Below are 69,085 nucleotides of genomic sequence, written 5' to 3'. Positions count from 1 at the left end.
TTCTCTGCCTCAGGAAGTCCAATTACTCTTAGGTTTGGTCTCTTGAAGTGATCATTCATCTCTTGCAGGTTTTGTTCTCTTTTTTAGCTTCTTTTCTATGCTTTTGACAGTTTGGGCTAGTTCTGTGTTTTGGTTTTTGAGCTCTGAGATTCTTTCTTCTGCTTGGCTAATTCTGCTTTCCATGCTTATTAGTCTGTTATTCATTTCCATCACAGTATTCTTTACTGCTGTCATTTCTGACATCAACTCCTTCCTATTTTCCTCTTGTCTCTCCTCAATTTTTTAAATTCTCTCCATTAATGTCTTGATGTCTTTGTTTGTTGCATGTGACCAGCCATTCTGGGGGCTCTTCAATGTTTGTTTTCCAGAATCTGTTTTGTCAGTGTCTGATCTACCAGGGTCCTGTGTGAGACCTATATTCTTCTTTTGGTTTTTCTTCATTTGTGCGGTTTTTTTCCCCCTCCCTACTTTTTCCTTCCCTCCACGTCATCGTCTTCTTTAATTATGTTATTCAGGGGTGAAGGGATTGGTTTTACTTCTGTTTGTTCAATCTCCTATTCTTTATGTATGCCCTCTTACTTTGTTCAATTCTGGAGTTGCACTGTAGGTTGAGGGTGGTCCTTTTTGCAGTTTTGAGATTTACTTAAGGGGGGAGCTGTGATTCAAAATCTATCTGCAGGTCCTGGTATTCACTTACAGGTGTGTGGATAATCTGGAACCCACTTCCCACTGCCTTGGAATCTGTCCGTGCAGTGGGGCTGTAGGTTTACTCCCTGAAATAAAATGTGGCTAGCAGAGGGAAGAGAATGGAGCAGACAGTGGGTTGAAGAGGGGGGTGGAGAGATAGAGGAGTAAGGGGGGAAACAAACGTGTGCCAACAAATGGAGAGGGAGAGACCTATACCGAAACAGATAAAAACAATAGACCACAGCTACTGATCAACCAATTCCCATACAAAAAAACAAACAAACAAACATATAGTGATGCTAACATACAGGCTAACTGACCACCTTATTGGTGTGCTATTCCTCTATACAAAGATATGGTTTACAGAGAGAAGAAAAGGAAGAGGGGAAAAAAATAGGAAAAATACAGTAGGAATAGAATTAAGTCCTTAAAATAACAGAATCAATGAAGCACACTCTGAGACTTTCCGTTTAAGTCCAATGTCCTTTCAGTTCTGATTTCTAGCATTCTTTTCAAGCAGGTAAATTAGTTTGCAGTTAGGGTCAGTTGCCCCTGGTCTGCTGTGAAGGGACAGTTCAGATCACCCTCCCTTCACCACTCTGGCCTATGTGTGTTTCAAGATTGTTTCTCCCGTTTCGGTGTTGTTACCTTGAATCGCCAGCAGATGGTGCTATCTCAGCTGCTCGCCCCAGAGGGGGTGGGGCTGGACAGAGACTGGAGCTGGATGCCTGCCTCAGGGCACAGGCAGGGGACTCATGGTGGGCAGGACGTCTCGGTCGCCGGAAAGATGGCAGCGATCCCAGCAGATCTTCCTGCAGGGGCTTCAAGGACTGAAGTCGTGGATCGCTTCCGGCCTGGGTGGTGTGATGTGCTATTGGCAGTGGCTGTGGCGGCTGTGGTTGCGGCGGCTGCAGCAGCAACAGCTGCGGTGGCATCGGCGGCAGCGTCTGTGCTGCAGTGGCTGTCCAGTCTGCTGCGATGTCCCAGCAGTGAAAATGGCCGAGCTCCGTATGAACAGCAGGCTGTGATTTTGGGGGTCTACGGTCCCCGGGGCGAGAGCCAGAGACCTACTGCAGTTCTCCTTTGCAGAGGGCTTCACAGACCAGGTTGCCCTGTCGCCATCTTATCTTAAGTTTTTTAAATGCCTCGAATACAAAGATGACCATCCAAATGGTCTGTTCACCTTAAAGCTTACTCATTAGACAATTTCAAATAGCATTGTTGGAAAGTTTCCAATTAAACTTCATTTGTGCAAAAAATTATGCACAGGCAAAAGGCAGAAAGGTGCGACTAAGAGTTTTTAGTTCACTGCCTCAAGTCACAAGGCCCTCACAGGAAGTTCCATAAAAGCAGTCACAAGGTGACCTGAGAATTGTTGACTGTCCAGGGACCATCAGAGACCTTGGGACACCTGGCATACTGATTTTGGTCCTTATCTTTTTCAGAATTTTTGTTTGAGGAACACAATCTAGTTTAGTTCATGTTCCAAACCTATTCACTCTAGGATTCAAAGGTAAAATTCAAAATTTTTCCTTGAGGAAAATGAATAGAAACATGGATAATACTAAGTGTATATCCTCAAACTCTCCAGTAGGTCATATTTTGTAAAAATTGGGAGAATTTCAAATTGGATGGTTTAAAACAAACAGGCTAATATTTCATTGTAATGAGGTCTGGCCTCTATACAAACACACACAAAAACTCTGCGAATGCAGGAGGGATTGCCAATCCCAAATATAGGTACCAGCAGGGGTCCATGGAAGCCCCACCAACTTCATGCTTCCCTCCAGATAGTACTGACTAGTTTCTGCTAAGCCTCAGGTCACCTGCTTTAGGTTGGGGGTCCTTGGTCTATTCTAAGTTGTTTTTCATTTCCCTAGAAATTGTTTGGGTTTCAAAAATTTATTCTGCAAATTAAAAGACCCTCTCCCTTGCCTTTTTTCCCCCCTTTAGGAAAAAGTAAAAACAGTGGAATAAATCCTCTAAAGAGGGAAGAGCCCTCCCTCTCAGGCACCCAAGCCAGTTTTATGTCTGAGAAAGGGCACGCCAGGTTTTAAAGATCCCAGCTGGTTAGATATTCAAGCCAGTGTTTGCATGCATTTTCAAATGAATGGAAAAATTACAAGGAAATCTTGAAGTGCAAATGGTTAACTACAGCTACAGAGCTAAATAGAGTTTTCTAAAGCTCTCTATGAATTTCTCTCTTTTCTTTTCTGCCTGCCTTGCATCTGCTGTTTATTAAACCTCTGGTGTTGAGATAAAACTCATTGTTTCAAAGTTGCTTAGAAATTTGGTTTTCCTTATACAGTTCAGCCAGTTCTAACTAAAACGTAAACAATGAATACTTATTTAAAACTAAAAAACACTTAATTGTACCCCACAACTTTAAAATAAAAAATGTATATTAAAAAAACTGAAAAAAGAAAACTCTCTCTCTCTCTCTCTCTCTCCCTCCTACAAATGAAAGAAAAAGAAAAAAAGAAAAAATAAAAATAAAAAAACTGAAAAAACATGTATCTAAATCAAAGGTTACTTAAAGGCTAATTTATGACTTAAATATAAATATCAAAAGCACACTGATGTTGGACCAAAATGTCACTATATCAAAATAACAGTGTTTTTCTTAGAGCACAGATCTCTTCTTTAATAAAAATTGTAAAGGGTTAAAAAAGGGTTTATAAAAATTTTACTTTCTGGCCAAACTAATTAAAATTAAAAAATATATTTATAAGATATTGTTAACATTGAATTTAATATTATTAATACACTAATGCAAGGATAAAGTTTGCTTTCTATTTTGAATAAGATTTTTATATAATTTTAAGAGATAATTAAAGATTTTGGCTACTTTTTAAAGTAAACTACAAAATAAATAAATAAATAAAGAGACAGATTCAGTTGGCCTCCTGCTTTCTTTCTTAGTTCTTTGTGTTTAAGGAAATGAATCTCCACTATCTGAATAAGGATTTTGCTTTTTAAATCTTTTAAAGGCATGTTGCTAAATGAATGATAGTAACCTATAATCTTGTGCCATAATACAAGCTTTTAAAGCCTTTAATATTTAACAAAGTTTCCAATACAAAAATTTCAGGTTTTCAATTCAGTCTTTCTTACCTTATTAAATTGTTTTTAATATTAGATTTTCCCAAAATCCAAGGAGATATTTGGCTCATTTGGTATGTTAAAACAACACAGAAAGCACTGCAAACATGAAAGACTGTTTGACTTATCTTGAGTTAAATTTATGTGTGTCATTGGCATGTTCTCCAAAATTACATGATATTCCTATAATTCTGATAACGCCTTAGTATTGCTATCAATAGTAATGATTATTATATTAAGTTGTTATATGCCACAGAATAACTACATTTTCTTATAAATTGTGTCTATGACAATGACTGTACTATGACTTTTGTCATTCATAATTATTGTTTTACTTTTATCTCTTTCAAGAGACAGTTTAAAATCAGCTAAAGGGCCCTAACAAGTGCTTTCAGTTCCAGTTTCTAAAACCTTGAAGACTGTGTCATTAGACTAGAAAATATTTTTTATTCAGGACTTTTATTAGAGAACTTATGTGATTGTCAGGAATTGCTGACTCAATAATTGTACAGAACAGCAGTTAATTGCATACATTAAGTTAAAGGACAAATAATTTAATAACTTTTTTGTCTGAAGTAATGTTAATTCTTTTTGTTTTTCAGAGTCCAGGAAACATTTTTCTTTGAGCTATTTACAGCTTTGGACAGATGAGTAAAGTATGCTCTTATGAGCAAAATTTGAAACATACATCTTTCTCTCTACCTTATTTCTCCAGATTTGGAAGTTATCTGTGAATATTAATTTATAATAGTATGGCTATTTGCACAAGTTCAATAAAGATTTGCTTTCTTTTGTAACAGGATATGACTGGAGATGCTGGTTATTTTACCATGGCTTTGGCTAGAATAACATTTGAGAGCAGACTGCTTTGAAGAATTAAAATTAAGCTCTATGAAGAGACAATAAAAAGTTGTTGGAAAGGCTGGCCTGGTACCTTTTCAGTTTTGCAGGGCTTCTGACCTGTAGTAGGTAAAGAATTTTTTACTAACAGGTCCAGGAACCCCATGTTACTTGGAACCTCAAGGAAAGAAATTCACCCAATTCGTACAAATAGATCCTTGGCTGGGCTCAGCTGCTTTTGGAGAATCTAATCTGAGATTCCTTATGAAAAGAGTTCTGACAATTAAAAAATAATTATTCTTGCTGAACTTTATGCAAATAAGCTATATATAATACATCTGAAACTTAAATTGGTCCTACTATGATTTGTCCTTTTTTTTAAATTGGAAAAGATAGTTTCTTTTGAAAGTAGATTAGAGAGAAAAAGAGAAGATTCACCTCCCCAAGAAGGGGAAGAGAACAAAGCTTAGGTAAACAAAAGCATGGACTATGATTTGTCTTTAATAGAAATGGAGAACTGGAAAGAGAAAATTATGTTTCAAAAGAAACTATGGTGTACCTGCTTTTAATTTCCTTTGTTCATTCCTTTTACATTCCTAAATTCTTTTTGTTTATTATTTCTGCAATTTGGACTGCATTCTGAAGTCTGTCCTGCCTACAAGTCTCCAGACTAACATTTTCAAATTTTTCTTCAGATTTTCTGACTTGAAAACACCAGAAATTAAAACTTTACTTTTCTTAAAACTTTATAAACTAAAGCAACCTCTGTGTCTGCCTGCTAATACATGAATTTCCCAAAACATTCACTTAAATGTTTGGTTCAAACTATAGTCCAGCATATCTGTCAAACTGCCACTGTAATCTGAGAACACATTAGAAACTCTGAAAGCTAATTTATAAACTATTCACACATCAACCTTTGTTTTTCTTGTATCTTCATTGAGATATCTTTAATTAAATATCTATTCATCTGCATTATCTTTACAAAACCAGCACACTTGCAATGCCACCTCTGAAAATGAAATGCAGTTCTTTAATGGGACTGGTACAAGTGAAATTCTTTCCTTTGTTATACGTTGTACCACAGTTTTTAATTCAATTATTCTCCTTCATAGTTGTCAACTTAGTTTTTAATATGTGAAATGTCCAGGGACTTGTTACACCTACATAAATGTTATTGGACAAGTCAAAGAAGAATATTGAAGTAATTTATGACAGAGGCTAGATGGCTCCATGGTTTGTTTGTTTTAGTTTTTTTTTTTTTTGAGTTGGAGTCTCACTCTGTCGCCCAGACTGGAGTGCAGTGGCCGCTCCTGGCTACCCCAGCCTCGACCTGCTGGGCTCCAGCGATCCTTCCACCTCAGCCTTCCAAGTAGCCGGAATTACAAGCATGCACTATCACGCCCGGCTGATTTTTTTTTCTTTTGATTTATTGTAGAGATGAGATGTCGCCACCCAGGCGGATCTCGAACCCACGTGCTCAGGCAATCCACTCACCTTGTCTCTTAGAGCACCTCCCAAAGGCGCAGGATTACAGGCTGAGCCACCGAGCCCAGCTCATGGTTTTTGAAAAGGAAACCCAACTGAAGAACCGATTTTAGATGCTATTAAGAACCTATGCTTTCTTTTGCTTGGGTTATTCCTTTTATTGAGCCTGTTGTGATAGCTATATTCCTGCAGATTTTCAGTCCATGTCTCTTTAACTGCCTGGTTCAATTTGCTTTTTCCAGAATCAAGCAATTTCATGCCCTCATGATGATCATGCAAGGATTTCCACTGGTGTCTGTAATCAATGCTACCACTGAGACCAACCTGGATGCTTTAGCTCAGGTAGAAAAAGATTTTTCAATCCCTGGCTAGGTAGGCCTACGTTCCTTGTCGACTTTGAAGAGGTTTCATAAGACGGAACTTCCTACCTCTTCACCACGTAGAATTATGAGATTAAAAAAAATTCTAAAGGGAGAAGTTGAGGCAGACATAGTTCACATAGTTTAGAGTAGTTTAGACAGGTTTTTTAGGTAAGTCTAAATTAAAATAGAATAAGTGTCCAGACATCTTTCTTATCCAAACATGACTTTCACTTGACTGATCAGTATATCAGACCTGACTACATGTGAACTGTACTGGGAAACTACCAGTGCTGTAAATCACAGCAACAATAGGAAATTACCTAAAACACAAACAAGGTGCTCTAAGAAAAGCCCAAATCTACTTAGTCTGTAATTTTCATTATTTAGAAGACTTATGTGACCTTAAAAGTTTAAGAGACGGTCATCGAAACTCATGACCAGATACCTGTAGCCCTCCACTCTTATCCCATGGTTTGCTTAATCATCATTGTAAAAGTGTATAAAGCTTCTTGTCAAAGTTAAACACGTGCCCCTTCTCTTAAGGCAGCCATTCTTTTCTTTATGTGTATTCTTTTTTCCTAACAAATTCTTTCTTAAATTATATTTTGAAGTCTGGAAGTGTCATACCTCCTGCTTTTTTTTTTTTTTGCTAAGGATTTTTTTGGCTATTCGAGGTTGTTTATGTTTCCATATGAATTTCTGTATTGTCATTTCCAGGTCTGAGAAGAATGATGTTGGTAACTTAATGGGTATTGCATTGAATTTGCAGATTGTCTTTGGTAGGATGGCCATTTAAAAAATGTTGATTCTTCCTATCCATGAGAATGGAATATTTTTCCATTTGTTTGTATCTTCTTGGATTTCTTTGAGCAGTGTTTTATAGTTCCCCTTGTAAAGGTCTTTCACTTCTCTGGTTAGGAAGATGCCGAGGTATTTCATTTTTTTTTTTATGGCTATTGTGAATGGGATTGTGCTTTTAATTTGGGTCTCTGCCTGCTTGCTGCTGGTGTATGGGAATGCAACTGTCTTTTGCATGTCTATTTTCTACCCTGAGACTTTGCCAAAGTCCTTTATCAGTGCAAGCAGGTTTTTGACAGATTCTCTTGGATTTTCAAGTATAGGATCATATCATCAGCAAAGAGGGATAACTTGGCTTCCTCTTTTCATATTTATTACCCCATATTTCCTTCTTTTGTCTAATTGCCCGAGCTGGGACTTCCAACACAATATTGAACAAGAGGGGTGAGAGTGGGCATCCTTGTCTTGTTCTAGTTTTCAGGGGAAATGTTTCCAGTTTCTGTCCATTTAGCGATATGTTAGATGGGTTTATTGTAGATGGCACTTACTATTTTGAGGTATATTCCTTCTATACCTAGGTGTTTGAGGGTTTTTATCAAGAAACAATGCTGGATTTTATCAAAAGCTTTTTCTGCATCTAATGAGACAACCATGTGGTTCTTGTTTTTACATCTGCTGATGTATTTAATTACATTTATGATCTTGCGAATGTTGAACCAGTCCTGCATCTTGGGGATGAAGCCTACTTGATCATGGTGGACGATTTTTGAGGATGCAGAGAAAAAGGAATGCTTCTACACTGCTGGTGGGAATGCAAACTAGTGCAACCTCTCTGGAAGACAGTGTGGAGATTTCTGAAAGGACTCAAAATTGACCTCCCATATGACCCAGCAATTCTCCTATTGGGAATATACCTGGAGGAACTCAAATCATTCTACAAAAAAGATACCTGCACACGTATGTTTGCTGCAGCTCTATTCACAATAGCAAAAACATTGAACCAACCATGTTGCCCATCTAAGTTGGAATGGATAAAAAAATGTGGTACATATACACAATGGAATATTATGCAGCCATAAAGAAAGACAAACATATGGACTTTGCAGCAATTTGGATGGATTTGGAGTTGATCATACTCACTGATCTATCACAGAAACAAAGAACAGAGTTCCATATGTTCTCACTCATAGACGAATCTTGAACAATTATACTATTATTTAAAAAGGGATTGGCAGTACTGAGAAACTGTCAGGGGAGGGGGGTTAGGATTGGCAGTTGAGGGAAATTGCTAGGGGAGGGAGGGGCATACCTCATCAACAAGGGTACCTGCATAATCAACGTTTGTATACCTAACCCTGAATTGTACACCCATCTTTATAATAAAAAATAAATTAAAAAACTATATTTTGGATTCACTCTGAAATTCCTTTCTGTGGTGAAATCAAGAAACCACAGAGGAACTACATCACCCCACCCAGCATCAGCCTGATAGTCAATACTGCAATCTATTGCCAACTTATTTGTTAGGCAGGTATTTAATAAGCAATGACTATAAACATAGTCTGTCACATATTAGTGTTCAGTTGTATACAATTGAGGTATTTATATTAAGGCAGGTCAGATAAAAAAGACTACTTAAAATGAGAGATTGATTCCTTGGTTTGGACAGAAGTCAGGTGCATTTGATATAGTTGCATGGGCGTGGTTAATTAGTATGTGGACTGCCCTGGAATAATCATTTTAAGGTGTAGTAATTTACTACACAAAGCATTTCTTTTGTATGAAGAACAAAGGATTTGTTAATTGACATAAGGGTTAATAGCAATAGTGATGTCATTGGGATTAAAATATGTGATTGTTCAAGAGAAGTAAACAGATCCTACTTTCCTTTGATGAACGTGGCAAAAGGCATGCCAGGCCCAGCATCCCATCACAGTTGTGTTGTGTTCCAGGAATTGGAACTACTGACCAGCTTCTCACTCTTGAGAGGATCCTGACCCTGATCCAACTTCAAGGAAATAGAACCTGACACGGAACCTCACTGTGTCCACTTTGGGGTGAGTCTGTGCTTCACAGAGAGGGTCTTCCCCAGGATGCAGACACATTGCTTAAATGTTCTTACTTCATTCTACATTCAGTGTACACATAAATGACATGATTTCATCTAATTGAAGAAGACAAAGAATACCAGGCAACACTATTCCCTCAGTTTTCTTGATTTCTCAAGCTATTGCCAATATTCTTGGAAAGAGATATTCTCTCTGTCTCTCTTCCTTCCCTCCCCCCATATATCTTTGTATCTCTGACAACTTCCCACTCCTAACTTCCACTCGGACACTGAGGAGTTTCCTTAATAAATAAGTTCTTTGTGGACTGTTAAAGCTCAGTCTAACAGGGAGAAGGTAGCACTTGTGAGTCACACAGGCTATAGACTAAGTCTGGGAAAATGGAGGAAGGATTTTGGAAGTGGCCAAACAGCTGATTTTGACCATACCAAAATACCATGCGCAGACAAGAAAGTGAACATGCTTTCCTACAAAATTGTTGAAAATATTATGGAAATAGGTCTGTTATATCTTCAACAATTCACCATTTATTTATTAATTTTCTGATATGTGAGAGGTCTTTTGCCTGGAGTTTTACTTTGGCAACATAGAAACTTTATTTCAACAGATGACATCATATGCATGAACATCAAAACTGGAAGAATTTTATTTTCTTTGCTTTTGTTTTCTTTACCTCATCCCTGAAATCTTCCTGGTCTATAAACAGCTCTAATTTTATGCCAAAGTTTTCTGGTTGACTGTTTCACGTTTCCATTACTGGTTGTGCATTGGGGAGATTTGACGAGGGAGCAGAGTATTCTCTTGCCTTCTCACTGGCTTTCCCAGACCGCCCAGAAGTGCAGTGTTCAGAGCACTCCTCTGACTGACTTAGCTGCAAGACTTCTCATTTCAGTGGTTTTGGCTGGGAAAATGGGAAGGCAATATGCATTGCTTCAAAACTCTGAGAAAAGCAGAGCTGTACTCTTAGGACTTTAGAAGGAAGAACTAAGGTATAATCACAGTGTTGCTGTCTGACGGTTTCATGACAATGTGCAGATTTTTACACTTTTTCAATCTGTCAGTGATATGATGATCCTCATATAAGTAGAATGGCTTTGTCTTATCAAAAGCAGCCTGAACAAATAGAAAACCTATGGTGGAAGTGAGAGGTTTTCCTGATTCTGGTACTTTTCTTATTATTTTAAATATTATGACTGTGCAGGGAGCAGATGGTTCAATTTCAATCCCAGGTAACTGACATGGGTGAGAAGCAACAAGAGTCCATGAGGCATCCAATCTCTCAGCAAACAGGATGGTGTATTCAGACAAGTGTGCATATATTTTCTGATTCAGTGAGTTTCTTCTGCACTAGTTCCTGAAATTATGCCCTACATTTTGAGAGCTCTATAGATCGGAAGTACAGAGTTTATGGTAAGTTGGAGCTCTACTGGAGAGCGACTCGTGTATTTAATCAACACATAACTAGTGTTTATGTCGTGGGTTTAATACTTGTAACTAATGATTAGATGAAGAAGACCAAGCACCTGAGATCAACTTATTGTAGAAAGAAGCAAATAGGGATTTAAAAAATTACGTGCAAATTTCTATTGTAGGAGTGACAAGATGGTGCCATGGCTACACAAAGAGGGAATCTCGGGAAGTCAGGAAGTAGGTCACCTTAAGGAAGAGCAGGGGTTGTCAAATAAAGAATATAGAATGAGAAAGCAGGGTTGCTTTAAGAAATCTTTGTCCCATGAGCAAAGGTCCAAAGTCAAGAGAATATGCACAACTTGAGGAATTACAAGATTACAAGTTTTAAGTACTAGTTAGAGCTGAAAAGAATTCCTAAAAATGTTTTGTTGAAGAAAAAAATTCCTTCTAATTCATTGTGTTTATAAATGTGGGGCAGAATTTAGAGATCATTCCAGTCAACATCCAGGGAACTTAACATCCAAAAATGTGTTTGGGGATAAACTTTGAAATTCTTATTGAAAGGCAATAATGTAAACACAATTAGGATGCACGTATTATACCGTTTCTATTACCCTTTTCTGATGAGTAAACATTTTCTTTGGCTTATGCTATTTATAGTAATATTAATAACTTTCATCCTGTAACTGGAACTCTCTCATTCATGCATTATGTCATTTTAAATTTTAATAATTGCATTTATTCATATTTGAATGTATGGTAAATTCATACAAAATGTTAAGGGCGCAGAAGAATATTTTATGTAAAGTTCACTTCTCATATTTCACTGTAACTATTCAGGTCCATTCCCATTGTGACAGAGGATACTAATATATTTTGCATTTTGTGCAATTATAATTTATACATATGTTCATTATTGTGACACATTCAGTGGTGATAACCAGCACACTTTCTACATTTTTTTTCCACTTATGATATAACTTGGAAAATTCTCATGTTAGTACAGATAAAGCTTCCTCTTTCATTTTAGTAGCTGTATTTCGGAGTATCCTTCTGAAAATATGTACCTAAATTTACCTTTAGACTTATAGGCATCAGTAAGATTCAAATGTATTCGAGGTTTTATTGAAACATATACCTTTTAGTGAAGCATATACAAAAAATGTATAATTCCTTCTTGAATTATGATTAAAATTTTGGCCCTTCTCTTTCTAAGGAACCTTCACTGTCTGACAAAGGGGTTTTAAAATTGTTCCAGTTCTTTGGCACTTACAATGATCCTACAACTATTACAAATGTCATCTACTACTTGGGTAAATTAATATAAACATAGGATGGTCTTGAGGATTCTCGGGAAGGTGATGGTGGAGCCAGTTGTTCTAAGCGAGTCCCAGTATGAGTCAGTGAGTGTATGGAAAATTTTGCAAACAAGTCGGTGAGTGGGTGTGTGAGTAGCTGACTGAGTGGGGACTCAGGAGCAAGTAGCCAGGACTCTTCTTGCGAAGCAGCTGGTGCCGAGCTGCTCTCCTTGGAACCTAGTGCTTCCTAGGGTCCAGAAACCAAGTGCCTTTTTATTTTTTTTGAGTTGGAGTCTCACTCCTTGGAGTGTGGTAGCGTACTCCTGGCCATCCCAGCATCGACCTCCTGGGCTCTGGTGATCCTTTTGCCTCCACCTTCCAAGTAGCTGGAATTATAGGCATGCACTACCCAACCTGGTTAATTTTTTTTATTTATTGTAGAGATGAGGTCTCACCAAGCTGCCCAGATTGGTCTTGAACCCACAGGCTCAGACAACTCATTCGTCTCAGCTTCCCAAAGTTCTGGGATTACAGGTTGAGCCACCGAGCCTAGCTGCCAAGTGCCATTTAAAAAAAAATTCATGAGCTGAGGTAAGCCCAGGCAACTTGGCCAGACCTTGTCTCTACAATAAATCAAAGATAAGCTGGGTGTGGTAGCACATACCTGCAGTTCCGGCTACTTGGAAAGCTGAGGCGGAAATCACAGGAAACCAGCAGGACAATGCAGGGGTGGCCCGTGAGTGTACCATTGAAATCCAGCCTGGGCGAGGGTGTGAGACTCTAACTCAAAAAAAATCAACAAAGCCCTTCTCTGAAAGAAGCTGCCTGGAGAGACTGCTGGCTCCAGGCTCTGCCTCACCACGGCAGCACCTGACCGGACACTTGCAGCAAGGGCTGCGAAGGGAGCACAGCCAAGGAACCCAGAGACAGTGCCCCACTGGAGAATGAGGCACAAAAGAGGCACCCTGCCACCATCTTGAAAACTGGGCAGGCAAGTGCTCCAGCTTGCTCACCACAGAGCAACAGAGCCAACCCAATCTCAGTGACTGGCAGGATTAACTACTCAGAGGTTGATCGTGACCCAGAGGGAATATCCTGAAAGCACAAACTCCAGAGGAATAGAATGAGTGCTGAGTCTCAAGTGCCTCACCCCCTGCCCTGATTCACCCGTGGGACAAAGGGTGTGGCCAGAAAATGGTGAGGAAGACCTGCAAAAAGCTCAGTGGTGAGTTTGGGGATGACCCAGTTCCTTCCTCTTCAGCAATCCTCTGAATGTGAGACCCACATGGCTGGGGTATGACTGAGGAGGATGAACCCAGGTGGAGCCTGGACGTCAGCCACAATAGGAAGACTCCACTCCAGGATAAATTTGGCTGGGGCTCTCCCTGCCAGTACCTGGGAAAGAGACGATCCCGCAACTCCCAACTGGAGGGGATCCCCCTGGCCATACTAGAGTGAGAGGGGAGAACTAAAGCCACAACCACCCCCACTGTCCCCTTCTCCTTCTCTGGGCTGGACACTGGGGAGATTATGAATGAGTCAGAAGTTTTAATTTAAAAATTTTTTGTTAAAAATATTTTTTATTATGGTTTTGTGGGGTATAGTTAAGGGTTAGGTATGCAATTACGTTTCATTCAGGCACCCTGTTGATAAGAGGTGTTTCCCTGTCCCCAGACAGATATTTGCTACTGTTAATCCCATCTTCCTCCCCCCCCATAGTTTCCCAGTACCGTCAGTCATTTTCTTATAGTATTACATTGGATGTTCAAGGTCCATTATATGAGTGAGAACATGTGATACTCGGACCTTTGTCTCTGTGAGAGGTCACTCAGTATTATAGACTCTAGTTCCATCCAGGTTGCTGTGAAATTCATGATTTTGTTTTTTTTTTTATGGCTACGTAGTATTCCATCGTGTATATGTACCACATTTTTTTAATCCAGTCCTCTTTTGATGGGCAGCATGGTTGTTTCCAGGTTCTTGCTATTGTGAACAACACTGCGATAAACAGATGTGTGCAGATATCTTTTTTATAGAGTGATTTGAATTCTTCAGGGTATATTCCCAATAGGGGGATTGTGGGGTCATATGGAAGGTCGGTTTTTAGAGCTTTAAGGAATGGCCACACTGCTTTCCACAGAGGTTGCACTAGTTTACACTCCCACCAACAGTGTAGAAGTGTTCCCTTTTCACCACACCCTCTCCAGCAACTGTTATTTTTTGAGTTGTTGATAGTTGCCATTCTGACTGGAGTTAGGTGGTATCCCAGTGTGGTTTTGATTTGCATCTCCCTGATGATTAGTGAGGTTGAACATTTCTTCATGTGTTTGTTGGCTGCTTGGATGTCTTCTTTTGTAAAGTGTCTGTTCATATTTTTTGTCCATTTTATAATGGGGTTGTTTGCTTTTTTTTCCAGCACATTTGAGTTCCTTGTAGATCCAGGATGTTAAGCCTTTGTCAGACCTGGCGTTGGCAAATACTTTTCCCAGTCTGTAGACTGTCTCCCTGCTCTCTTGATGATTTCTTTGGCTTTGCAGAAGCTTGTCAGTTTAATGAGGTCCCACTTGTCTATCTTCTCTCTTATGACCTATGGGTTTCAGGTTTTGTTCAGGAATTGGATGCCAGTTCCAATTTCCATGAGGGTCTTTCCTTCCTTTTCTAAGATTCTTATGGTTTGAGGTTTTACATTTAGGTCTCTGATCCATTTGGAGTTAACCTTTGTGCATGGGGATAGATAGGGGTCCTGTTTCAACCTTCTGCATGTGGTCAGCCAGTTTTCCCAGCACCATTTACTGAATATGTTCTCCTCTCCCCAGTGGTAGGTGGTGGGGGCTTTGTCGAAGATGAGCTGGTTGAGAAATTGAGGTTTTGCTTCTGGAATCTCAATTCTATTCCATTGATCTATTTTTATTTTTCCTTTGTGCATGAATGTGTATGTGAGGGTTCCATCTGCATCCCCCCACCCCTCTTTTTCTTTCTTTCTTCTTTTGTTTTATTTTTTGTGTATATGTGAAGGATTAAGTGTTCATCTTTCAGTTTTTTTATTGTTCATTTTTTGTTCTTTTTTTAGTTTTTAGGTGTGTGAATATATGTGTAAGGGTTCAACTTTCATTCTTTTTTTTCCTGGTTTTCTTCTCCTTTCATTTTGGGTTGGGCATGTGTGTGTTTGGTTTTCCTCTTTTTTCTGTTTTTGCTTTTTGTTTTGTTTGGCTTTGTTTTTATTCCAGTTTGTTTTGGTGTGTGTGTGTGTGTGTGTGTGTGTGTGTGTGTGTGTTTATTTTTTACTTTGTTTTTTGCTTTTGTTGTCCTGTTTATTTTTTTTTTAATTTTTGTCCAACTTATTATACTTTTCTCTGTTCTCCTTATTGCTCTTACTGTATCTTGGACTCAGGGGGTACACACACATACCCATTGAATTGTCATATAGAGCAGTGGTGGGGACTGGGTCTCAGGGAACCAATACTGCAATCAGTGAACTCTGTGATTAGCAAGTCATTTCTGATTCCTAGTTTCTCATCCTCTACCTTATTCAACTCTTAAAACTATAAGAGACAGCAGTTTCCCACCCATAGCCCTGTTTCAAAATAGAACAAATTCAGAGTCCTGATCAGGGAAGAATAGAGGGCTGAGCAAACATCAGGAGTAAAAGCCTCTTCCACTGTCACTAAATAATGGAACAAAGAGAAAAGAATGAGATCTGTCACAAATGAGAAAAATATCAGTGGAAGAACATAGAAAATTCCCAGTATAACAATGAGAAGACACCTGAAAAATCAGCCCTCAGAACCCAAACAATGGAAGTCACCAATGACTGGCCTCAGAATACAACAGGGATTAGGGAATGGATGAATAGAGTGACTAAGACTCAAGAAAGACAAGATGCAACACTGAAAGAACTTGCTGCAACACTGAAAGAACTTGTAACAGAGATTTTTGACCATAAAAAATTTCATCCAGAAAGTAGATAGCAAGATGACACACACACATGGAAAACAAAATTAATCAGGTAGAAAAAAAGAATATCAGAACTTGAAGACCAAAATGTGGAATTAACCCACTTTGTAAAAAATATAGAAAGAAAACTCAGAAAGAAAGAACAAAGCCTACAAGAATGTGTGAGTATATCAAGAGGCTGAACCTATACCTGATTGGTATCCCAGAAGAAGAAAAGGAAAAGGAGAACACCTCGGAGAAGGTATTCCAGGAGGTTGTCCAAGAAAACTTTCCTCATCTTAACAGAGACATGACCATCCAAATACAGAGGATCCCAGTGAGACATCAAGTGAGAAGACCAACCCCTAGACACATATTAATTCACCTACACAAAGTAGGCACAAAAGAAAAAATCCTAAAAGCAGCAATAGAGAAAGGTCAGACTATATACTGGGGAAAACCAATCAGAACCATAGCAGACCTACTGGCAGAAACACTACAAACAAGAAGGACCAGGAGTCCAATATTCAAAATTCTCAAAGATGAGAAATTTCAACCAAGAATTTCCTACCCAGCTAAGCTCAGTTTCATCAGCAATGAAGAATTAAAACCCTTCCCAGACATCCAAGCCCTAAGAGATTATGCAGCTTTCAGACCAGCTCTACAGGAGATGCTTAAAAAGATATTAATCAGAAGAAAGAATATATACATAAAAATCTAATGTGGATTTGCTAAATCAAATGTATGTGTGTTTAATTTTTGATACATCATTCCAACAGTTCACACCCTTACTAGCCAATATGAGACACTACAAATTTCCCCGAACCTTTGCCAGCCCAGTGTCCTGTCAAAGAACTCTTCCTTACCCATCACAGAGGTGAAACAAGAACCTCATGATTTTATCTTGCACAAATTTATTATCAGTAAAAGTAACCACATTTTTGCCTACTTAAAAAAAGTGGAGTTTTACTCTTCTCATTGTTTGGTAAGAGTTAATTATAACTGATATGATTTCTGCATTTATAATAAAAATTGCCAATGGTTTCTTCATCTTACCATTTGTCTTTTTGATTTGTTTAAACCTTTTCTAGGAAAAACTTCACTGCTTCTAACTTGTTCTCTATTTTTTAAGCCATTAATTTAATCAAAATTGAGTTTGTTTTTGTGGATTTAGGCTCTGACATTCTTTGATAGCCGCTTTTTATTTTCAAGTTTTTTCAAGTGAAACTGCTACCACACATATAATTCCAAAATAGCAATAGTATTATGCTATTAAAACAAAAGAAATCTCATTTTATAATTCACTTACCAGGAATACTCAGTCTATTTAGTAAGAGAGCTTATACATTTTGCCCCTACACCAAGTAGCTTACCAGCCCCAGGTAATGCTAAAATCATCATATCGCCAAGCCCACCAAGGATCTCTGAAAACCATGATGGTTTTTTAGCTGTTGCCACCTCTTCTTTTAGTCGATCTATCTCGCTATTTAATTCCTCAGATTTCTTTTTAAATCCTTCCATAAGCAGTTCTTCTTGGACCTATAAAAGGGGGGAAAGTCCACTTTTGAAAATCATCAATATTTAAGTGACAGCGTTTTGTATTTAACAAATTTATTAGTTAAGCCCATATGTTTATTTCTCTATCAGTTTAGGACATTGATGAAATTTTCCAATATTTTCAGCTGTTTGGACCTGAATACTTGGAGTATGTATGGTTTATAGCATTGTGAGAGTCCCTCTGAACCGTCTCACTGGGGGTGAAGAGGAGTTTTGTTCCAGAGAAAGAATGCCCTTTGGGAGCAAATGCAGGTTTAATTCTAATTAATTCTCAGTTCCACTGAAGTTGCATAGTCGTGCTCATCTAACAGATAATGGAGATTTCTAATGATGCATAGAACACTGGTTGTCAAGCTTCAGGTCGGCAAAAAATGTATTTTACTATGGTTGTACAGGATGAATAAGGCAGACTTGGAAACAAATAAGGTAAACTCGGAGCTTTCAGCGTCTTTCACATCATATCAGGCAACATATAATACTTTTAGAGCAGGTAGATCTATTGCAGTCCTCTTTGATGGTTATGCTAATCCTGACTAGTGACTAAGAATCCTGACTAGTGCACTAAGGCCTTATTAAATTGGGGCATAGTGAGACAATCCTATAATCATCACAAACAGCAGTTTAGCACCTTGGGGAATTCATGTGTACTCTCCAAAGTCTAACAAGACAGAAAACGCTGAAGTCTTTTAAACGTACAGGCATCAGGAAGATTCAAATATATTTAAGACTTTAGTGAAGCATATAGCTTTTAGAGAAACATATACCTAAAAGGTATAACTCTTTCTTGAATTGTGACTGTGATTGACATTATGGCCCTTCTCTTTCTGAGAAACCAGGGTACTGACCCTCAAGCAATGCCAGGCTTCATCCAGACTTACCTTCAGCTTGTGCTCCAGCATCTTTTCCTGCTCCCTCACAAGTTCTTCTCTTTCCCTCTCCATTTTCTCCTTCAGCTGGGCGATGTTTTCCCGGAAACTTCTCTCTTGAGCCTCCATCAGTTGCTGCTGCTCCTTCTGTTTCTGTCTTAGCAGCTCCTGTTCCTTCTCAGCTGCTTCTTTCTGGGCTCGCTCCGCTGTTTCACAAAGGTTTGAGAGAGGAAATGAAATAGCAGTCAGGCCTGAGTTATCCCCTCCTGAGCTGACTTTGGAAAAGGAAGAAGTTGAAAAATTGGGAATCTCCGAATTCCCACTAGCCATGTCAACAAGAACATGTATCAGAATGTGATGGAAAGACGCTGACTGGCTGGTCGTGCAGCCCATCTCCTCTTGATATTTTCGGATTTAGTAGAGCTTGTGTTCACAGTAGGAGGAAGCTCTTGTATCAGGAGACTCTTTCTGTTCTATGAGCAAGAGGGCATTGCAGGATCCCATCCACTCCTTGAGAGCGGAGCCCTACCCCTGCTATACGCACCTGCTATGGCCTTTTCTCCAGCAGTGAGGGCTTTGTCTGCCTGCAGGATGGATTCCTCCATAACTCTCTGTGACTTCAGGAAGCTCTGGAGAACCTCGTTTGCCTGTGGAAACAAGAAGGAAAGATCTGTCTGGCAGCAAAGATCTAGTCTTCTGATTTGAAAATTATTATTCAATAAAACCTCAAATTTGACACTATAAACTTTGTATTTTGCCTAGGATCCCACAGTGGTTTCTTTCCTTCCATGGACCCAAGAAAAAAAAGTAGAAGCTCTTTGGTGAAACATGAAAGCCCTGAGCAGCAGTCTTCTTTTTAGCTGCTAAGCCTCCTTTCCCAGGAATGCCTCCCACCCACTCCCCAGGGTGTAAACAACAGATTATGTGAGGTTCTCTAGACACACAGCCTCCGCTGTTTACAGTATTGAGATTTTCTTTCTCCTGCCTAGATGCTGTGCTACCTTTTCTTGACTTGGATGACATCTATCAATACTTCAATGAGCCATTACTACCTCTCTGGCAGGTTCTTTTCTTGGCTGCCTTCTGGGTTTTATTCCTGGCTTTATTGAGGTATGATTTACAAATGAGAAGTGTATGTTTTTATGGGTATACAGCACAATGTTTTGACATACATATTTACTGTGAAATGATTAGCTGATGCTAACCAAGCTTAATTAACAAATCCATCACCTCATATAGTTATCTTGTGTGTGTGTGTGTGTGTGTGTGTGTGTGTGTGTGTGTGTGTGTGTGTAGTGAGAGTACTTGAGATTTGCTGTCTTAGTAAATTCCAAGTGAACGATGCATTATTTTAATCACAGTCATCAGGTTGCATGTTTTGTGTTCAGACCTTACTTATATTGTAACCCCGTGTGATTTCTTTTCAATATTTCCCTGCTTGCCCCACCCCATGCCCCTGGTATCTACCATTCTACTTTCACTTAATATGAGTTCAGGGTTTTTTGTATTCCTACAAAAGTGAGTCATGCAGTATTTATCTTTCAGAATCTGGCTTATTTTACTAGGCATGATATCCTGTCATGTTGCCACAAGTGGCAGGATTTCCTTCCTTCTAAAGTTGAATAATTTTTCACATATTCATCTGTGGATGGATATTTAAGTTGTTTCCATATCTTGGCCATTATGAGTAATTCTGGAATGACATGAGAAACATTACTAAGAATGTACCAGCAGTTGTTAAAAATAATAAATAAATTCAGTAACGTTGCAGGATATAAAATCAGCATACAAAATTGGTCACACTTCTATATACTAAAAAAAATCTGAAATAATTAAGAGAGCAATTACATTTACAATAACATCAAAAAGAATATCACTAATGAATAAATTTAACTAAGGAAATGGAAGATCTGTACACGTAAAGCTATAAAACATTGATGAAATAAATTAAGGAGGACATAAAAATAGAGAAATATTCCATGTGCATTGACTGGAATAATTATTATTGCTAAAATGCCCATACTATCCAAAGTCATCTACAGATTTAATATAATTCCTTCTAAAATTCCAATGATATTTTTCACGTAAATAAGAAAGCAATTTCTGAAATTCATATGGAACCATGAACAACATCAATAACAATAGCAATCCTGAGCACCAACAACAAAAAAAGCCAGAGGCAACACAATACCTGATTTCAAAAGCTGCTACAAAGTTATAGTAGTCAATTACTAAAATATGGAATAAAAATAAACATATAGACCAATACAACAGAACAGACAGCCAGGATGTAAACCCACACATATAGAGTCAAATAATTTCAGCAAACGTGACCAGAACACATAATAAGAAAAAGATAGCCTCTTCAATAAATAGCAGTGAGAAAACTGGAGATCCGAAACAATAAAATTAGACCTTATTTTACACCATACACAAAATAAACTACGAATGGATTAAAGACTTAACTGAAGGACTAGAAACTGTAAAACCTTGACATTGACCTTGGCACTGAGTTTTTAGATCAGACACTAAAAGCACAGGCAAAAAGTACAAAACTTAGTTGAACTACATCAAACTAAAATTTTCAGCACAGCACAGAAAATGATCAACAAAATAAAAAGACAATATACAGAATGGCAGAAAATACTTGCAAACCATATATCTGATATGGAGGTAATATCTAAAATATATAAGGAAATCATATAACAATAGAAAAACAAACAAAAAACCAAAGTACCTAAATAGACATTTCTCAAAAAAATTAGTGACTGACAAGTATGTGAAAGTTGTTCAATATCACTATTCATCAGAGAAATAAAAGAAACATAATGAGACATTATCTCATACCTATGAGAATGGCCATTATCATTATCACAGGGTCCAAAGACAGCATGAGTTAGCAGGACATGTAGAAAAGGGAATCTTTGGAAACTGGTAGGAATGTGAATTGGTACAGTCATCATGAAACACAGGACAAAGTTTTCTCAAAAGGACAATATCTGAGCTTCCAATGGCAGCCAAGTATATAAATGAGTCCTGTTAGCTCCACCATTTACTGGCTATGTCATCTTTAGGCAATTTACTATTCTCCTGTAATTACTTTTCTCAACTGTATAATGTAGAAGACAAAACTCATAATTCAGCAAGCTTATTTAATGTTATACCTGGTATAGGAAGTGAATTCTCAATGTGTTTTAGCTAGGTGCTTACCATAATCATTATTATCACTATCAGTCCATACTGGTATGATAACTATAATCACACTATATCCAATGGACTATTAATTCGTCCATCTCAGGGAAGATCATAGACTTCTGAAAGCAAAGTTGTATGTTTCGTAATATATACTCTATAGTTAGCACAAAAACTATCCCACTGCTTGATAAATAAAATGAATTAGTTTCATCTGGGTTCCTCATTTAAATCCTCTTTGGAAGGATATACTTGTAGTGACTATAACAGTGTCTAACTAATTGTAAAAACTAAAAATGTCGGCATAGTGTCATGTTCTGCTTTCTCTCCACAAATGGTGCCGTGGTCTTACATGTTCAAAAATGGCAATAAATACCCTCTGACCATACTCTAGTAAGCATTTCCCCTTCCCCTTATTCCTCACCTTAACTCCTTTTCTGGGCACTAGGTTATAGTCCTCTTCAACCTTTTTCTTTGCTTCTAAGTAGAGACTGTGTCCTCCAGGGTTAGAGAAAGTTCCCTTCGAAATGCTTTCCAACAGAGGCTTTGAAAGCCGCTCAAGCTCAGCTTGGCAATATTTGACAGATGCCTCTTCATTCTGCAGCACAAAGTCTTCTTTCTTTTGTTCTATGGTTGTCTACCAGGAAAATGGAAGGAGACACAACAGAGAGAAGCTGTTAGAAGGGAAGGTCCTACTGTGATCCTCTTGGAAGAGGAAATCTGTTGCCCTCAAAATGGACTGAGATGTGAGATATCCCAGGAGTCAGACCTAGTTCTGATCAAATCTCTGTGTGACCTGCAGAAAGTCCTTTAACTCTCCGGGGTCAGGCTCAATATCTGTAAAATTATGAGATTGGATGACATAAACTCCACCGTTTTTTTGTTTGTTTGTTTTTTGATCTGTAGTATCATTAACAGGTCTCTGATTTCCAACTATAAGCAATAGTAAGTAGAATCCTGGCTAAAAGTAAAATTTCCTCAGAAAATGTAGGCTGCTATGGACAAAAATATATGTGTGACAAAACAACTCCCCAGTAATAAACGTACTATGAAGAGCGATATGAACAATTTGCACATTTTTTCAATGAGGGTTTGAATATGTGAAGATATAGGAACAGAATTTTGTTTTGTTTATACTTGTAAATTATAATTCAGCTGGATTTCTTCAACATGAATTAAGAAAATTTTCTCACTTTTAGGTAAGTCTCAGGCAGACTGAAAGATAAACTCTCAGTAAACCTACTGAGAGTCAGCACACTTAAGATATCCCATAAGATTTCTAACCCCTTACTGTTCACATTCTGCATATTCCTGGGCCTGTGCATATGATGGATACTAATCCTGTGATTAAATTATGTTACACAGCACAGGTTGACTTTAATAATAAATGGAGTGTACCCTGTTGGGCATGGTCTAATTACATAAGCCCCAAACCAGTTTTTTTTCTAGCTAGTGTCGTTAGAGAAAACAAAAGAGATTAGAAGCAGCAGGATTTGCTACATTGTTGCTGACTGGAATATGGGGGGTGTTTCTTCCATACGAAAGCTAAATTCATTTGATACCATATTTTCAATCTATGGTACAATGAGTGGAGTACTGTGACACTCTGATAAAGACTTCTGACCTAAAGAAATTGACCTAAATGTTGTTTTAGGCTGCTAAACTAATAGTAATTTGTTGTGCACAATAGAAAAAAAAGGGACCATCTTTTAGAGAAACCATAATCTCTAGCCCATAGAGCCACTAAAATCCAGGTTACTAAAATCCAGGTTACTAAAATCCAGGTAAGGAGACTAACCATGGGTCAAAAAAGACTTCAGGCATCACCTCAGAAGGGCAGGAATCAGGAAGGATAAATGCCAAAATTACCACAAGCTCTTTGTGGAACTCCCGCTTGTCATCCTTGAAGGAGTGAGCCATGAAGATTTCAACGGCTTCCTTCTCACAGGCTGCGTGCAAGTTCAGCAGCTCCTGGAGTGTGTCTGTGGGGAGCCTCAGTTGCTGGACCATCTGCTGACTGTAGTGGTTGGTTGCCTTCTGCACAGCCGCTGAGTTTTCAAGCAGGGCCAGAGTTGCCACCGCATTCTCCAGACAAGGTACTCCTCCACTGTGGATGGCATCCACGTAGGTCACCACCAGAGTACCCAGACCTGAGTGGCACATATGTATGTTATTCACTGTTTTTACAAGCTTTAAGGATCAGAATTCTAAGAATCACAAAAATGCTATTTATCTTGAAGTTTTCTACTCCTCTTTTTCTTCCCCTATGAATCCAACTTTTTATAATAGCATCACTGGTTTTCCTATTCACTCTTTCTTTTAAGCCTCTCAAATTTACCAAATTACAAAATTAAATTACTTATTGTGACCAATATGTTTTAAGGCTTCCTAGAAAACTACTTTCTCACATAAATAAAACATAAATGAGTTATTAGACAGATAAAGTAAACTACATAATTTGTGAGTCCTAGTTGCAAACAAAGATGCACATCCCTTATAAAAAAATATGATCAGGAATTTGAAGACAGTATTATAAAGTACTGAGCAAAGCATGGGCCCATCTCAGCATGGGTACTGATTTATCACAGGCACAGATTGTATTCCTATGAAGCCAGCTCTGCACAGAAAATATTTATTTTTTTCAAAGTTCATTAAAAATCAAAGAAAAGAAAAGCTTTACATAAAACAGGACAATTTTACCTTCTACATTGTAGTAATCCACACACACACACAAAAGCAAACCATGATATATTTTGGTCAAACATGTAGCAGGTGACCTCACTGGGAACCAGATCAATTCACTTGGTTCACCTTGATGGAAATGGAACATGGTACCTGTGTCTCTGAATAGTGCTTTCAAATGCACACTCCACAGGATACTCGCTGCTGCTTAGTGGTTCCTTACATAGGAATGCAGTCAATATTGCTAAAGCATAGAGATTAGCACGGGCCTACAGATCAGTTCTTATAAATGTTCTTTATTAATAGATTCACAGTTTAAATATTTTAATTGTTTTTGATAACTTTTAGTCATTGAGAACTGCAGATGCAATGTGCTACTCCATTCTGGAATGTCTCCTAGAGAACCTGCAGTTGACAGCTTGTAATGACAGTGTGGACCAGTCCTGTTTCCAAAGGGCAGACCACAGACATTTTAAAGCTTATCCTTGCTGTGTGCCGCAGAAGATATTTAAATTTGTTTCTCAAACTCTCAATGAGCTTGGATGAAGGAGTGTTGCTCAGTGAAAATATACAAGATATATCATACATTTGCATTGATCAGAAAATACACAGCAGGCCATGAGCTCCAGGCAAGTTCATCAAGAGTCTGAGAAACAATTACCTTTCTCAATGAGGTTGCCTGGAACTTGTGGTCTGTTGTTTATTTTTTGACTGATGTAGATTTATAAAATATCTTACACAATTTCACTGAAAACACTTATCATATAGGGCTTTTTTCTCATCTTTCAGAATTCTCCTTAACAGCAGTTTTTACTTATGTCATTCACACATTTATTTTGTGAGGTATATTTGGCCGCAAGAAATCTTTATATTAGTAAACTTTAAGAAATATGCACTTCTACATGTGGCATGAATGTTTGCTACTTCAATCTTCTATACATCAAGGAACAAAATTATTTGTTCCAATTATTTGTCAACCCACAGAAGCATCATAACTTCTTCACACACACTGGACCACCGACAGACATGCTTTGGAAACAAGAGACTCACGTTTCCCGGTGACTATGATTCCACCTCTCAGGGTCTTGGTCTTTGCATTAGTGAAGACATATGAACAGAATTGTTTTGATTGCAGCTGGAAATTCTTTTCCAATTTGTCTTCTGGCACTTGTTCAATATGGGGTAAGAGATTTTTGTCACTTATAGGCCGGTCAAAGACAAAGCACTTCCGTTTTGGAAAGAAATGCCTGATACACTCTCTAGGCATGTTGGACTTTTGGATATTGGGATTCTTGCCTGTGAAATGTAAAAAGAGTGATCACTGAAGGACATTTCCAGGGACCTTTACATCAATATAGTGCCTCTACCTTGTGCATCTTCTTTTATTCAATCATACAAAGCAGACTTGTGTTGATCTAATCAAGGGCTGAAAAATACATTTTTGTTCAGAGGCAAGGGTGAGGAAAAGCACTTCTAGAGAAAAAGGGGAGGCAACCATCTTAAGGGAAGAAACTTATGATTGTCTTCTTTCGCCTTGTGTGGTGGGTATGAGATTGACTATTATGTTTTTGAATGATTAATTAATCAAAGAAGGTGTCAGAAATACATTGCTGATATTATAGTCCCACATCAGAAACTTAGGCTCTAAAGTAATGTAATGCAAGAAATAAGAACCAGATGCTGCTGGGAGCAAACTCACGAGGATGACAGATGACCCCCAAGTTGGTAATGAAAACTATTTCAAAATCAGGGGCAGAAATTATAAATACCATGAAAATGTTTAGAGATTCCTTTAGCAAAAAAAATACAGAGTAAAGCTAATCTAAGTATAATTTGAAAACTTCATCACTTTTCCATGTCTCATAATATTGGAGTTGACATTGTCTTGCAGAGGGATAATATGGCATATACTAGCTTTTCAAAATAAATGTTTGTGAAAAGGATGACAAAGTGTATGACAAAAAAAGATATTGATTCTAGGTGCAATCAGTTATCTACTCTGTTAAATATAATCCAAATTTATTATAAACTAATCATACATTGACAACATGTTGTATAAGGTTGTAGAATAAGGAAGGTGTTAAGAAAAAGTTAAAATGAAAGGTTTTATTGGAAGCACATATCAATATAATTTTTTCTTGAATCATCTAGTGTATAAATCTGTAGTTCTCTGAAGAAAGTAACTATCTAGGCAGGTTAAATATATTGATTATATTTTCAAAATGAGAAGATTTGACTTTTTGTGATTCTGTTTTTACCAACTTCCAAACTGATTAGTTAATTTCCTTTAATGAAATAGGAAGAGCATTTATATTGAATAAAGAAGAATAAAACATGAGTCTCAGGAAGTGGTAATAATAATTGTGATCCTCAGTTTTTTTTCATGGTACTGATTAGTCTAACATCATTTGAAAGAACATTGAGTATTAAAATTTCCTCAATGGATTTAAACCCCAACCACTGGAAATTTTCATATTATAATAACCACTAAAATCACGGACACATGTCAGTCAACAACCACTGCTACCATGGTTCCGAATCCAGTCTCATATAAACATTTATATCAGGTGCTAATATAAATCAGCTTCATTGATCCCACCACCTACTGAAACTATGAATGCCCAGGCCACGCTCTGATACCTGGATTCAGCTTCAAGGCACTCTCCAAGTACTCATCTTCTGTGATTACTTGATCACCTAATTTCAACTCCAGCGTGAAATCCCGGACAGTCCAAATAAAGTCTGGAAAGAAACTGACAAATTCAGTGGAGTCTTCTATGTCATCTGGGCTGGGACTAGATTTTGCCCTAATTAGCTCTGTTAGTTCAGTCACATAGCTGGGATCTTAGTTAAGGAAGGAGAAGCACCATATACCACAATTTCCAGGACTCACTTAGAAACTAGTTTTTATTTTTATTTATTTATTTATTTTGAGTTGGAGCTTCATTCTGTCGCCTAGGCTGGGGTGCAGTGGCACACTCATGGCCACTGCAGCCATGACCTCCTGAACTCAGGCTCTCCTTCCACCTCAGCCTTTCACATAGCTGAAACTACAGGCACATGCTACCATGCCCGGCTTATTTATTGATTTATTGTAGAGATGAGGTCTCACCAAGTTTCCCAGACTGGTCTCGAATCCCTGAGCTCAGACAATCCTCTCACCTCGGCCTCCTAAAGTGCTGAGATTAAAGACTTGAGCCACCGCACCCGGCCTAGAAATTAGTTTTTAAAGTATTCCCCTTCTGCCTGTGTCCAATCTTACTCAACCAGTACAACTGAGTCACAGCAAAAAAGAAACAGAATCAGGATCCATTCCCTTAAACTCAGTAAAACACGGCCCTTTACTTCCTGGAAGGATACTGCAACTGTTCCAGGGCCTGGTGGTTGATGGTGCTCATGCTGTTGTAGACAAAGGTGCTGCTCAGAAGCACAGCCAGGGCGAAGATCCAGGAGTCATTCTTAGGGTCACCCTAAAAAGCATGTTAGAAAAACTCTGTGGAAAACAGTGTGGCGATTCTTAATAGATCTAAAAGTCAACCTCCATATAACCCCACCATCACCCTACTGGGAATATACCCAGAGGAACTCAAATCACTCTGCGAAAAAGATACCTGCACAAGTATGTTTACTGCAGCATTGTTCACAATATCAAGAACATGGAACCAACCGTGCTGCCCATCCAAAGAGGACTGGATTAAAAAAATGTGGTACATGCACAAGATGGAATACTATGCAGCCATAAAGAAAGACAAAGTCATGAACTTCACGGCAACATAGATGATCTTAGAGTCTATAACACTGAGCAATCTATCACAGAAACAAAGAACCGAGTATCACATGTTCTTACTCATAAGCGGACCTTGAACAATTATCATAACACTTTAAGAAAAGAATTGACAGTAGCAGGAAACTGTGGGGGTGTGAAGGCGGGATTGGCAGTAGTGGGAATCTTCCGGGGGGTGGCCACCTAATCAATTAGTGTACCTGCATAAAGAACATTTGTATACCTAACCCTGAATTGTACCACACATCTTTAAAATAAAAAAAATTAAAAGCTAAAAAAAAGAAAAACTGTAGGAATCTACTCTTTATTTATTCATTCATTTGGCTGTTCATTCACTGTTTCAACTGGACTGCAGCTGACTAGTAGGGTAAATAGCATACATTTTAAAGCGAATGCTGAATTCAAGCCTCGTTTTGGAAATTTCCACTGATTTCTCTCAAGGCATCAGTTCATTTAGCTATTAATAGAAATAAATAGCATTGTCAATGTGTGTAAAATATTGAATAAAATCTAAAACACAGTAGGTGACAAGTAATCAGTGTACAATTATTCCATTGCAATTTTTTTCTCAATCATGGCTATGTTAAGGACAAATGCTATTCCGTTAAGTTCAACAACTATTTATTGTGCATCTGACAAAATGCTCGACCTTGCAATTGGTTTGGTGGATACAAAGTTTCATATGACAGACCCTCCCCTCAAGAAGATGACTTTCTGTAGCAGCAGATAAACACATCAACATATAAAGGCAACCAGAATAATAGTCTCTGCTGTAAGGAAACCTCAAAGGTACAAATTATTTTTTTAAAAGTAAGTTACGAGGGAAGGAGGAGTAAGTCCATTAACGTGAATTCAGAGCCAAGAAGTGACCTTGATTCACTAGGATGATAGCAGCAGAATGAAAATAGCTGAGCTTTAAAGAGTTGATAGAATGTGGACTTGTGGAGATGAAAGAATTAAGAGGATGGCAGTGTCAGCAGCCCATCAAAATTTTTACAGCATGGTCGTTTAAAGGTATTACAAAGTTATTTTATTTGAAGCAGTGGGTGTATATGCCAGAGTGAATGAAGAGGTTTGAAACAAGATTCATGGCACGACATAAAAGGCTTAAAATTTTTTTTTTTTAGATAGAACTTAAATCACACTACAAGTTCTAAGGTCAGCTAGTGGTTCTGCTTCCCTCAGTTTATATTTTGATATGTTTTGGTCTCTTGACAAATACAGCTAGATAAAAAGAAGGTTTATGAAAACTATAGTCTGGTAAAATCAGTATTTCATATTGATGTTATACTGAAAGAACAACTAAGAACTTTAAACCTGAAATCTTAAATTCAAAAATTTAAGTCTGTGCTTCACTCCCCCACCCTCATTATTTTTTTAGCAAAGAAACTCAAAAATCTACTGCTATTATTTTCAGTTCAGACTCAAACTAATATAAACAAGGAGAAAAGATTCATTGCACCTAATACCATAAAACAAAAATATTTAGAATTATCCCATTAATGATAGTTCTAGTGAATCTAGCTCATGTTTTTAAAGAACTCACAGGAGAATTCATCTCCAAAGCTCAGAGAGTTGGACCAATAATTTCATGAGAAAACTGAAGCTTTTCTGAAGATCACTGAAATAGCTTCTTGCACTGATATCTTATTTTTTCATGGGTTCTATCTCTAACCCTATCAACTCTACACCTCTTAAGTAGTACAGCCCGTTGATCACATAGGCTACTCTAGAAAGCTTTCTCCAGGAAGGTTTCCCTAACTCATGTGACTGAATTAATTTTCTACTTTTTGCATCTGTATTTCCCTGTCCTGATCATACCCTATATTTCTTGTCTTCACAACTTTATTTGCTGGTTTACCTGTATTTACTTTACTTTATTTACTGGTATATCTGTAGTCCCAAGGAAAGAGAAAAGAAATTTATCTCTTCAATATAAATTTCAAATAGAAATATAATTAATAAATATACAATAGTATTTTAGCTTGCTAAAGAAATTTGAAGAAATAGAATTTAGCTTCATGATTCATCATTGGATTTGCAGTGTCCAGGAATATATACAGAAGTTGAGTTGTGCTTGCAAATTAAAAGATACGAGGACAACCAGGAGGAGTGAAGATTCTCTCTCTCACCTTTTCCACATCGCCTAGACCCTCAGTGTCTAGAAGGACCAGGGTGTGTTTTGGTTTGGTGGGGTGGGGCACACACCACATCCAGATGCCTTTGGTTTCAGACCTCACTGTGGCACCCAGAGAAAAGCCTGCGAGGGAAGAGGAGATGTAACAAAGGTTAACAGTAGGTAGACCAGAATGCCTGAGGGTTGCATTTGTTAAACATGTAGAAATATAAATGCCTGGGATGGGGGAAAGGGTTCCTTCCATATCAGCAAAGAGAACTGGCTTAATCTGTACATATATGAGTATATTAAAGACGTTCTTAATCTTGTTTTCTTTCTTAAACTTGTTTAGTGTACTGAGACTCAAACCCTAAAAGTGCTGAGCTACTGACTCAGAGAGGAAGTAAGACCTTAGAGGAAAAAAAAATGACTGCATAATCTTTAAAGACAGGAACACCAAACAGGGTCATAGGCTGAGCTTCTTAAAAATTGATGAAGAAGGCTGGGTACGGTGGCTCATGCCTATAATCCCAGCACTTTGGGAGGCTGAAGTGAGAGGATTGCCTGAACCCACGGGGAACTTGGTGAGACCTCTTCTCTACAATAAATCAAAAAATTAGCTGGGCATGGTGGCACGTGCCTGGAGTTCCAGTTATTTGGAAGACTGAGGCCGAAGAATCACCTGAGCCCAGCAGGCTGAGGCAGCAGTGGTCGTGAGCATGCCACTGCACTCCAGTCTGGGTGACAGAGTGAGACTTCAGCTCAAAAAAAAAAAAAAAAACTAACAACAAAAAAAAAGACTTCACAGAATAAGAAATGTAAATAGCAAATGCATATGTGAACATGCACTCAAATTTATTTATACTGAGATAAATAACATGCAGCTATGCAGTTGACAGATCAGCAAAAAATTAAAGCTTCTTTGTTATCAAAATTTTATAGGATGTAAAGAATTCTCAATTACTGCTAATGAGCACGCAAATTGCATGTGAATTTTTAAAAACGATTTGATTTTATCTAGAAATTTTACTAACAGTCTGATTAAAAAATTCCACTTCTGAGCATGTTATGCAAGGGAAGATTTTGTACATTTGCACTAGGATACAAATATAAGAGTATTCATGACAGTCTCATTAATTAAAAACAAAAACTGAAAATAATATCAATGTGCATCAACAACAGTCATCAGACAATGACATACTATTTTTAGTAAAAATAAATGAATTATGGGTACAAATAACAGATAGAAAAATCTTATATACTAATGAGCAAATGCAGCAAGATATCTAAGAATATATAAATAAAGTTAAAAACGGACCAAACAAAGCTATTTTTTGGAATGCATACATATTTTGTAGAACCAGTTTTAAAAAATCAAGAGCAGGAGAAATGCACCCTAAAAAAACCAAAATATTGCTGAGCTCTATTGAGGGTATAAGATGATATGATTTTTAGATTTTTAGGGTTGGTAGTGTTTTATTTCATGATCTGCATAGTGATTAAATAGGTGTTCAATTTATAGTCAACAACTTTACATGTGTGTTCTGTTTATTTTTTTACAGGTCATAGTTCATATGTTGGAAAGACTAAATAAGGGGAAAAAAGGGAGCATATATTACCAAAGTTTTGCTATAAAATGGAGTAAAAAAATTGGATGGTAGCCCTATTTATTTATTTCTTTGAGTTGAAGTCTCACTCTGTTGCTCAGGCTGGAGTGCAGTGGCATGCTTACAGCCACTGCAGCCTCGACCTGCTCAGCTCAAGTGATCCTTCGGCCGCAACCTTCCAAGTAGCTGGCACTATAGGCACGCACCTCCACACCAGGCTAATTTTTTGATTTTATTGTAGAGATGAGGACTTACCAAGTTGCCCAGGCTGGTCTCGAATTCATGGGCTCAGGCAATCCTCTCACGTAGGCATCCCAAGGTGCTAGGGTTATAGGCATGAACTACTGCTCCCAGCTGGTAGCCCCATTTAAATATGGGATGTTCAGGAATCCTACTGCCTGTACTTCTTCACATTTATTTATGGATATACTAAACCATATTTGGGTGCTATTTGAAATGACCAGGTACTTTGTGCAAAAGTGATGTACAAGAAAAAAAAATGAATAATTAATTGCTGGAACTGAGCTTCCAAGAAGGAGAAAGTAGATGAGATAGAAAAGACCCATGGAACCCATGGAAAAATAGGGTTAGAATAACTCTTTACTACTAGACAAAAGAGTGAGATTTGGGGGACATAGAGGGTTGGGGTTGTAAATTGGGTAGTGAGAATTAGAAGTTTTCTTCGTGGGAGCAGTCATGCTCTTCTTTATGATGAATCTAGAGATGGTGTCATCTGCCTGCATTATCACTAGTTCTGAGCAAATGGCTCCCACCCAGGACCACACTCACCATGGTTCTGTCCTGCAAGACGATTCATGAGATAGGATTTTCCTGTGCGATACATCCCTACAATGGCCACCACCACCACAGGTTGAGAAATCTTTTCAAGAATCTGTATTGCTTCCTGATTCACCATCAGCTGCTCATTCTGGTTTTCCACCAGACAAATGGGAGCCTTCATGATGGACTCAGAGGCCATGGTAATCTGCAACACAGAAAAGCCACTTGGTAGAATGCAAGAGGCTGAAGTCATCCTAAGAGTTGCCCACGGCACATTCTTGTCAGCTTCCGGCTTGCTGAAAGGGTCTATAAACTTCCGACATTTGGGATGTTTTTTAATGAAGAATATTTTGTCTAGCATGCCAAGGACTAGTACATATAACTTATGTACGTTATCTTATGATTCTTACAAGAACCCTAAAAGAGTCTTGCCATTGTGATTATCAAATGGATAGAATGAGAAAAGCATAGCACTGATGACAGAACCCCAAGAACACTAATATGTTGGGATAAGTAAGGCAGAAGGCAACACGGAGGACATTAAGAGGGGTCAGACAAGTTTCTAGGCAGTTCAGAGTTTGTCCTCTCTTTAATTTAACAAATATTGTTGAATACCTACCACATGCTAAACACCATTTCAGGTGCTCAGTGTAAAGCAAGGAACAAAATCAATACAAACTCCTGCTTCTTGGAGTTTTATGCTAGTGGGGAAACAGAAAATATATAAAGCAAATAAGCTAGAAAAATACGTCTGTACACTAAATGATGGTATATCTTAAGAGAAAGTAAGCAGGAAATGGGAACAGGGAGTGCTGGGAATTGAATGTGCATAAAGAGTAGTTAGCAGAGGCCTTCCTGAGAAAGAAACAAAATGAAACTGATCATTAATTGACCTTGATGAGGGCAGATTCAGTGTGTTGGTAACAGTAGGAGCCGGTTGCAGAGGGAAATAACCATAGAAGGAAGAAGAGATAAAGAATGTAGTTCTCTCTTAAAACACAGAACAGATGTTTATAGTAAATAGACAAATAAATGAGTCCAAGAATTAATTTATTTAACTGGAAAAATATATATTTATTATTTAAGGGTTAACAGGGAAGAGATCCAGCAATCAGGTTGTTTTAGCCTCTGCCTGGATCTGACAGAATCCCACAGCCCAGCAAGGCTCTACTTTTTAAGTGTTTTCATCATAATGAGTGGAACACTTCATGAAATCAAGAGACAGAAAGCAAAGAGTACTGATTGATTCTTTATCTTCTCAAAGACAAAGCTAAGCAACACTCATGTATTTCCTTACTTTACTAGCTGTGTGACCACTAGAAAGATGATCAATTTATACATGCTTCAGTTACATCTTTTGTAAAATGAAAATACTAATACTAAAGTTTATGGGTCAGTTAAGGGAGTAAACAGATCATTCAGATGCTCTTAAAATCTTGTCTAGGACATAGTAGATCCTACTTAAGCATTTTTTTTAAATTGAGTGTCTAAGATGTCCATGAGGGTAGTTTCTAAATGAAGTGGAGGATTGCCTTTGGACAGAAACAGTGTCACTGCTCTCCTGAGTGTAAGAGCAAGCACAGAGCATATTTCACCACGAGAATGAACAGGCAAGAGGTGATTCGGTGGGAAGGACTGACCAGAGGGCGCCAACACAGGATGAGTCAGAAGAGAGCAAGAGGTTTGGTTTACAGAGGCAAATTTCATTTTCAAAGTCTCACACTCAAGAAGTGGTTTGAACCCTAGTTTGAACGCTGGCACACTGCCTGCAGTATTTGTGCTGTGATGTCTCTCAAACTAGGGTTCAAACCACTTCTTGAGTGTGAGGCTTTGAAAATGGAATTTGCCTCTGTAAACCTAACCTGTTTTTTTTTTTTTGAGTTGGAGTCTCACTCTGTCGCCCAGACTGGAGTGCAGTGGCCACCCCCAGCCACCGCAGCCTCGACCTGCTGGGCTCCGGAGATCCTTCCGCCTCAGCCTTCCAAGTAGCTGGAACGACAGGTGCACGCTACCACGCTGGGCTAATTTTTTTGGTTTATTGTAGAGATGAGGTCTCGCCAAGTTGCCCAGGTGGGTCTCGAACCCGGGGGCTCAGGCAATCCACTCATCTCAACCTCCCAAAGCGCAGATTGCAGGCTGAGCCACCGAGCCCGGCTTCCCAACCTGTTTTTAATCAATGTTATGGGTAAGCAATACTGACTGTCTGATTCATTGCTATAATGGTGATTTTAAAATAGACTGTCAAATAATTTAATTTCCAAAATTCATTTACTGTTTCTACAGTGAGCAAGTCAGGCAGTGTGCTAACGTGCCAATATATTCTGTGAAATGCAAATTACATCACCAACAAATAAAAAAATTCTAAAATGGCCTTTTCAGCAAAATCATCAATTCGTTTCTCAACAGCCTTTCTCTCCTTTGTCTGTAGGTGTTTGAAAGCAGGATTTGGGAAATAAAACGAGTTTTTCACTGCTGTGTACTAAGCAGGGAGGATAGTATTTTTCTTAGACTGAATATTTTTAAAGCTTTGAATAGGAATAGATGAGTTTACAAAGTTTTGTTTGTTTGTGCAATGCAAAGCATACTAAGGTATCCAAACCAAGAAGCTTTTAGAGGCAAAATACACATAGAACAAAGACATCTCCATTTGATGATAGTAGACAATAAAAGATGTTCAAAAGTTACTGTCCATGAAGTAATCTGAAGTGATGGTTAAAATGCCTCAAAACCCTGTGTTTCAACCACAGTGCCACGTATTATTCTGATGCAGTTCCTGCATGGATTACTCACTGAAAACAGAGCATGAAAATCAAATATGATTAGACCGTACAGATGGTTAGCGAGAGTGAGACTGAAATCCTGTGTAGTGCCACTCCGTGGTATCATTGGAATGTTAAATGTGTCTAATACAAAAGCAATCACATATACACCATGGAATACCTTGCAGCCATAAAAAAGAACAAAATATACCTTTTGCAGCAACAGGGATGGAGCTGGAGATCACCATCCTAAAAAAACTGACTTAGAAACAGAAAACTAAACACGGAGGTTCTCACTCATATGTAGGAGCTAAACAGTCACAAAGATAGAAATGATAGACACTGGGGACAACCATAAGGCGGGGAGTATGAGGAGGGTTAGGGTTCAGCACCTACCCATGGGACACAATGTTCACTATCTGGGGAATGGGCCACCTGAGACCCAAACCCCACCACTACAAATATGTCCATATAACGAATACAAATGTGTACTCCCCGAATCTAAAATAAAAATTAAAAAATCTTTAAAAAAAACAATAGATAATTGAAACAGAGTCATCCAGAGGCAAACTTTTAAGGTTTTAAACTGTTTGTAGCAAGGACCTTTGCTGTTTCTCCGATGTCCCGCAGGGGGCAGCCAGGAAACGTCGGGGAAAGGAGGCGGGAGGAGGAGACCCCACCGCAGACCCTCTGGGAGAGGCCGGACGTGGGTCCCTCCGCCTGGGACAGGAGAGGGGGCTTCTTCGGCGCCCCTTCCGCAGACCAGGGTGGGATCCTCTCCTCCGTGTCCCGCGCGGGGCTCTGACTGCAGCCCTGGGAAAATGCCCGAGGAGGAGCAGTGCCCTCTGGGGACACGGGGCTGCGCGGTCGCGGTCGCCTCGCGGCCGCCTCTGGACCGCACGGAGTCCGAGCCTCCGGGAGCAAAGTGCTCAGGGGTTCCCACGGCATCCGCCCCCCGCGAGGTCTCCATCCCCCGCCGGCGTGGAGTCTACACGTGCCAGGCGGGAGTCTTCCACCCCTCCCCCCGTATGGAATCTGTGCTTGGAAATCGCGTGGGTTCTTGAACCCACAAAGGCAGGAAAAGGTGAAGCTCGGGAGCGAACTCACCTCGGGGCGCTGCCGCCAGGGGACGAGTTCAGCGGCTCTCCTCCTGAGTCTGGCTCCTGGGAAGCCGACTGGTCTTCTCAGAGGCTAAAGGCACACTGGATATTGCCAACACTCAGTGAAGAGCCTGGGTGAAGGGAACCGAAAGCGAAAGGACCTGCTCTGTTGGGGGAGGTTCACTGTTGGGGTTTTCCCTGTTTAAGACCTGAAACCCGAGAAGTCAGGACAAAAGCAAAGAAAAATGCTGGTCCCTCCCGCACCCGGCCCCTGAAACCCAGACTTGTCTCTCTCCACGCTTGGGATAAGTTTCTTTTGCCTCCAAAATGAGTGTAGAACCCCAGTGTAGAACGTCAATGAATACTGAACGTCAGTGGAGACGGTGATTGTCGATTCAGAGGTAATTTTGTCAAAGAAGAAGTTTAGGTTTTTGTTTGGTTTTAATTTTCCTTTCCTTGCCTATGGGTTTTTCGTTCTCGTCCTTTGTTAAAAGTTTTTTATTTTCCAATAGCTATAAAAGACATATATGTGAGTATATGTTTATAGCTTCTCATATTAGTGTTTGGATGTCAGTGGTGGCAAGTATACATGTCTCCTGCAGGATCACTGGACCATTTAAAGTATAATTCATATTTAAGAGTTTACTCAGGACACCAAGATACCAGGATACTCAAATCATGGGATGGCTGCTTAGCTTGTCAACCGAATTTGGGAAAACTATCTGAAATCAATGTGTTACAGCCTGATTAAACCATCAGCTGCTTCCCTCATGGTCAATCAAATATGAGAGGCAGAAAGCTGGGAGAAGTAAGGAGTTTTGTTCTGATACCACGGGATCAGGGAACAGGCTGTGTATCCACCAAAAACCTGTTCATTTAAGCAGAGTTTTCATCAAGTATTTATAATAAAATATACAGCTACCTATTTTTTTCCCCACTATTAATAATGACTACGTGTCTTATAACCATTACCCAGTTTCTTTCTTAATCAGTGTTTAGACCGCAAACAGTTGCTGTCACCAACAGGTGCTTGGATTACCTCAATCCTGAATTCTTCTAAGTTACAATTACCTTGAACAGTTTGGGACTGCATACTTTCTAGTTGGTTACAGTTTTTTTGGTTGTTTTTTTTTTGTTTTGTTTTGTTTTGCTTATTCCAGGAGTTCTGGTTCACAAGGCTTGATTAAATATATATAAAATTAATATTTAAAATTAATTCAAAGACATAAAAGAAAGTAGTTGCCATCTAGAAGCTAAGGGAACATGCATTTCTAAGTTTTAGAAAGTTTCAGCAGAGCCCATTTTTTTTCTAGGTCCTGCAGAGGCTTTTCCAGGAACTGTGCAGTCGTTTGTGTGTGTCTTTGCTTATTGGGGGGAACGCAGATACCTGTGTTCCCTTCAGTACCAGCAACAGTTATGGGATCCAAAGACAGTGAAATGGAGGACAAGTAAAAATGTTCACTTTTAAATTCAAATGTCTTCTATGTTTAGCTCAACTTAGCTTAATACAAGTTTCTAAGTCCCTTCTAAATGACTCTTTTTAATATAATGGTTATATTAAATGGCCTCTTTTCAACCTGTATCAAACGGGTAATAACTCCTCAGTTATTTCTGTCTCCCCCTAGATCTTCTTATTTGTTTAAATTTGCCTGATTAAACATTTTCACATTACGAAGTCCAAAATTTTAGGCACTTTTCCTTAAAAAGGTGAAAGTACTGATGCTGATTTTGAGCCAAAACTTGACATGGATTTCCAGTAAGTAATGTGGAAAGTGAAAATAAAACTAAGTTTCACTTAAAATAGGACCAATAATAAGAAATCAGCTGCTTTTTCTTCTGATCTTTTTTATTTCCACTTTTTATATCAGGAAGCTCCTCTCTCAAAAGTAAAAAGAAAAAAGAAAAGTACAGGGACGATTGAATCCTGGTAAATGTTGTATATGAAACAACTGAATTCCACCAATATTAATCTAATGTTTCTAACTTTCCAGTCAATATAATGGTTCAGTTAATCTAGTGTTTCTGACTTTAACTAATCCTGGAAATGTTAATGAAGAAGAAATTTAACTCACAGTATGTATGTTATATATATATAAGCATAATTATTGAACTCATGAGAAAATATGTTGTATAGATAAAAACCTGAAAGTTTTTACTCAATAACATCCCCCAAATTAGTACTTCTAGCTCAGATTCCAAAAATATGAATTTTTGATTATTCTATTTATGATCACAGATACACCCATATACTCATAAAAATGAAGTAGCTTTTATTTTGATAAACAAAATCCTACAGTTTAACATTTTTTGTATTTTCCATGTCAGATTTGGCATTTCTTATTTAAATATTTGTTGAATCATTATTTAAAAAGCAATATCTATATGTGTTTGTATCTTGTGGCTTGACTTGTAATCCATCAACAAGATTTAGCAGATTAAAATGTTGTCTACAATTAGTGTGTTTTACTGGCTGACTGGTTTTCCAGTATACTGGAGAAAATAATAGAGCTGCAGATTTTCTTTTTTATCCTGTAGCAAAGCAAAGAGACAGGAAGTTATGGAAGCAGCAGGTTTTACTGGGGCAAGTGATTAAGTTATCTGTATTTGATTAGATATAGCTCAGAATCATCAGTATCTCTCTCTCTCTCTCTCTCTCTCTCTCTCTCTGTGTGTGTGTGTGTGTGTGTGTGTGTGTGTGTGTGTGTGTGTTTTTAAATTCACTGTAATCTACCTTCTGGAGGTGGTGATAAACATACAAGTGACCCAATCTGGAATGATCCCCTCAAGAGGGAGGTATTCTATTCTTTGTTAACACCAAATTCTTGTCTACTGATATATAGGATGGTAGAACTAATAACATCATCGTCATTTAACAATGGTGATTGGCTAGAAAAATAAGCAATACCCTTGCATAACGAAGTGCCTTTCTCAGTTTGGGCTTCTATTTAAAAAATGATCAACTGTGCAGTTTATAAACAATATAAAATTATTTTTCACATTTCTGAAGGCTGGGAAATACAAGATCAAGGCATGGACGATTGGATGTCTAGTGAGGGCACACTTTCTAGTTCATACATGATTCCTTGAAGTGTTCTCACATGGTTGTGGGGTAAGGTAGCTCTCTGGGGCCATTTTGATAAGGGCATTGATCCCATTCAATCTGTTGTTACCTTTGATTTAGATTCAAAATAATGTAAAATTAGGAGAAATCTTGCATTGCCCTTAATACTATAAAGACGGAATAAAGCTATCTCATTTAAACTATTTCAGGTAAGTTAAGCTTATGCTTTTAGAGAAGTTAGTGAGGAGTTAATCTCCAAAGTTCTTAGACCTGAAAGCTGACGCTTGTAGGGAAATTATTTAAATAGATAATTTCACTGAGACCCTATTTCCAAAGTTTGTAGTTCCAACTTTATCAACTCCATATGCGTTAACTGGTAGTTCCCAGTGATCCCACTGGTTACAGTCTAGATGTTGTTCCTGCCAAAAAACTGTATCTGGTCTTTATGACTGGGTTAAGTGGCTATGTCTGGGTTCCCATAGCACCCTGTGCTGATCACACCATGTATGTGTTGTCTCTGTAACTAAGCTCTAGGCCTTTACCTTGTCTCCTTCCCTAGATAAAGCACTTGACACAGAGCCCTGGAATTTAGCTTCTCAATAAATATTTATTACATTCTATCCTTCTCCCCAGCATGAAAATAAGATCTCACCTTAATATTTCAAAGTACTTAAGCTCGCCAAGAAGAAAAGATCAAGGAGACACAGCATCATCTCATCTTTACAGTTTATATTCGAATTTTTTAGAAATATGTCGGAGGTGTTGATTTATGGTAGTAAGTTTTAAAAGTTGAGAATCAAGAGGAAAGAAGATTTGTTCAAGACTCAGCCTCAACTTTTCCACATAACCCAGGCCTTCAGTGTCCAGAAGAACCAGGGTGTGGTTCATCTTGGAGAGGCCCACCTCCAGATCCCTTTGTTTCAGAGCTTATGGTAGAACTGAAACAGAAGCATGCAAAGCATGAGAAGAAAGTGATATACAGTGAATGTGACAGGACAGGCAGCCCAGGATGCAAATATGGTTACAGTAGAAAATGAAAATTTTCTTCATTGGGAAAAGTTGGGCTTCTCTTTGTGATGACTCTACAGCAGGTGTGACCAGATGCAGTTTTATGATTCTGAACTAATGGTCTCTGTCTCAGGACCACACTCATCATGGTTTTACTCGTCAAGTCAATCCATCAGGTAGAATTTTTCTCTGCAATACAGCACTACCATAGCCATCACCACTACAAGCTAAGATGTCTTGCAACGAATCTCAGTGTTTAGATCCACCACCAGTTGCTTTTTCTGGTTTTCCACTAGACAGACAGGAGTCACCATGATGATTTCAGATGCCACGGTAAATTGCAGAACAAAGAAGAGCCTCTTAGTGTAAAATGTGATTCCAAAGCCATCTCAAAGGGTTATCAAGGCATGAGCATATAAGCTTTCCCTTTGTGAAATGTATGTATCTCCTTCTAGCTTTTCATACATTTTCAAGGGAAAAGTATGCAGACTTGAACTGACAGAACTTGGAACTTTTTCTCTATTGTACCAGGTAACCCTGGTGGTATTAATAATAGTAATAGGGTATCACTGCTCTCTAATGTCTCATTCCTCTAAAATTAATATTCTGGTTAATGAATTCCTCTTAATATCAATACCCGGTACACATGCAGACGGTTTTTATCTTATTGAGCAAAGCAAAGAGGAAATTGTGAAAGTAGCAGGTCACACTGGGGCAAGTGATTAAATTATCTGTCTGTGTTTGATTTAATATAGCTCAGAATAATCAGTGTCCTGTGTGTGTGCGTGCGCACGCCTGTGTGTTTGTGTCCCTGTGTGTGTGTGTATGTTTTACAAATTCACTTTATTTATTTATTTTTGTTTTGTTTTGTTTTTTGTTTTTTAAAAATTTATTTATTTATTATAAAAATGTGGGGTACAATTCAGGGTTAGGTATACAAACATTGATCATGCAGATACCCTTGTTGATGAGGTATGCCCCTCCCTCTCCTAGCAGTTTCCCTCAACTGCTAGTCCCACCCTCCCTCCCCTGACAGTTTTCCACTACTCCCAATCACTTTCTTATAGCATTATAACTGTTCAAGGTCACCTTATGAGTGAGAACATATGGAACTCAGTTCTTTGTTTCTGTGATAAATCACTGAGTATGATCGACTCCAAATCCCTCCAGGTTACTGCAAAGTCCATATATTTGTTGTTTTTTTTATAATCAATATTTTTTATTATGATATTGTGGGGTACAGTTAAGTGTTAGGTATACAAATATGCTTCGTTCAGGCACCCTTGTTGATAAGAGGTGTCTCCCCATCCCCAGACAGATATTTACTACCATTAATCCCATCTCCCTCCCCCCCATAGTTTCCCACCACTGTCAGTCATTTTTTTATGGTAATACATTGGATGATCAAAGTCCCCTATATGAGTGAGAACATGTGATACTCAGATCTTTGTTTTTGTGAGAGATCACTCAGTATTATAGACTCTAGTTCCATCCAGGCTGCTGCAAAATTCATGATTTTGTTCTTTTTTACGGATGCGTAGTATTTCATCATGTATATGTACCACATTTTTTTAATCCAGTCCTCTTTTGATGGACAGCATGGTTGCTTCCTGGTTCTTGCTATTGTGAACAATGCTGCGATAAACATACGTGTGCAGGTATCTTTTTGATAGAGTGATTTGAGTTCTTCAGGGTATATTCCCAGGAGAGAGATTGTAGGGTCATATGGGAGGTTGATATTTAGAGCTTTTAGGAATGGCCACACTGCTTTCCACAGAGGTTGCACTAGTTTACACTCCCACCAACAGTGCAGAAGAGTTCCCTTTTTGCCACACCCCCTCCAGCAACTGTTATTTTTTGAGTTATTAATAATCGCCATTCTGACTGGAGTTAGGTGGTATCTCAGTGTGGTTTTGATTTGCATCTCCCTGATGATTAGTGAGGTTGAACATTTCTTCATGTGTCTGTTGGCTGCTCGGATGTCTTCCTTTGAGAAGTGTCTGTTCATATGTTTTGCCCATTTTATAATGGGGTTGTTTGTTTTTTTCTTTTCAGCACATTTGAGTTCCTTGTAGATCCAAGATGTTAAGCCTTTGTCAGACCTGGAGTTGGCAAATACTTTGTCCCAGTCTGTAGGCTGTCTCCCTGCTCTCTTGATGGTTTCTTTGGCTTTGCAGAAGTTTGTCAGTTTAATGAGGTCCACTTGTCTATCTTCTCTCTTATGGCCTGTGGGTTTCGGGTTTTATTCAGGAATTGGATGCCAGTTCCAATTTCCATGAGGGTATGTCCTTCATTTTCTAAGGTTCTTATGGTTTGAGGTTTTACATTTAGGTCTCTGATCCATTTTTAATGTGTTACTTGAGTTCCAGGTCTCACGTTACACCAAGAGTGTCCAAGCTAAACCCTCTCAAGGTCCCATTTATGAAGCAGAAAATGTTATTTCTCATTTAATGTTTTCTTTTATAATTTGGGAAGGGCATTAGAGAGTTCACCTAATCAAAGTTTATAGACTTTAATATTGTATTCTTTGTGTGTATACCTTTGTGTCTATCAGAACTACACTGGAAGAGAAAGCAAGACCTAATACATACCAGAAGATCTCAGTGTCTGGCATTCATTCTTTGTAGTGGAGGTTTTATTCAATGCTGTAGATTCTGCTAATATGTTGAATCTACATATACTTCACCACATGTTTCTCACCCACCTCTACTATTTATGTGACTATTAGAGTAATAGTCACATAACAACTGTAGGAGTATAGTGCAAATCTTACATGACATAATACTAGCCCACTTAATTCCTACTCAGAAATTATTTATATGCTAATATTTTTCATCTTGGTTCTTACATTTACCTGAATGTGAGGGAAATAAAACCTGTATACATGATCTGACAATAACCTAGGCATGATGACTCACTGTATCTCAGAATGATAAAGAACAGCTCTACTTGCTAACACATCTAATGTCAGAGAAAAAATTGTGATCTCTCATTAAAACTATAGCTCTTCAATTGCTTCCTTGTCTCTTCTGGAGTCTAGGATCATGGCAAGGTATCAACATCTTCCTTTTAATATGAGTGTTTTTTCTATTCTTGAAGATGAGTTTCATCTTTTACACAATACAGAGTGAGTTTAAAATGATATTACCATAAGTTCCCTTGGTTCTACCACATATTAGACCATTTACAATTTGCTGACCCAACAGAACTGTGGAGTAGACTTCTAAAAAATCAACTGAGAGGCCAGTTTAGACATAATCTTCTGAGGAAACGAGGCACTCTTCTTCAGGTTGTAGTAAATGCCTTCAACCCACTGTCATGATAAGATTCTGTGCACCTAGCAAATATAATACATAGGCTTGGAGACCAAGGGTACAAAGACTAATTGTTACATTTGCCATCATTCACATGATTTTTGTGGGGAGTAATTTGTGTTTCTTATACCCGAAAATCTAGGTTTGTGGTTCTAAAGATCTTGGTTCCCAGAAAAAAAAAAAAAAGATTATTTCTATTAGGGGACACACTAAGGACCTCACTAAATCTAAGGCCATAGCTGCTTCCTGTTTCTTTTAGACACCTTGGGACAGTAGACCAATGGATAAAGGAAGAAGTAAATATATTAATAAGTGATCAGGATAATTGATGTTGGTTATCATGAAGAGGCAGGATTACTGCTACATAATGGGGGCAGAAAATACTATTTTGGTAGTAATAATAACATATGGTCCTTAATGGATTCCTGTTCTTTGCAGACCTGGTTTCCAGGAAAGCAAGCAAAGGTACTGATTACTAATCAGTCATAATATATAAGAAATGCTTGTTTAAATTTCTAAGTAAGGATTATATATCATGGCCAAGTGAGATTTATTCTTGCTATGCAATAATCGTTCAACATAAAAAGATCAATGTGAGACACTAAATTAGCAGAATTAAAGAAAAAATCCACATGATAATTTCTACTAATGCAGAAAAAACATTATACAAAATTAAACACTCTTTCATGATTCAAATAAATAAATAAACAAATAAATAGACAAAATCTTTAACAGAATAGGGATAAAAAGATACTACCTCAAAATTTTTTTTAACCTCAGCGTATTTAAGACCATACCGAAAAGCCCATTGCTAACATTGTACTCGGATAAAAGACTAAAACTTATCTTCTAAGATCAGGAATATGACAAAGATGCCCACTTTTGCCACTTCTATTCAGTATAGTATCAGAATTCCTAATCAGATAAATGGAACAAGAAAAAGAGTATCTGTGTTAGAAAAAAAAAAAAAAACCAGATGGGGAAGGAATAAGTAAAATTATTTCTGCTAACAGAAACATGATCTTATATATAAAAAAGTCCTATAGATTCCACACAAAAGCCTCTTAAAAACAATTAACAACTTCAGAAAATTTGCATATCTACAAACATTGCTGAAAGCAATTAAAGAATAATAAGATAAATGGGCAGGTGTTGGGAGAGAATGTGATGTGGGGAGCGGATGAGAGCGCTGTCACTGTAGCAGGCCTTGAGTAAAGGCCCCAAGCGAAGGCAAGGTCTCGCTTGGTAGCTCTGCATCTTAGCCAAAGGCAAGGGATGCAGCCTGCTACACGAAACAGCGTTTCAGATGCCTACACATCCAGGTGCCCATAGTATAAACAAAGTCTTGGCTACAACAAGATAACTGCAGAACAACTCGTCTTTAGGTAGCAACAAAATTTTGTTACAACTCCCTTGTAGACCTTGAATCCCTTCCAACTTCCTTTGTGCCTGATTATAAAATAAACATGCTGAGCTAGTTTAAGGCCGCTTCTCCTCCATCAGAGGAAAGTGTCCCACCTGGCCCCAGCTTTTCTTTGTCTTTGTGTCTGTGTCTTTCTTAATCTCTTGCAGCTCTCTCAGGACCCTCAAGGTAGCCATGTGGCCGCGGCAGGCAGGCATTTCATTTTCATGAACTGGAAGACGTGGTTTTGTTAGGATATCAACAATACTAATATTACAAATTCAAAGATCTACAAATTCAGTGAAATCCCTGTGAAAATTCCAATGCTTTGATTTTTGCAAAAATAGAAAAATCTATCCTAAAATTTATGTGAAATATTGTAGGACTCTAAGTTGAGATTAAAAATAGAACTACCATATGATGTAACAATTCTACTTCTGGATATACAAACATCAGAATAATTAAAGTGGAAGATATCTGCACATCTTTGTTCAGGGCAATACTATTCACAAGACACAAGAGATGGAAGCAGCTCAAATGACCATTGGCATATGAATGGGTGAACAAAATGTGTGTATACATTCAGGGGAATATTATTCTTCAGCATTAAAAATGAAAGGAATTGGATAAATCTAGAGGGCATGATATTAGGTAAAATAAGACAATCTTAAAAAGAAAAAATATTGCATGATTCTACTCACATGAGCTATCTAAAATAGTTAAATTCACAGGAATAGAAATATAATGGTGGTTACTAGGGATGAAGGGAGAAGAGAAAGGTGAATTGTCATTTAATGGGTATAGATTTTCAGTTCTGCAAGATGAAAAAGTTCCATAGATCTCTTTTATAACAATGTGAGACCAGGCTCGGTGGCTTACTTTGTAATCCCAGCACTTTGGGAGGCTGAGTCGAATGGATTGCCTGAACCCGCAGGTTTGTGACCAGCCTGGGCAACTTGGTGAGACCTCGTCTCTACAATAAAATTTAAAAATAGTTGGGTGTGGTAGTGCGTGTCTGTAGTTCCAGCTACTCGGAAGGCTGAGGCGGAAGGATCGCCGGAGCCCAGCAGGTCAACACTGGGGTGGTAGTGAGTGTGCATGCCACTGCACTCCAACCTGGGCGAAGGAGTGAGACTTTAACTCAAAAAAAAAAATGTGAATATATTTATCACTAACTGAACCGTATACTTATAAATGGCTACGATGGTATATTTTGTTATGGGTTTTCACAACAATAAATAAAAGAGTACATTGGAAAGAGAGGAATTATAATTAAAATGTTTTCCTAAAATGAAAGAGGTAATGAATGTCAGCTTGATCAAATGGGAATGATGTCTTTCATGACTTACAAACTTAATTCTGTAAAAGCTGGTTTAGCACTTTTCTGTGAAACAAATGGCTATTTGACTTCCAGTGTTCTCAGATTTTAGACTAACATCTGCAAATAGAAAAAATCTTATTTAGCATCATGTAACATAAGGAGATGGAGTACTAAACTGATGATATCCGGATCTACATGGGATTCCTGGAAACAAAGGCTTAAAGCAGTTTCAAGTCAGTGAACTTTGCAGTATAAATCTTCAATTAATATAAACCTGGAGATACTTTAAAAATTCTCAGACATTTGGTTTGAGGTAATTAACATTATGTGCATAGATTGTTGTTAATCTCTTCTGCTAGAAATTCCTCTTATACATTTCTTCAAAACTTGTCAAGGATGGCTCATTTTATGCAAAATAATTTTCAAATTTGTGACTTTGATATACCAGCCAGACTCTGTTGGCAAAAGTTATTAATTTACATTTGTCCAACTTATTTGTATAGCTCCAAGCTTTTAAAACCATTTGTGTCCATTAAAAAGAGTTGATATAAGTAGTATGGTCCAAGAAAAAGGCTTACTCTAGGACATATTCAAAGCTCCATTTTCCAGATTCTGACTCCCCCAGATGCTCCCTGAAGGATCCAAAGGTGTAGGATCTTCAGGATTCTGGCTGTTAGATGGGCTTTCCCCAAGTAACTTGATGTGCTCCAGCCCTAACCTGAACAGTGAAGTTAGGCCACTGAATGGTTCAGTTAGCTCAGAAAAATCCTTCCCAAACTGTGACAGAATTATTAAATTTTAAGGACAATATCAATTCCTTACTGAGGAGAGGTGTTATTTTTGCTATCGTACCGACTTTTTGCTGATAATTTCGTGCCCTGCATGTTTCACAGAGGCTTTTCATCTATCACTTGTCCTATTTCTCTTCCCTCTTTTCAAGATATCATGCTCCTCTAGCCTCTTGGGATGTTATAAAGAGCATGCTGAACAGAAATTTCTACTAGCAAAAATGATCATCAGTATCTTGAGAACAAAGGGTATGTCATTAGTCTTTGTATTCTCTGTACTTTGTACAGTACTTAGATCAAAAGTAATCACATCGTTAAATTAAAAAAATTTTTAAATGTGGGATTCCCAATTCTATACCCTTATTTTAAGAAAACATATGTCGAACCTGTTTAAGAGTATCTAACTAACTGTGGCTATAAATACAGTTGGCCCTTGAACAACTCAGGTTAGAAATACAGCGTCAGAAATACAGCGTCAGGCAACCCCCTTGGGTCCCTTCCTGCTGTGAGAGCTTTACTGTCCTCTCAATAAATCCTGCTTTCTAACAAAAAAAAGAAAAAGAAAGAAAGAAAAGAAATATAGGGGTTCCCTTACATGCAAATTTTCTTCCATCTCTGTCACCTCCAACACAGCAAAATCGATCCCTCCTTTTTCTGCTCCTTCTCACCCTACTCAAAGTGAAAACAAGGAGGATAAAGACCTTTGCAATGATCCACCTCCATTTAATGAATAGTAAATATATTTCTCCACCTTGTGATTTTCTTAATAACAGTTTATTTTCTCTTGCTTACTTTATTAAAAGAATGTGGAATATAATACATGTAATACACAAAATTTGTCTCACATTAAAAAATTAAATTACTGATTGCAAGCACTATGTTCAAAGGTTCCAAAAAAATATTTTTCCATTTAAATAAAACAAAATAGTGTTTATTAGACAGGCAAAGTAAATTATCTAATCTGTGAGTCTTAGTTCTGAATGTAAATGCAGGTCCCCTTGTTTAAAAAAAAAATCAGTGAAGAACTTTAAGACAGTGACAGAACGTTAAACCAAGCGAGTGGCTCTTCTCAGTAGAGGGCACTGCATAATTGCACAGGTCAAGTGTCCATATGTTATTATTATTACCAAAATAGTCTTTTCTGCCCCATTATGTAGCAGCAATCCTACCTCTCCATGATAACCAGCATCAATTACCCTGATCATTCACTAATATGTTAAATTTTTATTGTACCTGTTGGTCTACTGTCCCAAGGTATCTAAAGAAAACACAGAATTACACTGAATTGCATATCTCAAAATCTCAGTGGCCATGCAGGGATGCATGGCCTGCTATGTATTTTCTGTTTTTTTGTTTGTTTGTTTTGTTTTTGAATTGGAGTCTCACTCTGTCACCCAGGTTGGAGTGCAGTGGCATGCTCATGGCCACCCCAGCCTTGACCTGCTGGGCTCCGGCGATCCTTCTGCCTTAGCCTTGCATGTAGCAGTAACTACAAGCACACGCTACCATGCCTGGCTTATTATCTATCTATCTATCTATCTATCTATCTATCTATCTATCTATCTATCTATCTATCTATCGTAGAGATGAGGTCTCACCCTGTTGCCCAGGCAGGTCTTAAACCCACGGGCTCAGGCAATCCTCTTGCCTTGTCCCCCCAAAGTGCTGGAATTACAGGCTTGAGCCACTGTGTTTGGCTTGTATTTTCTGTTTTATGTGACTTCACAATATATCTTGTGTACTCTTACTGAAAAACATATACATCAAATGTTGTATAGAAATTCACCCCAGAACGCAGATATTGTCTTTTTATTAGTTGTTTGTGCTTACAGACAACTCTTTATATTCATTTTTTGAGATACAGTAAGTCTCAATAAACATCCATATAGGGAAAGAGACTCACAGTTTACAGTGACAATGATTTCTTCTCGCAGGGTCTTAGTCTTTTCACAAGTGAAGATATAAGAACAGATTTTTTTATTACACTTAGAAATTACAGTTAATCTTCTGGTACTTCAATATGGAATAAGAGTTTTTTTTGTTTGTTTTTTTCGTCACTTGTTGGTCAAAGACAAAGCACCTCTGTTTTGGAAAGAAATGCTTGATGCACTGTCTAGGCATGTTAGAATTTCTAATTTGGGGTTTCTTGCCTGCAGAATTAGCAAATGAGTGATTATTGCTGGGTGCGGTGGCTTATACCTGTAATCCCAATGGTTTGAGAATCTGAGGCTATAAGATTGCCTGAGCCCAACAGTTTGAGAACACGAGGCATAGGATTGCCTGAGCTCAGGGGTTCAAGACCAGCCTGGGAACTTGGTAAGACCTTGTCTCTCCAATGAATCAAAAAAATTTGCCAAGCATGGTGGCAGGTGCCTGTAATTCCAGCTACTTGGAAGACTGAGGCAGAAGAATCGCCTGAGCCCAGCAGGTTGAAGAGGCAGTAGCCATGATCATGCCACTGCATTCCAGCCTGGGTGGCAGAGAGAATCCAACTCAAAAAAAAAAATGACTATTGAGGAAGTGCCTTCAGGCAAAGCTGAGGATTTCGTTTCCAGGATTCCTTGCATTCCTGTGGTCTCCTGTTTCTATGAATCTACTTTATCCAATTCAGCCATCAATCTACTCAAGAAATGAAAGTCCAATTTTGCATAGAGCAGAATCGAGAAGGTATTTCTGAGAGAAAGGGAAGACACCCATATAAAGTGAAAATATTTATTGTCAATTTCCTCAACCCTTTCTGATAACTAACAGATTGACTTTCTATTGAATGTTTAATGAATTATTTATTAATTAAATATGGTAAGAAACTTTGGTTTTAAAGTTATATATATTTAAGTTGTACAACATATTTCGATATACATAGAGAAATTTTTATTTCAGGCATATCCATCACCTTCCATAGCTACCTCTTTATTTGTGGTAAGAGTATCTAAAATCTACTCTCTTTGCACATTTTTATTTTTTGAATTAGAGTCTCACTTTATCACCCAGGCTGGAGTGCAGTGTCATGCTCATGGCCACTGCACCCTTGACCTGCTGGGCTCAGGTGATCCTTCTGCCTCAGCCTTCCACATAGTTGGCACTTCAGGCACATGCTACCATGCCCGGATAATTTTTATGACTTATTGTGGAGACGAGTTTTCGCCAAGTTGCCAGACTGGTCTCAAACTCCTGGGCTCAGGCAACCCTCTCACCTTGGCCTCCAATGTGCAGGGATTACAGGCGTGAGCCACAGCAACCGACCCGCACATTTTAATATCCAATATTATTAACTAAGTCCTCCTGCAGTATATTTGATCTCTAGATGTATTCATTCTGCATAACTGCAAATCTGTACCCTTTGACCTTCTCTTCTCCATTTCCTTTCTCTCTCTGCCTCTGGAAACTACAATTGTACTTTCTATTTCTACATATTTGACTTTTTTTATTAGATTCCATATATAAGTGATTTCATGCAGTATTTTTCTTTTTGTTTCTTACTTGTAAGAAAGCAGTAGTCTCCATTTGATGTAATAGATCAAAGTAGTCTCCATTTGATGTAATAGATCTCTTGAGATGTTTTTCCACTGCTCAGAACAATTTTTGAACTCATCAGTTTTGATATCTTTTAGTGCTTCTGCCATTTTTTTGTTTACCTCTTCCACATCAGCAAAACATTTCCCTTTGAGGACTTTTATCATCTGGTGAAACAAACAAACAAACAAACAAAATTGCAAGAGTGAGTTCAGGTGAGGAAATGATCTAGGGCAGGGCATGGAGGTTATGCCATTTTTGGTCAAAAACTGCTGATAATCAGCACAGTGTGGACAGGTATGTTGTCACAGTGGCAGAACCAGTCACCTGCTTGTCACAACTCAGGATGTTTTCTGCAAATCATGATGCAGTCTTTTCAAAGCTTCCATATAACAACTTTGGTTGATTGTTTGATCTGAAGGAACAAATTCCAAGTGTACTACAAGGGGTCTGCCCTCCAAAAGATAATTCTACTTTTTTGAGGGGCGTTCCTCCTCGTATATAAATAAATGATAGACAGAGACATAAATTGTGTGTTGTATATAAACTTTATTTTGAAATATGGCAACTTACGACTGAACGTAACAGTGGATGATTATTCTTTCACTGTGCTTTATTGTTCTTTGTCTTACTCTTGATTCTTTCCTGATCTCTAAACTGCTATCATTTTATGCAAACATTTCCTTGCCAACTATTTCTCTCCCATCATTTCTGTGACTGTTATTTAATTACAGCTAGTTTGCTTTCTGACACTTAAGGTATTACTTGAAAAAATATGTCCTGGAGAAAGAGGCAGCTGAGTAATATAAAAGCTAGTTGAGTGTTGCAGGTTCTGGTCAAGTGTGCAGGGGAGATTTGATAGGAAGACAGAACTCATTATTGCTTGCTCATCTCTTTTGCCAGACCAGCAACATATGAAGCATGAGGAGCATCTCTTTGTGCGTTACCAATGGGTCAGTGGGAGCTAGTTCAGATTCAGGGCTTCTCCTTCCAGTGGCTTTAGTTAGGACACCGGAAGGAAGTCATGCATTGCCTCACAACTCTCAGGACAACAGAAGGAAGGAATAAATAAGGAGTAAACACAATGTGACTGGCTGTTCTATGAACAATGTATATATTCCACTCCCTTGTCAGCCTGTATCACTTTCGGTGAGAAATTAATCCTCATATTAAAAACATCATATTATTTTACCAGAAAAACCCTAAAATGAAAAAAAAACTTTGATGGAAATGAGAAGTTGACATGATGTTATACTTTCTTTAATATTTAAACATAAATGTGAGCTGTGATGTAAAGATGGTCTTTTATTGCTGGGTAATTGTCATAGGTGAGAAACTTGAGGAGAATAGCATGTGTTGAGTCCATTTGCTCAGAAAGAACAGGACAACAGATTCTGATGCTTGTGCATGTCCTTTCTGCTCCCATGAGTCCCTTCTCCACTTGTTCCTAAAATTGTGTCTTTTATTTTGAGAACCTCACAGGGCAGTTAATATAGTAAAGATATGTTAAACTGAAGCCCTACTGAATGACAACATAAGTATTTATTCAACTAACATTTTTTGAATGTCTTTTGTTTATGTGGTAGATTTCATACTGGGAGCTAAAGACCAGTGAGGGAGGAGACCAAATATCTGAAATGATCAGATGTAATGGAGTCAGCTATAGATGAATGATTTCAATTTTCAAAACTCTATGAAAAGTTTTGTGGTAGGAATGGCAGAATGGTGCAATAGCAACACAGAGGAGGAGCACCATATCCAGTCTCAGAGTGAGGAGGCTTGAAAGAGGAACTGAGACTAGGGAGTGAAGATACACATTGAGGAAGCTGGGTAGTATTTAGGAAGTGATGTATACTATGCACAAAAACTCAGAGTCAAGAGATAGCACGTCCAATTTGCAAAACTGTAGTTAATTTGTTCAAGCCCAGTAAAGTCTTAAGTAATAGACAGCCGGAGAGGATTTCTGAAAACATTGAGTTGGCCTTGAAGAAAACTTTTACTTCTATATCACCAATTTTATAAATGTGAGGCTAAAATTAAGAAGGCATTCCAGTCATCATCCCAGGCTTTATTGAAAATAGGATTAGGGTGCACATCTTATTCTTCCCAGTTTGTTGTTGTGATAATCCCACCCTTCTTTTTGAGCTGCCTTATGCTATTTCTTATAGCATTAAAACACTTACTGTCAGAGACTGTCTAAATGGGGCTTGTGAGTGGGTGGCCAGGCCCCTTGTGCAACAGCTGGTGCTACAGCTTCTCTACTTCTTCCCTGGCTCTTCCCTGGTCACAGAAGTGAACACCATTGTTTTTTCAAAAGGACAGTAGTTTTCCTTTGGAAAAGTGGCAGGGAGACACTATTGCCCCAGGTGCTCCCTCACCATTGAAGCAAGAGAGAGACTGCTCCCGGCTTTACCTCATCACTTCAGCACCTTGTAGGGTGCTAGAAGAGGCTACAGACAGAGTCCAGAGGCAAGATCCCACAGAAGAGGACCAAAGAGGCACCTCACCACCATATTGAAGGCGGGGCAAGAAAGTCTCTGTCTTGCTTATCATGGATCCACATATCTGATCTCTGTGACTGGCAGATCAACTACCTAGGGCTTGATGGTGGTCCAAAGGGAATATCCTGAGGGCACAAATTTCAGAGGGACCTGATGAGTGCTGAGTTCCAGGTGCCCCACCTCCTACCCTGATCTGGCTGTGGGACAAATGGTGTGGCCAGAAAAGGACAAGGAAGAACTCCAAAGAGATGAGTGCAACCCATCCCCCACTTTGAATTTTGAAAATTACAAGAGACAGCAAAGCTTCTTATTTCATAATAGAACGTCACCATCTTATTTCATAATAGAACAAATCCAGAGCCTGGATCAGGGAAGAATAGAGGTCTGAACAAATGTCAGAAGGGAAAGCCTCTCCCACTGACACTGAATAACAGAACTAAAGAGAAAAACAAGAGATCTGTCACAAATGAGGAAAAGCCAAAGGAAGACCACAGGCAATTTCAAGTGCACCGAAGACAGAACTCCTGAAAAATCAAACCTTGGTGCCCAAAAAATGGACGTCACCAAAGACAATAATAAAAATCCCGTAATAAAACAGGGATTGGGGAATGGTTGGAAAGAGTGAATAGGACTCAAGAAAGACAAGGTGCAACACTGAAAGAACTTGTAAAAGAGATTTTAGCAATAAAAAATTTCATCCGGGAAATAAATAACATTCATTTCATTCAGGAAATGAAGAACAACTTGAAAGAAGTATTCCAGGAAGTAATTCAAGAAAACTTTCCCCATCTCACCAGATATGTGACCAACCAAGCACAAGAGATACAGAGTACCTCCAAAAGACATCAAATGAGAAGACCATCCCCTATACACATAGTAATTCACCTATACAAAGTAGGCACAAAAGAAAGACTACTAAAGGCAGCAAGAGAGAAAGGTCAGACTACCTACCAGGGAAAACCAATCAGAATAGCAGAAGATCTATCAGCAGAAACACTATAAGCAAGAAGGGACTAGAGTCCTATATTCAAAGTCCTCAAAGATAAACAATTTAAAACACGAATTTCTTATCCAGCTAAGCTCAGCTTCATCAATGATGGAGAATTAAAATCCTTCCCAGACATCCAATCCCTAAAAGATTATGCAGCTCCCAGTCCAACTCTACAGGAAAAACACTTAAAAAGGTATTAAGCACAGAAGAAAGAAGAGAAAGATTGACCACACACTTCCCAAGAGAACAGTAGAGCACAGAATCAGCAGAGACTACTGTCCAACAAGAAACCTGAAAACACACACATACAATAACTCCAAAGCCAAAAGAAAACAAATCACCAAAGGAAAAACTTTTTAAGAACTTCCTGACAGGGATAAATAATCATATTTCAATAATCAGCCTGAACATGAATAGACTAAATGCACCAGTAAAAAGACACAGAATGGTGGACTGGGCAAGAAACCATGACCCAATTATTTGCTGCATCCAGGAGACTCATCTCACTTTAAGGAATGCACACAGACTCAAAGTTAAAGGTTGGAAAATCAGTTTTCAAGCAAATGGATCACAAAAGAAGGCAGGAGTTGTAATCTTAATATCAGACCCTTAAGCTATCAAAAATTTAAAAAGATGCAAAAGGACACTGCATAATGATAAAAGGTTCAATCCATCAGCAAGAAATAGCCATCCTAAACATATATGCACCCAACACAGGAGCACCAGCATTTATAAAGCAACTATTAAGTAAACTAAAAAAAAAGATATTGACTGTAACACTATTATAGCAGGGGACTTGAATACCCCATTGACAGCCTTAGATAGATCACTGAGGCAAAAAATCAACAAGGAGATCCAGAACCTAAACTTGACACTCGACCAAAAGGACTTAATAGATACCTACAGATTATTCCACCCAACAACCACAGAATATACATTCTACTTATCGCCATATGGAACACACTCCAAGATTGATCACATCCTTCATCATAAATCAAGCATAAGCAAATCCCATGAGGTAGAAATCTTGCCATGCATATTCTCAGACCACAGTGGAATAAAAATAAATATCAACATCAACAGCATTTCCCCAAAGCCCACAAAGATATGAAAACTAAATAACATGATGCTGAACAACTACGGGATCAACACTGAAATCAAAGCAGAAATTGAAAGATTCCTAGAAACAAATGGAAATGAAGAAACATCTTACCAAAACCTCTGGGATGCCCTGAAAGTGGTTCTCAGTGGGGAATTTATATCTCTATGAGCACAAATCAAGAAAACGGAAAGATCAGAAGTTGAGAACCCAACAAATCACCTAAGGGAGCTGGAAAGAAAAGACCACCAAAGCACCAATTTTAGCAGAAGAATGGCAATCATCAAAATAAGAGCCCAAATACGGGACATAGAAGATTAAAATATCACAGAAAACATCAACAAAACAAAAAGCTGGTTCTTTGAAAAAATTAACAAGATTGATGGGCCCGTAGCCAGAATGACCAAGAAAATGAGAGGGAAAAGTCCAAATAAACACAATCAGAAATACAAAAGGTCAAATCACAACTTATCCCAAAGATATACAAAAGATTATCAGAGATTATTATGTAAACTTATATGGAAACAAACTTGATAACCTAAATGAAATGGAGGACTTTCTGAGATCACACAACCTCCCCAGGTTGAAACAAAAAGACATTGAGACACTAAATAGACCAGTAAATTGACTCTATCATACAAAAACTACCTACAATAAAAAGCCCTGGACCTGATGACTTTCCAGTAGAATTCTACAAAATGTAGATGGAGGAGCTGATACCAATCCTACTGAAAGTATTCCAGGCAATTGAGAAAGATGGAATTCTCCCCAAATCATTTTACAAAACTAACATCACTCTGATACCCAAACCGGATAAAGATCCAACAAAGAAAGAGAACTACAGGCCAATATCCCTTATGAACATAGATGCAAAAATCCTCAACAAGATTCTGGCAAATCAGATCCAAAAACACATCTCAAAAATCATCCACCATGACCAAGTAGGCTTCATCCCCAGAATGCAGAACTAGTTCAACATTTGCAAGACCATAAATGTCATTAAATACATCAAACAGATGTAAAAACAAGAGCCACATGATTTTCTTATGCAGGAAAAGCTTTTGATAAAATCCAGCACCCCTTCTTGATAAAAAAACCCTCAATCACCTAGGTATAGAAGGAACATACCTCAAAATAGTAAGTGCCATCTACGATAAACCCACAGCTAGGATATTGCTAAATGGACAGAAGTTGGAAACATTTCCCCTGAAAACTGGAACAAGACAAGTCTGCCCACCCTCACTCCTCTTGTTCAATATTGTGTTGGAAGTCCTATCTCAGAGATTAGATAAGAGAAGAAAATCAGGGATAAACAAATAGGAAACGAGGAAGTCAAGTTATCCCTCTTTGTTGATGATATGATCCTATAACTTGAAAATCCAAGAGAATCTGTCAAAAACCTGCTTGTACTGATAAAGGACTTTGGCAAAGTCTCAGGGTACAAAATAAATGTGCAAAAGACAGTTGCATCCCTGTACACCAGCAACAAGTAGGCAGAGACCCAAATAAAAAGCCCAATCACATTCACAATAACCACCAAAAAAAGAGAAATACCTTAGCATCTTCCTAACCAGAGAAGTGAAAGACCTTTACAATGAGAACTACAAAACGCTGCTCAAAGAAACCCAGGAAGGTACAAATGGAAAAATATTCCATACTCATGGATAGGAAGAATCAACATTGTTAAAATGTCCTTTCTACCAAAGGCAATCTACAGATTTAACGCAATACCTATTAAGTTACCAACATCATTCTTCTCAGACCTGGAAATGACAATACAGAAATTCATCTGGAAACATAAATTACTACGAATAGCCAAAACAATCTTTAGCAGAAGAAACAAAGTAGGCTGTATCACACTTCCAGACTTCAAACTTTAGTATAAGGCTACATAAAAACAGCCTGGTATTGGTACAAGAACAAGCACAGTGACCAATGGAACAGGATAGAGATTCCAGAAGCAAAGCCTCAATTGCTCAACCAACTCATCTTTGACAAAGCCTCCAACAACAACCACTGGAGAGAGGAGAATCTATTCAGTAAATGGTGCTGGGAACACTGGCTGACCACATGCAGAAGACTGAAACAGGACCCCTACCTATCACCATACACAAAAATTAACTCTAAATGGATCAAAGACCTAAATGTAAAACCTCAAACTATAAGAATCTTAGAAAGTGCAGGAGACACCCTCATGAAAATTGGAACTGGCAACCAATTCCTATTCAGAACCCTAAAGGCCAATACCTTAAGAAATAAGATAGACAAGTGGGATCTCATCAAACTAACGGGCTCCTTCAAACAAAAGAAACCATCAAGAGAGCAGGGAGACAGCCAACAGAATGGGAAAAAAATATTTGCCAACTGTATATCTGACAAAGGCCTAACATCTAGGATCTACAAGGAACTCAAATATACTGAAAGAAAAAAAGCAAACAGCCCTTTTTAGAAGTGGGCAAAAGACATGAATAGACATTTCTCAAAAGAAGATATACAGGCAGCCAACAGACAAAAAAAAAGTGCTCAGCCTTACTTGTCATCTGAGAAATGCAAATCAAAACCACATTGAGATACCACCTAACCCCAGTAAGAATGGCCATCATTAACAAAACAAACAACAACAGATGCTGGTGAGGATGCTGAATAAAAGGAAGGCTTCTAAGCTACTGATGGGAATGCAAACTAGTGCAACCTCTTTGCAAGACAGTGTGGCGATTTCTGAAAGAACTAGAAATTGACCTTCCATATGACCCAGCAATTCCCCTATTGGGAATATACCCAGAGAAACTCAAATCATTTTACAAAAAAGATACCTGCACTCATATGTTTGTTGCAACTCTATTCACAATAGCAAAAACATGGAATCAGCCATGTTGCCCATCGAAACTGACCTGGATAAAGAAAATGTGGTACATATGCACAATGGAAAATTATGCAGCCATAAAGAAGGACAAATATATGGACTTCACAGCAACTTGCATTGATTTGGAGTCAATCATACTCAGTGATCTATCACAGAAACAAAGAACAGAGTACCATATGTTTTCACTCATAAGCAGAACTTGAACAACTATAATATTATAAGAAAGCATGTGGCAGTAATGGGAAGCTGTTGGGGGGATGGGATTGGTAGTTGAGGGAAACTGCTAGGTAAGGGAAGGGCATACCTCATCAACAATGGTACCTGCATAATCAATGTTTGTATACCTAACCCTGAATCTTTATAATAAACCCCACATCTTTATCATAAAAAATAATAGAAAAAATAAATACAAAACAACAACAACAAAACACTTGCTGTAATGGTCCCTGTAATGAGATTATGACATGTTGTGTTTTATTATTTCTGTTTTCATTTTGATAAATGTATTTACCTTTTGAATATGTAATTAATGGATACTTGTCAAATGCGAAAGGCCCTTGAAAACACAGGATGTATAGTTAGTTATCCTCTCTTATCTTATCTCACTACCTAGGTCTATCCTAGAATCAACTATGGTTATTAGTTTATTGTATATTTTTCCTGATTTAAATAGCAATATATGTATACATGTTTATCATTTTAAAAAATTAGTGATAACAACTATACACATTTCCTGAATCTTTCCTTTAATTCTCTTATGATAAGTCTTGAAGATGTTCTCATATTAATAAAAATAGAACTTCCCCTTTTATCCTAGTGACTATGGAGTAGGCCTTTTGTAAGTATACCCAAGATTTGCATTACCAATACTCAGTAGAGAGACAATTGCTTCCAAATTTTTGCTATAAAATGATGCTTCAAAATTTACTCTAGTATATCTGTCAGTTGGTACATGGGCAATTAAATCTATATTACTCAGCTACCTCTTTTTCCAGGACATATTTTTTTCAAGTAATATCTTAAGTATCAGGAAGCAAACTAGCTGTAATTAAATAACAGCCACAGAAATAATGGGAAAGAAATAGTTGGTAAGGAAATGTTTAAGTAAAATGATAGCAGTTTAGAGATCAGGAAAGATCAAGAGTAAGACAAAGAACAATAAAAGCACGGTGATAGAATCTTCATTCACTGTTATGTTCAGTCATTGCGGGAGCCCGCCCCGCAAGGGTCATGAGATTTCCTGAAGGAGAGACGGATAGGCGAAAGACAAAGATAGTATACCGGGACACCTGCTTCCTGAACAGATGACAATTTAATGTTAGTTAACACAGAACTTTTATACCATTTGTAAAGGGGCAAGACAAAGAAAATTCCTTCATGTACATATCTTCTAAAAGTTACCATCTAGTGGTCTTAGCAACAAACAAACCAAGATCCCTATAAACATTCAGACAACAAGTCTTATTCATAAAGCCAACAATGATACTTTCAGTCCAATGTCCCGAATTACAGTCCTTGAAATGTCTCAAGAAAGTTTCTAAGTGTTCATTTCTTCACGTGTCAGGAGTTTTCCCATCTTAGACTTTTATGTCCTTCAGAGCGTTGTGATCGCCTCCCTTGTCCAGATGTCCTTGTTACTTTTCTCTTATCCTGCAGTGCTTGTTTCTAAAGAGAACTCAAAAGAAGTTTTTAGTAATGTTTCCCAGGCCCCTCAAGGTTGTTTTCTGTTTTTAGCTGATCTATCATAAAAGTGTGTGATTAGTATATTATGAGTTCAGTGAAAATCCACTCTATAAATGCTAACTTAGAGTTTTAACTATTGAATTAAGTAAAAACCTTAACATTAATCCTTATCCTAAGTCAGTGAAAACAGTGTTATAAGTCACCTACATAACTCCTAGATAAGTGTTAGAACTTATAATGAATTCATAATGAACTTACTATAAACTTGTGCTTCTAAAAAACCTGTCTAAACACTAAACTGCATAATCCTAAATCAAATAAGGAGTGAATATACTTATATCATTTTTTAGTCAAGAAATATCTAGTAACTTATAACCAAGTGAAAGAAAGCATTCTTGATGTGCTTCAGAGTTTAACCCTTGCAAATGTTAGAAAAGGCCAAGCGGCATAGTGGGAAAATGGAAAAATGAACCATGGCATTTCTAGGTTAGCTGTGAGTACTTCACATAAACATGCCATTTTCTTCTTCCACGACTGCACAGAATTCTTCGGCGGTATCAAACAGCAAAGGTGGAAGAGCTTCCCGGGCTCGCCCTGCAGCCTGGGGTCTTCAGCCCACCAGGACCCTGTCAATCAGGTGGGCCTCCAAGACTGGCTCCTGACAAGTCATATTTCACAATAAAGTTTATATACAACCCACAATTTATGTCTCTGTCCAATTATTTATATACAAGGGGAGACCCCCCCAAAACACCAGAATTATCTTTTGGAGGGTAATTTCCCTATAGATAAAAGATATGTGCATTTAATTCTTTGCTACATAATTGTACCAATTTACATTCTCACTCGCAACTATGAGATATTTCCAGTTTCCCCAAACCCTTACCAACCATAAAAAAAATAAAATTGTTCCTTGATGGTCTGTGGTGAACACAGGTGCCTTAAATTTATTATTAAAGTTGACCATCTCTAATTTGTTCTTACATATTTGCCCTGTTTTCGGATGAGATCATTCTAGGTCTCACCTATGTAAATAATTGCTATGGGTTTTTTTAGCATTTTTGTGGCACAAATTATAATATATTGCTCATCTTTCCATTTGTCTTTTTACTTTGTTTATGTTTTTCTATGAAGAATGTCTTGTTTAGTAGATGAATTTAATGAACACTTTTTATGTGCTTCATTTATGTCACAATGATATTACTTCTTTTAAAAAGTTCACATATTATTTAACATCATGGTATAATTTTTCTGTTTATATTTTGATCCATCTGATATTTCTTTAGAATTATGTATAAAGAGGACTCCAAATTTATTTTTTTCACTTTGGTTGTATATTTCACATTCCTTTACGGCTATAAAATGTGAAATTTACCATATACTGAATTTTTGTATGGTTTTGTGCCAGTTTCTAGACTTCCAATTCTATTTTACTGCTGTTTAAATATTCAGGTGCTAGCATCGTAGTGCTATGTGTTGGGAAGTTTTATCATATGATTAGGGCTAGTCTCCTCTCTTATAACATATTTTTTTTCCCGAATAGTCGATGTTTTATTCAGAATATCCAATGCAAAATAGCTATTGCATTAGACATTTTACTTGAAGCTTTGTTATATGGACATTGAAATAAATTTGCTTCCAAATAAAAAGATTTGGCATATGTATTTGAATTACACTAAATATATTACTTGAAGAGTATCAGCATTTTAATTTCTGTTCATTTTAAAAAATGTATTTCAGTAATGTTTTTTAGGTTTTTTATATGAATTTTATATATTTCTTGATAAGTTTTATTCTGCCGTACTTTATTGGCTTTGATACTATTGATAATTTAGTTATTTCTTTCATTATATCTTCAAACTTGTTTCTCATTATTTACATTATTTTGATCAATGTTAAGGCTGTCTTTTGTGTGGCAAGGCCTGATAAATTAGGTAATCACTTTGTATTTTTGAACTTCTCAAAAAAATCAAAATAACATGACCCATATTTCCAAATGAGCCACAGAATGCCACAAGAAGCCTCATTTATAGTTTTGTAACAGGAATTCTGAGCCTATTCCATTTTTAAGCTTATGATCTTCATCCCTTCACCAACCAGCTTACCAAGACGTGGTATTTCTGTAGCTAACATATGGCCAATCTCACTCAAGACCTGTGCACCCGGTGTAAGTTCATCTTTTTTAGTGTTTTCAATCTCCTTTTTTCTCTATGTATCTCTGGGTCCAACTCTTCAGGTTTCCTTTTAAACCTTTCATTAAACTGGTCTTCTCGTACCTATATAAGGAAAAAGTACACTTTGAAAACCATAATCATCACAAGGGAGGTGTTTGCTTTTAACAACTTCAGCAGCTAAACATATGTATCTATTTTCCTACCACCAAAATGCTTTTTGATGAATTTGTCCAATGTTTTCAAATGTTTGGATCTTAGTATTCAGGGTATCATAGCTTCCTGTGATTCCCTCAGCATTATCTAAGTGAGGGTGGGTGGGTTTTGGGGCAAGACCAGGCCTGAAAACTATTCCTGTACTATGTTTCAGGCCCCATCCAGTCTCACTTTTCACTTGTGCTCCAGCATCCTTTTCTGCTTTCTCAAAAGGTTGTCTCTTTCCTTATTTATCTTCTCCTTCAGTTGGGCCATATTTTCCCGGAAGCTTCTCTCTTGAGCCTCCATCTTTTGCTGCTACTCCTTCTATTTCTGCCTCAGCAGCTCCTATTCCTTCTCAGCTGCTTCCTTCTGGGCTCGTTTGCTGGTTCCCCTAAGGTTTTAGAGAAGGAAGAAAATAACAGATGTGAGCTCTATCCCCTGAGCTCAGACATCAAACTAACTTTGAAAAGTGGACAGAAAATTTGAGTTCACCTGCTTGCCATCTAGAGCTTATTTCAGAATGTCATTGGAAAGGCATCTATCAAACAACTGCACACTTCCCCCTAATGTTTTCAGATTCAGTAGGTTGTGTGATCCACAAAAAGAAAGGAAGCTCTCTGTTTCAGGAAGGGCTTCCTGTCAGATCACTCAGAGGACACTGCAGAAGCCTGTCTACTTTGCTGTGAACTGAACCCAGCCCTGTACTTGCCAAGGCCTTCTCTCCAGTGGTTGAGGGCTTCGTCTGACTGCAGGAAGGATATTTCTGTTGCTGTGTGAGACTGCAGGAAGTGCTGGATTCTGTGAAAATAAGAAGTAGAGAAATGTCAGGCCTCAAAAATCTAGTCTTTTGCTGAAGAAACTATTGTTTCTTCAGAAACCACAAATCTGACTCTGTATATTTTGCATCCTCTTTAAGGTCCCCCATCCTTTTTTTCCTTCTATGATCATGATACAAATTCCAACCTCTACCCACTCCAGGATACAGACAATCAGATTTATGTGCATCTACAAAACATAATCACTATTGTTCAGTATATTTTTACAATAGTTTCTTCTGCCAGGATGCTTGTCTACTCTTTCTTAACCCATATAACATCCACTGATAATTTGTTTTGACCCTCTATTTCCTCTTGCAGTAAGCTTTCCTGAGTTTCCTTTTGCGTTTCGAGTGGTTGTCAAATACACTGAGCTACCCTACTAAGGCAGGGAGCACTTCCCCAAGCCTAATAAGATGAAGGCCTTCCCAGGACAGAGTAGAGCCCTCCCACTTAGTACATAATGAAAATAAAAGTCTTTCCAGAATAATGAAAGAGTCCTTCTAGCACCATAAGAGAAGAACTTTCTTGGAAGATCTGTGTTAGAAAGGAATCTAGTCCCCAATCTGTCATGCACATGTGTAACTCTGCTGTGAAGTACTCAGTTAGCCGGTATGATACTAATATGTAAGCCTTATCAGGGGGAGAAAGAAGCTAAAAATGTATAAAAGATATACCTCCTTGTAAATCCGCTGAGCCAGCATCAGCACAAATAAAACCGCTTTCTGGCCTCAGTGTCCCAACACTCTCTGTAAAATCCTGCCACATTTCTGGTGCATTGGCTGGCAATCGGTAGGTGGAGATGGTGTTATAACCTCTCTTGTCACTGAGGTGTGACCCCTGGAACACCGGAAGAGGAGACCTCACCAGGTGCCAGCAGATTGCTTGATCAGTAGTGGACTTAGCCCTCCCAGTATGCTGAGGGGAGGACTGATAGCACAAAGGACCCCAGTGAGGTCCAGGAACCAGTCAAGGGAGCCACGCTTATCAGATTGGTAAGAAACTGAGTACGATTTGGTAGACCTGCCCCTAAGAGGCAGAAGGGGAGCCTGATCACCTCCAGAGTTACCCAAGTAGTCCCACAGGGGGACAAAACCATAATCCTAAGGCACTGGGCAGTTGATTGGAGACATTGTGTGAATGTGAGTGAATGAGATGTCACCTAATGTCAAAGCAAGTACTGTAACCCTGATTTGGTTCTGGTGGTGACTTTCACATGGCTAAATGGCCAGAGTAGATTTGGGAGCCAGTAATACCTTCATATGGATAAATGGCAGGAGTAAGTCCTATAGTGGGACCAAAACCTGGTCGGAGGGTTATACTAACTTGCCTGTTACCAAGAAGGCACTTAAGATATCTCCTGTAATGGTAGTATGGCACCCTGGATAGAAAACCTGGTCAGGGGGTTATACCGACTCACCTATTGTCAGAAGTCACCTGAAATATCCCCATGAGGGGTACGGTTGGAGAAGGTCGAAGTGGCTGTCCCATCCTCTTACCACCCCCTCATTGCTTCCCATCTTGTATATGATTGTCATTTTTAGTGGGAGGAACTGGGTGGCAATCAGAGTAAGTTTTCCCCCCTTAGAGTGCATGGTGAAGAATTTCAAAAAGGGATATTCAAGGAATTTCAGTATTAAGTTAACTTCCAGAAAGCTTCAGACCCTCAGTGAAGTAGATTGGCCTTCACTTGGGGTGGGATGGACCTCTGAGGGGTCACTAGACAAGAGACTAGTTAGTAAGGTGCTTGACATCATTGTGGGGGATCTAGGCCACGCAGACCAGTTGCCCTACATTGACTTTCAGCAAGATGTGGTCCTCTCTCACCCACCTGGGATAAAAGTCCGTCTAGAAAACAACTACAGAATCATGCTGGCCCAAGCAACAGCTCCCTGAAGGTGCCGACCAGGGTTGAAAAAACCTGTTCTGTCTGAAGAACCTGAGTAGATCCCCCTGCCTTATATGCCACAGTACCCCTCATTGCTACCCGCACCCCCTACAATTGTCACATCTGAAGCCATGCCAGAGGCTGTCCTCAGCTCAGAATCTACCCCTTCCCCAAGGTCAGCCGAAACACCCCAGGCAGAGCTACTCCAGAGCCACCATTGTTAACTCCTTACACCCTGGCAGGAAGGCATCTGGGAAACTTTGCTGACAACCTTCCTCCCCATGGATGTCAAAAGACTTTACAACTAGAGGGCCCCTATACTACAATCCAGATAGCCAAATCCAAGGGGGGCGATGTTCTTTCATATATTAGCCTTTTACCACCACTGATCTTCTGAACTGGAAACATCACACCCCCTCATATACTGAGAAGCCTCAGGCCATGATTGATCTAATGCAGTCCATCATTGAGACTCATAAGCCCACTTGGACTGATCACCGCCAGCTCCTCTTAACTTTGTTTAACACTGAAGAATGCCACAGAATTACTCAGGATGCTTTAAAGTGTTTAGAGAAGCACGTGCCCGAAGGGACGCTAAATACACAAACCTATGCCCGAAGTCATTTCCCCTAGGAAAAACCTCAGTGGGACCCTAATGATGGCCATGAATTTCAAATGCTTGAATGTTATCAAGATGCCCTTCTGAGTGGTATGAAGGAAGGAAGGAAAAAGACCATCAATATGAGCAAAGCCTCAGAGGTGCTCCAAGGCCCGGAAGAGAGCCCAGGGCAGTTTTATGAGAGGCTACATGAGATGTTTCATCTTTGCACTCCCTTCAACCCAGAGGCAGCTGAAAATCAGCAGATGATTAATTCAACCCTTGGCGGTCAAGTTCAGGGAGACATCTGGCACAAATTACAAAAATTAGAGGGCTTTGCTGGGATGAATGCTAGTCAGCTGATAGAAGTCATGACAAAGATATTTGTTAACAGAGACCAAGAGGCCCAAAGAGAGGCAGTCTGGAAAATGAAAAAAAAAAAAAAGTAGAACTGCTTGTTGCTGTTCGGGCAGAGCGGTGTACCCAGGGAGCTGCCCCACCAGGCCAAGGCCAAGGCCAAGATCATGGCCGGGGCTGAGGCCGAGGCAAGCAGAGAGGCCAACAAGAAGGGCCACCCCACCCGATGAAGAGATTAGGGTGGAACCAATGTGCTCACTGCTTCTGAGTGGGGCACTGGAAAAATGAATGTCTGGAGCTGGAAAATTTCTGTCCAGCTCCTCAAGGAAGAAGGAGAGGCCAGGTGGTTCAGGGACAATACCAGCCTGCGCCCCAACTATACTTGGCCTATGAGAATCATTTTGTGGCCCTAGCTGCCATGGAAAACTATGGGGAAAACTAATACAGACCGGGCTCCATTTTGCTAGACTCCTGGGAGCCTATGGTTTCAAATGACTGTGGGGGGGCCAACCCCATAGCTTCATGGTAGATACTAGGGCAGAACATTCTATAGTATCCCAGCCTGTTAGCCCTCTTTCACCAAGACAAGCTACCATTGTGGGAGCCACAGGTGGCCAAGTCTGTTGCCCCTTTTTACAGCCCCAGTTATGTAATCCAGGAAACCATGAAGTTGTCTGTGAATTCCTGTACTTCCTGGATTGTCTGGTGGTTTTAACAGGTTGGGACTTCTTGGGAAAGCTGCAAGCCCAGATAACTTTCTACTCCAATGGGTAGGCAGCCTTGTCCCTGGGGAATCCTGAAGAAAAGTTCCTAACTCTTACATTCCCCTGAGGGAAAGAGTGGTACCTCTATAGTCTCCTGGAAGAACCACAACAAGCACCTGAGCTTCCCTTTACGGTGCCTGGATATGGGCTGAGGATAATCCTCCTGGACTAGCCTGGAACATATCCCCAGTAGTAATAGAACTAAAGGCAGGATTCATGCCCATCTGCCAGAAGCAGTATTTCAAACCTCACAAGGCATAGGTTGGGATTCAAAAGCACTTGGAGAGACTTTTAAAATACGGCATCCTCTGACCCAGTCCATTGTTCTGGAATACATCACTACTGCCAGTTCAGAAACAGGGGACAGATGATTACAGGCCAGTTCATGCCTTATGGGTAGTAAATCAAGCCACTGTTACTTTACACCTGGTGGTCCCCAACCCCTATACTCTCCTAAGTCTTATTCCCACTGAAGTGCCTTCTTTACCTTTTTAGACTTCAAAGGTGCTTTTTTTTTTGTATCCACCTGGCTCCTCAAAGTCAGCTGATTTTTGCTTTTCAATGGGAAAATCCTATAATGGTGATAAAGGCCAATTAACTTGGTCTAGACTGACATAGGGGTTCAAAAATTCCCCAACCATTTTTGGTGCAGTGCTAGTCTCTGAGTTAAAGACCTTCCCAGCAGACCAGTATGACTGTATGCTGCTCCAATATGTGGACAATCTGCTGCTGGCTGGGCAAACACAGGGATACTGGATAAAAGGAAAGCAGCAGCTCCTTACTTCCCTATGGAAGGCCAACTAGAAAGTTTCAAAGTAAAGGCCCAAATCTGCCAAGAAAAGATAAAATACCTCGGCTTCTGTTTATACCAGAGGCAATAATCAGCTTGTCCCAGAAATAAAGCAAGCTATTTTCTCCATTCCAGTTTCAACTTTCATAAGTCAAGTTTGGGAATTTCTTGGGGCTGTAGGGTTTTGTAGTATTTGGATACCTAACTTTTCACTGCTGGTAAAACTCCTCTATGAGGCAATGAAGGGGGGAGAATGAGAGTCTATGTTATGGAAACAACCACAACAAAAGGCCTTTGAGGAAATTAAGCAAGCCCTTGTTAGTGCACCTAGCCTGGGGCTCCCTGACATAGCTAAGCCTTTTTTTCCTGTAAGTTCATGAGCCTACTGGAGTGGGAGTAGGAGTCTTAACTCAAATCCTAGGGTCATGGCATCACCCAGTAGCATACCTCTCCAAGCAGCTTGACTATGTTGCTTAAGGCTGGCTGCCTTGCCTATGAGTACTCACTGTTGTGGCCCTTCTAGTGGCAGAGACTGACAAATTAATTATGGGACAAAAACTAACAGTCTGGGTGCCACACTTGGTGTTAACATTAATAGAATATAAAGGGCAATACTGGTTGACTAACGCTTGAATGGTCAAATACCAGGAAATATGTGAGAATCCATGCATTCACTTGGAAATGGGTGTGGACTCTCAACCCTGCAACATCACTGCCTACCAAGCCAGGTCAGCCTTGTCATAACGGCATTGAGGTCATGGATGAGGTATTTTCCAGCTGACCTGACCTGACAGACCAGCCTTTCAGAGACCCCGATGTGGAATATTTCACTGATGGCAGCAGCTTCATACGGGAGGGAGTACAGTTTACAGGGTACCGGTAGTAACCCTGCAGTCCACCATTGAGGCAAAGCCTCTGCCAAAAGAGATTTCAGCACAAAAGGCAGATTTAATTGCACTAACCCGAGCCCTCCAGCTAGTGGCAGGAATAAATGTCAATATGTACACTGACTAAATATGGCTTCACCATGCTCCATGCACATGGAGCTTTATACAAGGAGACAGGTTTAATCAATTCAGGAGGCAAGGATATAAAACATAATAAAGAAATTCTTGAACTCTTAGATGTTATATGGGCTCCTAAAAAAGGTAGCAGTCATGGGGACACCAGAGGGGAGACACACTGGTAGCTCAAGGAAACACAAAGGCAGACCAGGAGGCAAAGCTTGCAGCCTCCCAGGAAACAATTGAGTCAGCAACATTGGCCACTGCATTGTTCCCAAGTCCATTGGCAGAATGGGACCTTAATTATTCACAGCATGAGCAAACTTGGTTCAAAACTGAAGATGGGAACTATCTCCTGGGTGGATGGTGGAGATTTAAGAATGGGAAAGTCACCACCCCTGAGGTTTTGGTCCCAAACTTTGCTAAGCTTTTTCATCAAGAAACCCATACTGGCTGAACAGCTCTCAAGACTACATTAGGCCGGCATTTTTACATTCCCCAACTCTCCAGCATAGCCCATGCAGTATGT

The 69,085-nt window shown here is 38.7% G+C and overlaps 1 protein-coding gene across 1 annotated transcript; it reads right to left on the bottom strand.

Moving 5' to 3' along the window:
• Window positions 1-16,881: 16,881 nt before the first annotated feature.
• Window positions 16,882-36,522, bottom strand: LOC103267820 (guanylate-binding protein 4-like). The gene is made up of 11 exons (XM_008065397.1): window positions 36,435-36,522; window positions 32,578-32,773; window positions 30,198-30,325; window positions 27,642-27,751; window positions 26,922-27,118; window positions 25,332-25,577; window positions 23,469-23,749; window positions 22,024-22,236; window positions 18,952-19,054; window positions 18,420-18,613; window positions 16,882-17,523 (listed from the first exon to the last, which is right to left on the bottom strand). Exons 2-11 carry the CDS (start codon window positions 32,765-32,767, stop codon window positions 17,308-17,310), a joined length of 1,878 nt encoding a protein of 625 aa, XP_008063588.1. The 5' UTR covers window positions 32,768-32,773; window positions 36,435-36,522; the 3' UTR covers window positions 16,882-17,307.
• Between the last annotated feature and the right edge of the window lie 32,563 nt (window positions 36,523-69,085).

The sequence above is a fragment of the Carlito syrichta genome, unplaced genomic scaffold, assembly GCF_000164805.1.
Source record: "Carlito syrichta isolate Samal-C Ts95f unplaced genomic scaffold, Tarsius_syrichta-2.0.1 Scaffold308284, whole genome shotgun sequence".
NCBI lineage: Eukaryota > Metazoa > Chordata > Mammalia > Primates > Tarsiidae > Carlito > Carlito syrichta.
This window is presented reverse-complemented; position numbering and strand designations above follow the sequence as displayed.

Excerpts from the sequence above, each read along its gene's own strand:
- LOC103267820 (XM_008065397.1), bottom strand. The coding sequence starts at position 32,767 with ATGGCCTCTGAGTCCATCATGAAGGCTCCCATTTGTCTGGTGGAAAAC. Across the intron at positions 27,119-27,641 it reads CAGGCCCTGGAACAGTTGCA|CTATGTGACTGAACTAACAG; the intron begins GTATCCTTCCAG and ends CTAAGATCCCAG. Across the intron at positions 18,614-18,951 it reads TGGAGAAAAGGCCATAGCAG|CGGAGCGAGCCCAGAAAGAA; the intron begins GTGCGTATAGCA and ends TTTGTGAAACAG.